This window comes from Corvus hawaiiensis, chromosome 2, assembly GCF_020740725.1.
Source record: "Corvus hawaiiensis isolate bCorHaw1 chromosome 2, bCorHaw1.pri.cur, whole genome shotgun sequence".
NCBI lineage: Eukaryota > Metazoa > Chordata > Aves > Passeriformes > Corvidae > Corvus > Corvus hawaiiensis.
The window spans coordinates 44,506,957-44,578,197 of NC_063214.1; the positions used below are offsets into that span (position 1 = coordinate 44,506,957).

A 71,241-nucleotide genomic window follows, 5' to 3' on the forward strand; every position below is an offset into this window, starting at 1 on the left:
AGTACCTCTAAACTCTGGTACGATGAAAAAACTCCAGGCGTCCTCAGCACTTGGCACACGGGTGATTAAATCCTTGCAGATAATGCTGTACTTTGTTCTCCCTCTTTATACGAATTTTTACCTCATCAACTTCCTGTGACAGGAAGCAGCCTTGGAGGTTCATTGCCTAAGTCACAGCCTGCTGATTTGCACAGGCCTTTTAATCAAATTCTGTGTGGAGAGCCCAAGAACCATCTTCTGCTCCAGGAATGTGGCCATATGGCAGGGACATGACCTGCCCAGGTTGTCCTTTGAACTGGATACCACACTGATGCATGTGGGTGACACCGAGTCAGGCAGTGCCTGTGCTCTGCCCAGGTTGGATCTCTTCCAGTTCACAGGCTGCCCAGGAAACACAGATTTACCTAAATCCTGGCTTCTCCTGTGCTGCAAGTCAATAAGGTCCTGTAAATTCTCTTTCAGGGACAGAGACTGTTTGCAGCTCCCTTTTGGGGTGCAGATGGGGGAGGCATGGCCTTGTGGGTTCCCCTGTGGCTGGGTGCAGGAGGTGATGGGGAATGCCAAGGGGGAGGCAAATCTGGCTGTGTTGCTTCCCTCTCTTCACAACAGCCTTCCATTGAGGTGTGTGGCCTGTAGCACTTAGGATGACTGTAGCTACCCCAAGGAACCTCAGGGATGGCCTTTGTCTGCTGAATATCCTTCTGTTGCAATAGCAGATATTCACCATAGAAACACTCCAGCTATGCAGCAGTGGTGTGCATTGCTCCCCTGAGTCCTTGGCTCCATGGGCTGGAGAGATCCACATTCAGTCCATGAATTCTCACATCCCTTCAGACTCAAAGATGATTCCCACAAACTTTGAGGGTAATGCTGTCAAATATCCTGCCCTCTGGAAAATTTGTTTACCAGAAATTGATCTGAAACCTCACTGAGGATTCCACTGAAGCCTCTTTGGCAATAAAATGCCACCATCACACTGTATGATAGATCATACTCTGGAAAACACAGCCCTTGGTGGAAGCAGCCAGATAATTTTGATTATCTTCACTATTTGTTTGTGAAATCTGGCCCCATGCCATACTTCGTAAGTATGTCAAAACTTTCTGTGTGCTTGAACTTGCCTGTGGACTGCTCAGCTTTCCAAAATCCTGATGTGTGAAATGCACTGCTGTGCTCTTCTGCAGGACCACCCTCCTGATGAGCTGTTCATCCCTACGCCCTCTCTTCCCTCTGGTTGCCCCAACAGCAGTCACCTCCTGCATTTTGTTTTACCTACAGAATGAGGATGAGATGGCCAAACTACTGCTAATGTGAAATGCAGCTGCCGTGACTGGTGAGTACCTGGATTTTCAAGTTCAGATGTAGCAGTGGGGACAGTGCCCTTAGCTGCAGGGAGGATTAGCCCAACTCAAGAGAAGGTGCTCACTGCTCAGAAAAGGCTATTTGGAACCAGTGCATGTGGCTACCCAAACTAGGCCTCCTGGGCTGATGTTTCCTGAGCTGAGGCCTGCCAAATGGACACCTACAGATAGTGTCTGCCTAGGAATGTGTTATTGCCATAGCTCATTATGTGTAATTGCACCAGTAAAACAATGACCCTTTCCTGATTAGTTTCTAAAAACACCCCACCCCAAAACACTGCTTTAAAAAAGAAACAAAAACCCCCTAACTTGTGTTCTGTTCTCTTGCCCTAAAAGGAAGAATTTTAGTTTTGTTTCTCTGCAGTTTTTAATCAAATCCTGTCCTTGATGAAACAAAAGTGAAAAATGGACAGAAACAATAAGAAAAAAGTATTTGAAGAGCTGCTGTGGTTACTCATAATTTCCTGCTATAGAATTTCTTGTATTTTCTGTGGTTCCTAGAAATGGCAGAAGAGCACAGGTCTGGTTTGTGAGATCAGCTGTTGCATTCCTACCTTTGCTACATAAATCATGCACTAAAAAACATGTATATCTGGAACAATCATTGACTCATTTATCCTTTTCCCTTGTCTTCTGATTTTATTTATGTTTTCCTCCTAATGATGTTACAAAAATGTGAGACTTTGGAACAGTCTCCCTAGTTCCTTAACACTCTCACCTCCTCAATACTCAACAGACAGAAAAAGGCACTTTGGGGTGGTGCATGTAATCCATTTAAAATGTCTATTTTAGGATTTAATACAAAAACACATCCTAAAGGCATGTTTTTCTTTTCATTTGACTAGAAAGATTGACCAGCTCAGATATAAATATCTATTCTATAGCCCTTATATATTTTACTAGATGATCCTCTCTTGCCAACTGCATCATTGTAACCTTTGTCCCTCTCTTGCCTCACATTCAGATTCCGCACCCTTTTTTGGTGTTTCCCGAGAGTTTTGTTGGTCAGCAGCTCTTTTGTTTTCAGAGTTGCTACAGCATGCCTGCCTTCTATAGCTCACTGCAGTGCCTGCCATAGTGTTATGTTACAGAAGACAAACATGCATTGCTTTGCAGAGACTTGGGTTTTGTTCAGCTATTTATTGAACAGAAGAAATTGGTTTACAATGAATTTTTTTCCTTATCTTTGTCTATGAAAAAGCCATAGTCTTTCTCTCTGAGGCTGGGCAAGTACACTGTAATGTGGGAGGCCTGACAACCTGCGAACAATGCAGCTGACAACTTGTCAGCTGAAGAGTAGTTGTGTGTAATAACTAAAGGGACAAAACAACGTTTGACAAACAGGATATTGTATAAATGTGCTCATTTTCTGTGTGCAGGAGATTAACATTGGGTAGAGAGGAGCTGACTGGAGGGGGAAAGAGATGTGAAAGGACAGAAACAAAAGAACAGTGCTCACAATCACTAAGTATATGTATTTCAGTCTACAAAGTCTTGGCCCACGGGACTACATATCTGGATGCAGGATTGAGCAGCTTCATATGTACATGCAAAGTTCCACTTTAAAAGAAATAAATTTTTTAATTACTCCATAGGAGCCAGCAGAAGGGAAATCACTGTGGTAACACGGAAGTATGCTGCATCTTTTATAGCAATTGCTGCATTTTGAGAAACGCAGCCTCAGAAGCTGTAACCTCATGAACTGCTTAGGCATGAATACCACTATTGTTTCCAAGTAAGAAAAACAAAACCACAAAAAACAGAAACTCCTACAGTCCTGGGCCAATGCCAAACTCTTGTATATACTTTCAGTGGAAGATAACCTGCTTAATTTTGGAAATGTTCCCACAGTAGCTTATTTTGCACTTGTAACTGTGTGGCCAAGTGAAGGAGACAGTGTTCTGGAGACCTACAGTATGTGTTTGACAAAGTTCAGACACAAGCCATGTTCCTAGTTAGAAATACATTCAAAACTGTATTAGGAAGAGCTTTGAGATAGGATAAAAGTTACTTTTCTTTAAAATCAAACTAAGGAAGTCATAAGGAAGTGGCAAGAGGCCAGTATCAAGCCTCAAGACACTGGTACTTTATTCAGACCCTTGCATTTGTACTTCTCAATGTGCAGGTGGTGCTAGAAATCACGCTGTGTGTTTAAGGCTTCAACACATTTGATATTGAGACTTCTTCTGTGCCAGTGCTTAGATGGTAATTTAATCTCCACTATTGCAGAGCCTGAAGGGAGCACAGCACCTTGTGTCTCAAAACTGGTGGTCTAGTCTGTTTTAAATATGTGCTTTGTCCTCAGAGCAGGGTAAAATCCATCTCATGTCAACTTATGACATTAATGTTTTTTAAAGTAGTGACTTAAAGCCTCATAGGCTGGGGCTTAATTTTCCATATGCTGTACAAGCACATTTTATCAGGTTTTTCTTTTTGTTCAAAACACGTTCATATTGTCTTGTGTGTCAGGAATGGGGTGCTTTGTTTCTTGACTCTTGCACAGTGGAAGGATGGGACAATCTTACTTGGGCCCTTCTCTTCACATTCTTTGATCTTTGTGATCTTCAGGACAGTGCTTTTTCAGCTGGAAAAGGTCTTTCTCTGCTGAAATAACTCAACAGAGAACAAAGGACCCTTTGCTTCCCCAAGGCTACTGTACCCTCTGTCTCAGCAGCACTGTGGAGTAATGAACACAGCATTTAACTCCTGCTTCCCAAGGCAGCTGTGCTCGAGGCCACTCTGAATTCCTGACTCAAGAATGTAGAATGTTTCAATTTGCACGCAAACTTCTTTTTCCCCAGAAATCTGTGTTCATAAGGACTGGAGTGACTTTTTGGATTATCACAATTAGTAACACTGAACTTCAGATAATAGGCCCAGATTATTGTAATAGAGGTTGAGATGGCTTTCATTACATAAAGAGATTATCTGATACCAGGAATGTCTGGTACTGGCTGGTACTGGGAGAGATGGATTTTAGGTCAGTGCAGCCACTGGTGGATGCTAAATTAAGCCCTGTCAGTATATTCTTTGTTTTCTGAATCTGAGGTGGTCCTTCTGAATAAGTATACCAGGAAGAGAACAATTTTTCTTGCTAGTCCACTAAAAAAAACCAAGTGAGTATTCAGCATGACATCTAGTGTCATTTTAGCCTGATTTTGGCATCTCATTCATGCAATCATTTTTTTGTATAAGAATGTAACTGTCTGTCCACTCCATCCCAATAGCTTTTCAATTCTCTGAATAATTTAACAGCAAATCTGTCAAAATTTGACAGCAAATTCCAGCTTCTAGAAACCCAGTGTTCTAACTTCGCCATAAATAGACATTTATATTCACTCAATTGGCACTTGTTGTTCCTCACACGAATGCCCTTCCTGTTCATGTATCCAGTGGATACTGGTATGTAGGTTAATAATCAATTTGTAGCTACTAGCCAAAAAACACTAGCTTAACCCCTTATCAAAGACTCATCACTCTTCTTCTGTTTCTACTATGTTTACCCTCTAATATATTCTCATGAAAATATTACAATTTAGAGTAAAGTCTAAAAGAAACTTTTTTCAGTAGTGCATGCTACATTACTTTTAATTTATTTATTCCTGTAAGAAGTAAGAAGTGAAAGTGAAAGCATTTTCAGTACAACTATGATTCCTCTTATTTCTCAAAATATTCTTAAGAAACATGGTACTGTGCAGTAGAATACAAAAATGGAAAGCTCAGCTTCTCTCAGGCTGCAGTTTTAGTACCATTTGGCACCAGGATTAACCTAAACAGCCCCCGCTCCTGTCATTTAACCCTGTGTCTGCTACAACTGCTTGTGCCATCGTTGTTCAAGCAGAGCTGATTTATGACTTGTTCAGTTTGCATGCAGGGGCTTGGGGTTTTTTGGTCTTGCTGTAAATCACAAATCGGTTCCCCACAAGCTGCATTGGGAACTCAGGCACAGAGATCAGATTTCTGGTTTTGCTTACAGAATTAGGGCCTTATTTTGCATGTTGCAACAGAAGGCTTAAGCTCCTCTTTGTATGTGGGTTTGCAGAAGTTAGTGTGTTCCCATGTGTTTATGTGCCATTTGAAGCTGTGATGTAGATACTTTGGGAAACTTCATCTTGTATCTGTAGCCTCTGAGTGGATGATTTAATTTCTGAGGCATTTGGCTTTTTAAAAAGAACTCTTTGTCAAGGCAATCACCCATTTTCTAGGTAAACTGTGATGGAATCACATTTAGCATGATTGACAAATTACTTGTATCTTCCTGAGCCTAGCAGCAGTCGTGGTAGAAAACCTCCAGTGTAATCCTCAGGAAATTAAACAGTGCCACACCTGATTCTCTTTCAATTGAAGGAGTACTGACATAAAAAAATTCTCCAAGAACATGAATAGCAACAGCTAGTTCAATTAAAGCAAATTAAACACCTTAGGAAGGTTTTAAAATCTGCTGAGAGATGATGAGGAATAAATGAGAGAAATCAGATCTAGAGAAATTACTCTGACAGCAGGAACTAACTTGGAGTCGAAGCAGACAACCTGCTGTTTAGAAAGACAACTCCTTTGGAAAAAAAACAGGAATGTGGAGCTTTGAATTGACAAAATTTGAAGCAGTTGAATAGAACCCTTTGATTTCCTTGATATATAGGTGGTCCTTTTTCCACCTGAATGCGGTTTATTTTAGTCCAGTCATCTCTGCTTTGGCATTCTTCATGCTCCTATCTCCTGCTGAATGTATGTTTGTTATACCACCAGGAGAACAAAATGGTATTCCTAGAAGCAGACAAAAACACTTAGAAAAGTGAGCAGATTCTCCAACCTAAACAGATAATTGAACTCAACATCTACCAAGATCTTCTTGCAGCTCATTCTGATTATTTTTTATCTTCCAAGTAAATATTAATGAGAGTTTCTGACTGATTTAAAAGCCTCAACTTGCGCAGTGTGGCTTTGATAAGTTCTTGAGACTATTCATGGCTAATGGGAGAATTTATCTGAGCACTAAATGTGAGAAAGCCCACAACTGATTTAGGTAAACCTAAACTTTTGTACTCGTGATCCTTTGTGTAGGAGGATGTGGAAAAGAAAACTCTTGTCTGTGTGCAAAGGGAATGGAAACTTTGCAGACTGTGAATGCACTGACCTTCAGAAAGGGAGCAGCAAGATTTTTTTTTTTCTTGAACATTTAGGGTTATCACAGTGAGTCATGGATGCCCTTAATATCTAAATATTGTATTTGTCCCTTGGGATTTTTTCTTTTTTTTTTTTTGGCCCTTAATATCTAAATATTGTATTTGTCCCTTGGGATTTTTTCTTTTTTTTTTTTTGCTACATGCCCAAATGCAATTTAAAAAGCTTCATTTAAAAAAAGAAATAAAGTAATCATTATTGCTGGTGTAGATGTAGGTGCCCTTGTCACTGAAACTATGGGAAAAACAGAAACTCTCCAACAACATTTTTTCAGTGTTAGAGAATCAAGGCATTACTTTATTCTGGCCAGCATGTGCAACAGAAATTATTTCATCCACATATGCCCAGGTTGTGCAGTGAAAATAATTCCTTCACACATGGTTCTTTACCAGACTTTTCCCATATTTATACATAAAAACTCCAAAGAAATTCACGTTCATTGGTCTTAAATTACACAACTCTTAGTATTCCATCTCCTATTGGTTATTGATCCATTTGATGCTAATCTGGTCCTCGATCTTTGATTCTCTTATCGATCTGTCCCTAGGTATCTCTGGCCGAACCAGCAGTTAGTATTCCTTAGTGTTCACTTATCTCCTGTGCATCTTCTGGCTAATCCCAATCTGTGGATGCTAAACTCACCAGGCCTCTCCCAGTGAAGACAGTTTTTGAAAAGAAAAACTTCAATTCCCCTCCCCCTGGGCAAAAGCGAACAAACCTGTGACTAAATTTACAAATAAAAAAATAAATTAAAAGTTTCTGTGTTTAGTCAAAACGAAGTGGGCAGTTTGCACCCACACAGATTATCAAAACATAGCTTGTCTGATCTCATGTTTACAGGATGTCAGAACTACTCTGCTCTTGGGACTTGGCTTCATTTGTAAATTGAATAGATAATGCAACTTTTATCTACAGGTGGTATTTTTTGCCTCAAGTTGGCTTTTCCCAAGTTTTCCTTAATATTCTTTTTTTTCATATTTCTCTCATCATTATCTTCCCCTTATGTCCTGAAGGAGTTGAGGAATTCCTTCCAAAGCTTTTGTGGAACCCTATCACCATCTTAGGTCAGTTTATAAGACGAAACCTCTTCACTGCTCGAATGGGGGTTGATGCTTACAGTGAAGCCAACACTATGGAGTTCAGAATAAGCAGGTCATGTTCCATGGAGCCATTTGATACCTTTGGAAAGCTGAAAAATACCAGTGATAAAATCAGTAATAACTGGTTTTATTTTTCATACAGGTTTTACAGCGGGGTTTAGATTTGTGGGAGAGTGGGTACAGGAGTCAGTAGCAACAGAAAGGCAAATAACAATGTGTGTTTCCTCCATCTCTCCTCTTCATAGATGTTTAGAGGTGTGTTACAGAGGCACCACTAAAGCCAAATGTTTTAACGTTGTGGAAGGTGGTAAACTGCAGAATGCATCAGAGAAGGATGGCAGCGTGAGGAGACTGACATTCAGCAGGCCTTTCAGAGAAGACTTCTGGACTTGCAGTTACATCAGGTACTTCAAGGGCTGGCTGTGTTACTTGGTGTGATAAAACACTCATGCTGCAGGGTCACTGCTTTCCATCTCCAGAAATTTGGCCTCTAACCTTTGCTATTTCAGTCAACAATACCATGAGGTATTTTCATAAACACTGGTAATGTGGCAGTGGCACTTTTATTAGCACTTTGGCCTCTGCGGTTTCCTTTGGTTGAGGACAGCTTTATCTGAATGCTGCCTTCTCCCCCTCTATCCAGAGCTAAGAGTTGGCAAAGCAGAGTGCCTTGTTTGCCCCTCACTGGTTTTTAGGTCAGGACTGTGACCTTAGAAGGTTGCTGCAATTGGTGAAAGGGCTGGAATAAGAAACAGTCCTAGTTCTCAGTCTCATGGCCTGAGAACCAAAGCCAAAGCATTTAGCTTGGGTAGGGCTTAAGCACCACTACTGTCCTCTTACTCTGCCTCTGGAGAGTTACCCTGGCCCCAGGCTGAAGCCACACACAGAACGCTAATGATAATACACTGTTCCTCAGGAATTTCAGTTCTAAGAAGAACTCTTAAGTTGCATTCTTACTTCATGTCCTTTGCGTAAAGGACTATCCATCATTGCAGCTAAGTGGGGAAAGTTCCCTCTTACCTCTTTCTCTGAAAAGTGAAGAAATTACTGGGAATGAGGGGCTGCTGCTACACTGAATGAGGCAAAGCAAGCAGCAAAAGCCTGACAGCTCAGGGCAGCTACACCTCTTTTTCTGCTATCACAAGCATTTTAGCCTGCTTTTTATTTTCTCCCCCTCCCTTCCTCCATTGCGACATGAGGCTGTCAAGCACAAAGGGTGAACGTGAAACTGGCTGCCTTGAGGCCTGGGAGGGGAGGAAATAGTTTATATTGCCAGATTAGCAGGAGGCCAAGGGTACAGAGGGGCAAGGGCAGATAGTGGCTGGGGGTGGAGAGGCATAAGGGAGGGAGGGAGGGATGCAGGAGAGTTAAGGAGGAACACTGGGTTAACTAGTCTTGGGAGAATGTGCGGTAAGAAGTCAAGAATCTGTTACAATAGATCAATACAACTTCATCTGGGGAGTCCTGTTTGAAGTTCTGAAACTGGGGATAACCAGTCAAAGTAAATCTTTAAGCACTTGCAATTAAAGCCTCACACAAATAGAGAGCTCAGTTCCTTGTGTGTCATTGAACAGTTCCCTATGTCAAACAAAACTCTAAATACCACACCTCCTCACTCTTCACATAAGGTATTTGAAGGGCTGGCTCCATTTTTGAACCTTCTCTTCCCCGTGTCAGTAAGCTTCCTTAAAACAATGTCAGAGATCTGACAACCATTTTAAAATTTAAAAGGAAGTTTTTAACTTTCTTTTTTTCTGCAACTGCTGCAAAGCCAATGTTTCTCTATCATTATATGATGTTAAATAGTGTTACAGTAGAAGCTCTACCGTACTAGATGTCGCTGCCGCAGTTCAAATTTGACAGATAGTATTGTTACATATGATAAATGTCATCACATATGGCAGGAAATTTGAAAGAGTTTTAGAAAATATATGAATGAGTCTCTTGCAAACTCATCTTACTGGAACTCTGATAGAGAAAATTACCCACTAGTGTCATAATGCTGTTACACTTCCTTTATTTTTACTCTTCAGTTCTCAGTTGTGTAAACACCCTACTACCCATCTGTCATCACAAAACGGGGGCTTTTTAAAATCTCTTGTCTGGTGTTTGTTCATAGGAAATGCCAGACCATGACTGTGCTGGGACATTTTGAGCTTTTGGTCAGCGTTCTGGTAGGTGCTGTGGAACTTTTTCAGATTTCGATATGCAGAGATACTGTCTTAAACCCCTCCGTGGAAATTTATGGTCTTATTTTGTCTTCCTCTTGTTCTTTCCCCGTGACTTTCAGTGACCAAAGTCTTTCGTCGGTCATGTTGTTTCCTCTCTGGCAGACTGCAGCTGCCTATATTAGGAAGTGCGGTCGAGCAACTGTGTTGTACGCTGGTGTCAAGGGTGAAACCGCGGGGTTTGCGGAGAGCTCGGCCCTCGCCGCCCGTCCAGGGGAGCGGAGCTGCGTGTGCGGCCCGTGCCGTGGGAGCGCGGTGCCGGCACCCCCGGGCCTCGCCTGCCCCAGAACGGGCCAGGACGGGGTCGGGGGCCCAGGCCGCCTGCAGCGGCACCGCCCCTCTGGCCGCCCCCCTTCCCGGCTGCCCGCGGGCTGGAAATTCCCGCCCGGGAAGCACACTCGGGTTTCCCCCGCTGGCAGAGGAAAGTACCCAAGGTCCCCGCTGACGGGCCATCCGCCCCCGCAGCACAGCGCCTCGAAGGGGCGGAGCCCCGGCGCCGAGGGCCCGCACAGCCCCGCAGCGCCGCTCCCGCTGCCGGCTGCCGCACGACGGCGCTGCTGGCCCGCGAAGGGCGGGGCTGTGCCCGCCCCGTCAGGCGGTGCCTGCGCCCGCCGGGAGCTCCCGGGGAGAGCCGAGCCGGAGTTTCCCGGGCGGGGCGCTGCCGGCGGGGGCTCCTCTCCCCCCGCGGCCTGCCAGGCGCCGCATATAGGCTGGGCCTTGCTGGGGGCCGCTGCGGGGCCCCGCTCGGAGGCCGTGAGTATGGGGTGTGGGGGGGTGGCTGCGGGTGGGAGCGGGCCGGGGCCCTGTCGGGAGGGCGCCGCCTTCAGGGGGCGGGGGGTGCCCGTGCTCTGTGCCCGTGCCCGGTGCCTGTGCTCTCTGCCCGTGCCCGGTGTGGCGGCGCCGGCGGGGGCTGGAGGGGCTGTGCGGCCCCAGGCCGTGGCCGCCGGCACTGGAGGGGAGCGCGGCTGCCCCGCTGGAACCCGCTTGGGGAGCGGCGCTCGGGCCCCCGGGAGCAGAGGGAGCAGAGAGCGAGGCCCGGGGTGACCGCGGGGGTACGTGGATCGTGGGGTTGTCGCTGCCGGGGTTGGGAGCGCGCTTAGGCCCGGCCAGGCGGGGTCTGGTGCTCAAGATCTGGTGCCTTAGCGCAGGGGGTTGTTTCTGCAGTGCTGTGTCATCGTGACTGAGTCTTCCCTGGAAAAACCTTTAAAAAACCGATCCTCCAGACCAGACTAATAAATATGTAATTTTATATTTATTCATAGCTACATATATAAAAACCCTTTGAACTTTGTGTTTGCCCTTACCTGAATTGTTGGGGAAGGTCAGTTTTGCTAATGTCCTATGCTTCAAGTATAGTTGGATTTACCTAAATAAGACAATCCAGTACTCTTTAAGTCAGTGTTATAAAACTGGGTCTTCATTGTTTGAGAATCTGCAAGCTTAAACCAATTTAAATGGATGCAACTTTTTCAGTACAGGATCTCACCTTTAGTTACACAGCTTGTGATCAAGTATCCTGATTAATCCGTCTGCCAAAAAATTCTGCTTGTGGGTTAAACAGTTTTGCATATGCGTCAATAACAGGGAAATGAAGTGTGTAAAATCCACTCCATATCACAGTGTGTAGAGTTGACTCCCTGAAACTTTCTACGTGACATTAGACAGGCAGAGAAACTTGGGACTGTTCAGCCTGTAGAAGAGAAGGTTGCACGGAGACCTCATAGCAACCTGCCAGGATCTGAAGGGGATCTGCTGGGAAGCCAGAGAAGGACTCTGACAAGAACTGTAGTGATAGGACAAGGAGTAATGGGTACAAACTGAAAGAGGAAATTTATGTTAGATATTAGGAAGGAATTCTTTACTGTGAGAGTGGTGAGACACTGGAACAGTTTGCTGAGGGAGGTTGTGGACACCCCCGTCATGGCAGTGTTCAAGGCCAGGTTGGACGTGGCTCTGAGCAGCCTGGTCTGCGGGAAGGTGTCCATGCCCATGGCAGTGGGGATTAGGACTAGATTATCTTTAAGGTCCCTTCCAACCCTTAACATTCTATAATTTCGAAAAAGCTTATGGTGTTTCAGTTTGTGTAATTGCTGTTTGCAGAGACATTGCATGTACCTCATCTTGTGTATTTTCAAACACTCCTCTTTTTCTTCCTTACAGGTTTTGTTCTGCCCCAAAAAATTGAATGATTGAAACTACAGATACTTACAATTTCTTCTTGAGAACAGTCAGTGTCAATATGGAGACGTAGGCACCTTAGAAGGGACTTCAGTCTTAACTCTGGGAGGTAGTTCTGTGCAGAAATAAAGAAACTAAGGCAGAAATAAAGAAACTAACCTGAGAGTTCTGTTTGCTTCTGTATGCCAGAAACATGGCATACAGAAAAAACTTAATTCAACAGTATAAAGCATCAGAATGTCTCAACACAAGGCAATTAATTTATGTTAAATTCGATAACTCTGTACTTGTAACTAAGGCACCAGGCTAAAACTGAAATGCTCTGTTAATTCAGTGCTGACTTGTAGACAAGCCTGGGGCTATCCTGGTTTGTTAATAGAGTTCATCCTTGTCTGAGACAGTGTATAGGATTTGTTTCTCTAATAGCTGAATATTCTATACATGTGAAGTTGAGCATAAACTAACTTCTTTAGTCTAACAACTTGTTACAACAATATGCAGAAATTGAGAGGGGTTTTTTTTGGAGTCCAGTAGTAGCAAATATACGAGATCAGTTTAGTAATGTCAGTTCAGGGTCTCTATTTTTTGTGTGCCCTTTGAACTTGATAAACCCTTCTTTTCAGCCTCCTATTGAGGTTTTACAAACTGAAATCTTTCTGTGTGTATAAGCTACATATTTATCAGATGTCTAGGGTGAAATCTTGTCCTTAAATCACTTAACATATGTTCTGGATAAGAACAGTGTTGTTTTAGTTGCCCCCCAATTTAGTTTCTCTACTGACAAAGGATTTTGATAAACCCATTTGAGATTTTTCCTCTTTTGATCCCACCTCCATGAGCCTGACAAATTGGTACTGCTCTCCCAGATATACAGAACAAATGAAGCATGTGATTCTTATATGATTCAAGGGAAATTCCTTTTCAACATACTTTCTTCAGTTGTTGAAATGGGATTGGGCAGCTTTTGCACTGAAAGCAGTTGCTAAACTAAGATACAAGAACTTCTCAAATGTTTAAAGGCTGTTAAATCATGAGGTCAGTTCTATTCATTGCACATTTGAAGTTACACTTTAAAGTATTTATTGCTTTTGTACAGACAGGGGTTATTCCAAATTGCCTTTAATGCACACAACTACCTCCCAGAGGAAGACTTGTCCCATTTTTCCCAAAACAGTCCATTATGAACATAGTGGAAGATAGCCCTTTCTTGGCTAGCATCATGAGGCAGAGTGCTCTGTGTGGTGAGCTGAAGTATGACCTGTCCTGTGAACTCTACAGAATGTCAACGTTCTCTACTTTCCCCATGAACACACCGGTATCAGAGCGGAGCCTTGCCCGGGCTGGGTTTTATTACACGGGTGTGCAAGATAAAGTTAAGTGCTTCAGTTGTGGTTTAACATTGGAGAACTGGCAACCAGGAGATAATGCTATGGAAAAACATAAGCAGCTGTATCCTAGCTGCAGTTTTGTTCAAAGTGTGCTTTCAGTTAACAACCTTGGACTGTCATCTCGTTCAGCCTTTTCACCTTCAGTTGCAAGCAGTCTCTCACCATCTCTACATTCCATAACACTTTCTCCAAGTTTAGAACAGGTTGGATATTTCAGTGGCTCTTTTTCCAGTTTTCCTCAAGACCCAGTAACTACTAGGGCAGTTGAAGACCTTTCATTCTTGAGCCCTAAGCTTCACAATCCTTCTATGAGGACAGAAGATGCTAGGCTACGCACCTTTCACTCATGGCCACTGACATTTCTCTCACCCACTGATCTGGCAAAGGCTGGACTTTATTATTTGGGGACAGCAGACAAAGTTGCTTGTTTTACCTGTGGTGGTCAGCTGTGTAATTGGGAACCAAAAGACAATGCTGTGTCAGAGCATCGGAGACATTATCCCAACTGCCCTTTTGTGGAAAACCTTATGCGGGACCAGCAGAGTTTCAATGTTTCAAATGTGAGCATGCAAACCCATGAAGCACGTGTTAAAACATTCATAAATTGGCCAACCAGAATTCCAGTTCAGCCTGAACAGCTTGCAGATGCTGGCTTTTACTATGTAGGTAAGAAACCCAGACTTCTCCGGTTTTATTCATACTGCTATGTCCAACATTTACTTTCAAGTAAGTTGTCTCAGTATTTGCTAGATATTTTACCTTGGTTTTCTTTTTTAAGGTCGCAATGATGACGTGAAGTGTTTTTGCTGTGATGGTGGGTTAAGGTGCTGGGAATCTGGAGATGATCCATGGATTGAGCATGCAAAGTGGTTTCCAAGGTAACTTGCAAAAAATCTTTATCATAATTTGTTCATATTCCTAAATGTTCTAATTTTGGCAGATATGTACTGCACTTAATAGTTTTGTTGAACTTTATTGATGTACAGGTTCACTCTTTCATTTGGGTGTATTGCATGTGTGTCTGAAAGCTCTGAAGTGCGTAGGTGGGCATAATTAAAACATTTCTTCATTAACCATGGCACATAATGCTTTCCCATTCATTACTAAAAGCTGTGTGCATCCCCAGATCACTAACAGCAAGTGAAACTGCATTGTTAATGAGCATACCCTTCTCTCTAGGAGACGCAGTCAGGAAGCTGACTGAGGAGAGCAAGGGCTGCTGAGAAATGAAGTAGAAGGAATGTTTAACTCACTGGTTCTAGTTTTGTGCCCATGCTGAATGCTCTTGAACCTGATGTTCTGCTTGTGTGGTTTAGTTTCCTACATGTGGAAAGGCTTGTGAAGAGGGTTTCAGTGGTTCTTTAGTGTGTCTCTACTGGAGGAATGACAGAAATGACATTTTAATGTCACCTATAATTAAATGGCAATTTCATACCTAATTGCTATCTATGCCTGTGGAAATCACCACCTCCATTACAGAAATAGCTGCACTTAATTTCAGGAAAGCTAATTATAGTTCTTCTCATTGTAGATCTCCAACTAAGGTTTCATGGGCAATTTATCAGCTACTGCTGGACTATATGATGTATGTAGGGTTAAATGTCACTGTTGTTCCTTACTGTGTTAAGCCTGTTGGCAAATGTACATAAGAGATAAACCTATGTTAGTGAAGCAGATCTGGCTTTGATAGTGGTGTTAAATTTTGTTAGATTCTTTCTTTTGAATGATTTGAGTGGAAGATAAAAATGGTGAGATGCAAGATAGAAACAGTTTATCACTGCACTTTGTAGTGATTCTGACACAGTATCATTTCTCATGACATGCCATTTTGATTACAAGTGGTAGCAGAATGTAAAGCTGCTGCATTTATATACATAAGCCAACTGATGGCTGGGTGTCATGGGAGAACTTTATCTAAGTGTCACCGGACACTAGGCTGCACCAAGCTTCCAATTAGGAGTATTCTTTCTCTTCTGAAGGAAGAGAAATGTATTTAAGTTACACTAGGTTTAAACTTGTTCGTTCTTCTTTGTTTTTTTTTTTTTTCCTTTGGCAAGTAGAAAGTATGATTTGATACACTTTTGTCAATGTTTCAGATGTGAGTATCTGCTTCGTGTAAAAGGAAGAGAGTTTGTAAGTCAAATTCAGGCCAGATTCCCCCATCTCCTTGAACAGGTAAACTTTTACTGTCCTGTAACTTTGGTTTTCCCTTGTTTAACAGTGCTATGTTCTTTCTTTGAGTTCAGTCCATTCTTCTGCCTCATTTCTGTGTATGTTTCTCCTGGGTTTCTGACATCATAAATGCTCTTCATGAACATGTAAAAGAAACTAGTGCTGAACCATGGCTAGTCTTGGACTAGTAGAGTTTAACCTCCACAGATTACTTATGGAAAGTCCTAGTGAGGACAGTGAGCTCCTTTATGTTAGCAGAGGGAAGTTCTGATTATACACTGAATATTGCAGATCAGTAATTATTATTTCAGAAATCAGTCATGGACAATGTGAATTATTTCTATTTGTAATTCTTATGGCAAGAGTAGCCAAACTCCTCTTCCTGGAAGTGGTCAGCACCAGCTTTATGTTGATATATAGTTGCACAAATTTGCAGACTTGTGTAACTGCAGGTGAAATATTTAGTGGGTAGAAAGCTTAGCAGGATTGGCGATGAACAATGTGTTAGAAAGGTACATAGAGGGAAGAGCAATACTTTGATACTAACGTAGTTCTCTTGTGTTCCACAGCTCTTGTCAACCTCTGATCCGCCTGTAGATGAAAACCTTGATCCTCCAAGTATGTATATTAAAGCATGTTTTTAAACTTCCTCAGCATTTTGCACACTTAATGATTGCTAAGCAAGTTAGCTTTGGATAGTGAATTCTTAGATTTGTTTCCTAAAAGTTAAATAATTTTGATGTTGTGTAGACAAACTCCAAGGAAACACCTCTAAGAGATCTTGTTTTTCATTTTCCTTATTTTCATGCTAGCAGCTCATATTGACATTTTTGGGTTTGAGTGCTTGGTTGCTGTTTTTGTAGTTTTTCATTTCAGGGTTGGGTTCAGCAAAGCAAGTGTTGAGCTTGGTGGAACAGTTGCTAGAGGGTGTCATGACTCTGCAGTTACGCAATTCCGTCTCTAGGCATGTAGCTAGGTAAATGCTCTGAGTTGAGCAGCAGCAGTTAAGGAAGAAGGTAGGACAAGCTGATCCAATGAATTCTTTCTAGGCTGGACTCTGGTTACAGTGGAAAAACCCCTTCACCCTCTGGGAGGAGTTTATGCTGTCCTAGTCCCTGCTGACTGAGGACAATGAGTCAGACTACCACGTGTCCGGTGTTTACTAAATTAAATGCAAAATACTGATCAAGAGCTGGAATAGAGGAATTGTTTGTACTATAAACTCTGACTTCCCTCCCCCACCCCTGGCACACCCCCAGGACATGTTTCAAGGCTGAAGTTAGAAATAACTAAGTATAAAAAAAAGCTGCTAAAACACAATGGAATTCTCAGAGGTTTCTCTGGATTAAGCTAGGTTTTAACAAAGGTCTGACATGGATTGACGTTTATTTTGGCTTCAATCCATGACTGACTGGCTTCCATTTTTAAAATGACTTTTAAAAAATTCTCTTTAAACAGTTGAAACTTTTTACTGCTTAGTATTCATGTGTGTAGGTAATGTTGATGTGTCTGACTTCTGGGGTTGTATGGGTATTTTATTCTTCCTGTTATACATGAGGATTTCCCTTTCTGATTAGTTATTCGTTTTGAACCTGGAGAGAGCCATTCAGAAGATGCAATCATGATGAACACACCTGTGGTTAAAGCTGCCTTGGAGATGGGATTCAGTAGAAGGCTAATAAAGCAAACAGTGCAAAGTAAAATCTTGGCCACTGGAGAAAACTACAAGACTGTTAATGATCTTGTGTCTGATCTGCTCACTGCTGAAGATGAGAAGATTGAAGAAGAGAAAGAAAAACAGTTGGAGGAAGTGGCATCAGGTAGGCATCAGGCATAAGTAAAAGTGAAATCTGCAGTGGTTAGTAATATGTATACTTTTAATGTTTGTTTTTATGCACTAAGTGATTTTGTTTCATTGCTGTTAGGAGCAGCTTCTCTAAAAGCATTGTTAGGATATCTGTATGGAACTAGAAGTCTGAGAATTGATTCATTCCCTTTTAGGAGAAATGTTTCATAGCAGAGGCCAAGGGTTCAGAATGACCTTTTCTTTCCAAAGCGCTTTGTTTTTTTCATTTGTGTGCCTTTATATTGCTGTTAATAAAACGCTTGGTACACTCTACTAATTTTTATCCAGATTTGCCTGCTCTTTGAGCTGCTTGAATCAGTAAGCCACCATATCCACCTCCTAGAGGGGGCCATAAACTTCTACAGATTCAGATTCTGTAAGATGGCCAAAGATCTGCTTTTCTGTCTGACTCAGCCCATGTATGTCATCAATTTAAGTGTTTATTTGATGTGTCTTTAACATTTCTTGTTGCTTCAATGCCATCCAGGTTTTGAAGCCTAAAGATCCTTCTGATTTTGAGTCTGTGAAGCATAATGAATTATTTCTATTATAAATTGAATTAAGGCTGCTTCTTTCCTAGTTGCATTTCTATCAAGAAACCATAAATGGATTCAGCATTAAATCCTACTGGAAATTTTTTTGTTCTTATGTGTGGTAGAGTATTAAAAAAGTCTCCAGAGTCTGGTTGTGCTGTACTTCTGATTTTCTTGTACGTAATTGTGTTGGACACTTCTTAGAAGAGCTTTCTTTTATCTACAGCCTAGCACTGACAAAAGTTAACCTCTTGAGATGAGTTAGTGTTGGTGTTACACTCTCTGGACAGCTGCAAAGATTGCACCTCTATGTAAGTCTTGCTAGTGTGGAGCTAGACAAGGTCCCCTCTGATCATTTAACCTAGAGATGAGAGCAGGAAGTTTCCTTGGTGAACAGGCTTTGGCTCAGAAGCTGCTTGTATGTGGTTTCCTTAAGTCTGTTTGTTATGTGAATACCACTAAAACTTGCTGAGGGTTTTATTAATGATGTGTGATAAGCAAACATTTAAATAGAGTTTAAAGAATGTATCAATTGCTGTTAAACAGAAGTGCAACTTGGAGTAGTGTATTCCTAATTATTTTATCTAATTCCCCCTTACATTCCAGATGATTTGTCCTTAATCCGGAAGAATCGAATGGCTTTATTCCAACGTTTAACGTGTGTACTCCCAATCCTCGGGAGTTTACTATCAGCTAAAGTGATAACAGAACTTGAGCATGATGTTATTAAGCAGAAGACTCAGACAGCATTGCAGGCAAGGGAACTGATAGATACAATTTTAGTGAAAGGAAATGATGCAGCCAGCATCTTCAGGAACTGTCTACGAGATTGTGACCCTGTGCTCTACAGAGATTTATTTGGTATGTCTGTCTGGTTTCCTTTTGCTTTTAAAGAATATCCTTTTATAGAAGTTTAACCAGTGCTCTCACAGCAATCTAAAGAAAAAGAAACAAACTGATGCTGTTTGAACATAGATTAGTCAAATGATAAGGGTTTTTTTTTCTTTTATTCTAGTGGAGAAGACCATCAAGTATGTTCCCACAGAAGATGTTTCAGGTACCTTAAATTCTCCCTTATCTTAAAGACTATTGTAAAACAAACAGCTAGCATATAAAAGAAAATTACTTTGGTTAAGAAATAGGTTTGGTGCTTTACCCTCTCTCTAATTCTGCTTTAGTAAGATGAACTGAAAAAGTTAACCAAAAGTAAAGTGCATGTGCATACTTGCAGGCAAGTCTAGCAGGTGTAAGCTGCATCCTGTGCCTTACTCATGCTTTTGCACATCATAGGATGTAGAGCTTTCTGGAGCTCAACAATTCGAGCAGCACATACTGGACTTGATCCTGATACAAGCTCTCATTCAGGCATTTGGTAAAGACTGGAGAATGAATAGTTGGTTAGCATTTCAGAACAGGTATCATCTCTGCTTTTCCAGAGTGGGCTATAGGTGTTCTGAGATCTACCTTGACCAACAGCTGTGTAGATAAAAACTTGTCAGACATGAGCTTGAATTTGTTCTGGTCCTGTGGTTTAATCTGTTAATAGACTGTAGAAAGGTGTACAAGCCTGGATATAGCTCACTTCCACCCATCAGGCTGTGGTCTGTGTTTCTGATACCCAACCAAGAGAAGTACAGCATTTGCTAAAATGTGAACACTGGTTGGCCTCCAGCCCCTGGGCTGTCCAACATCTCACAGAACTGGAAAGTACAGACTAGTTCCTTGCATGCCACTTTCTGAGCTCTGAAAATGTTCTGCCATCTATATTTTGTCAATACAGGTAGGGAAATAGAACGGAGAAAGGACATGGCTACACTCTAAATATATTTTGATATATTCACCTATATTCAGGCTGACAAAAAGTGAACTATTTTTTCCAGGTTTACCTATGGAAGAACAGTTAAGAAGACTGCAAGAGGAAAGAACATGTAAAGTTTGCATGGACAGAGAAGTTTCTATTGTTTTTATTCCATGTGGTCACTTAGTGGTGTGCAAAGAATGTGCACCATCCCTGAGGAAATGCCCTATTTGCAGGGGGACAATAAAGGGTACAGTCCGGACATTTCTTTCGTGAAGAGGGAAATTTGCAAAATGTCTTTTTTCCTGCCGTCCTCCAACTGCTGAAGCTTAAGCCAGCAGTATCTTAACAATGGAAGATTGTGGTACAGAAGAGGATTAATCAACTACCTACAAAGTTTTGTGATAGTAAATTGTATCATCATTCTGATGTGGGTATGATTATGTATAGAAGGCCTTTGGTGCCAAAGACTCTCTCTGTTCATAAAACTAACTCAATATTAGGGTGAGGTTTTTGTGGCGTTCCTTTTGGAGTAGGGAAAGTAGTTTCACTAGTGTCACTTTGATTCAAAGAAGTTTTTGTTTAAGTTCCTAAAATGGAGCTTGGCATAACTCTTCTCATGAGTTTCCTCCACATGGATGTGAGGAAATATACTAAAATTGCTGTTATTAATAGTTAATGTTAATTAACTTCAGCTACTTCTGGTTTGGCTTTCTTCTTGACTTAAGGAGAAAAGAGGCTACTGTTGCAGGAACAGCAGGACTTTAAAGTTTTTTTCATGTCTTGATAACTTGTGTAATGTATATTACTAATGGTTTTTATGAAGACTGAATTAAAGTATTTCTACTTCTCAAATTTGGGCTTGTTTACTCTGTTGCCATTGTTGACTTTTCTCTGTAGATGGCAGTGACTAGAATGCTGTCTTTTCCTGATAAAAGTTTGGGGTTGTTTGCCTGCAAAAGTGCAATAAAACTTAATTCCATTTGTCTTTCTTTCATTTTTGAACAGGGACGTGAACTTCTGTACTGTTTGGTGATTTCCTCTTTATTTAAAAACAAACAGTAGCCCCCCAAAACCCCAACAGCATCTGATACTTCCTTCTGAATTGATTTTCAAATGACAGAAATCCTGGTCCTCATGACCTTAAAGATGAGACAGAGGGTAGCTATACAGTCTTTGTGCTGGGGATTGAATGTAAAAGCTACTTGTCTGTGTTTGGAATGTCACAGGGATTGTGCAGTTCAATAGCAGGACCTCCCAGGCGCCTCTGAAGTCTTGGGTCTTGTTTTGTAAGCTGGTAGTTTGGGAGCTCCTATTCCCTTACTGGTTGATTCTTTACCCTTTACAGCTTTTTTATCCCTAGACTTGCATGGTGAATACCTACAAGGAGAGGTGTTCATAGGTAGTTTGCAAGGATTTCATGTCAGACAGTGGAGGAATAGTGCCAGGTATGGCATCAGGTACTGCAGTGGTGGAGTCAGTTTGTTTCACTAATTTAAAGTCATCTTCAGTCCACAGTTGCCCCACTTATCGCCTGAGTGTGGATATCCCAGTCTTCAGTCCAGAGCTGGATTCTTTACCTGTAGATTGGGCTTGCTGTAATTCTTTTAAATGCAGACTTTTGTCGAACTTCATTACATGTACATATCTTCCCTTTATTTTTGTTACTAAGAATGTAAACATTTCAAACCTAGCATGTAGTTTTAAACAGCTTTGATTAATGTGCTTTTGCTTTTCTGGTTTTGAAATGTCTCTAAAAACTTTTTTCTCTTGTGTAACAACTTAAAAAGTTGTCAAAGGTTGTGAAAGTTTCTTAAGTAAGAAAGCTCAGGACTTGAAATTTGATTAATTTGTTCCAGGCCAGAAATCAGTAGTATTAGAACAAAGTGTACTTTCTACAGATTGAGATGAGCCTGCAGGGGGAGCTGGCGAGGTCAGGCTCAGCTGAAGAATGAGGACTTGCTAGCAGGTACACGTTGTTTCTGAACAGGGAAGAGGATAGGAAAATACATAGTAGCAAGCAGACTTTCTAAGCAATGCATTTTTCTTTAGATCTGTATGGGGTGAGAGTTTTTCAGGCACTGCAGTTAACTACATATAGATCAGATGAGATGCTATACAGGGCTTTAAAAAGTGTTCAGTGTCATTTGTGATGCCTGTGTGTATCTCTCTCAGGACCTGCAGAATACCAGTCAGCCTGTCACTGAGTGTTTTGAATATCCCTTCAGATCGCAGCTTCAAACAGCACTGGCTCTCTGCACTAGGCACCTGAATTGCTTTGAGAAGTGGAAGAACTTGATATAGAAACTAGTGGGTTAAACTCTGTGACCTAGTTTTGGCAGGAAGGCTGATGTAGGTTATGACTTCCTGCTATGCCCCAATATAATGACTGGGTGCCCTGAGGACAATGCTGTGCATGTGAGCACTTATGCTCTCCTCAGTACTATTCCAAGAAAGCTCTAGTCAAGCTTGTATCTAGCACATTGCAAACAGCCCTGGTGAAAGGTTAAACCATGGAGAACAGTCTGTTTAGTGTTTCACTGGGAGAGGATCAAGTGACTTCTGTCACTTGGGAACCAGCTGACCGTGCCCACACTTCATTTTGCTTCCACTTCCTTCTTTGAAAGCGTTTTCCAAAGCTTTGACTGGATTAAACAACAATAAACAGCCCCCCTACCCCCAGCATCCTGTGCAGCTCTGCTGACTGAGCAGCTCGAGTTCTTGCACATGAGTGTTTCAGGCCCAGGGCTTGTCATGAGCTGACAGCATGCGTTTGCAAGGCTTTGAGGGTGTGGAGGATGCGAACTTGGCTATCATTGGAGTTCAGTGGTCAGACTTGCTGTGGGATGAAGACAGAAAGCAGTATTCCCAGCTGCTGTAAATGAGCAATTTCTTTGCTGGAGTGAAATGTATCACATCTGCAATGGATCTAGCCTGCAGCAGTTGTGGTTTCTGATACTAGTTTGAGATACTGCAAGATACAGAGGATTCCCAAGTAGCAGCTGTATATTTTGTGAAGCCACTGCCATGCAACTTTATTCGGATTAACAATGATTTTTTTTTCTGAGTACTTTTTTTTAACTGAATGCACATCTCTCTTCTGTTTGCTTTTAAGCATTGACCAGGAAGCCCAGTGTTCTTCAAATTGAAGACAGCATGTAGTTCTAGTGCCCACAAGTGATCAGACTGCCACCACTCAGAGCACTGCTTTTACATGCCAAAATGAATTGCCATGTAGGAAATACCTAGGAACCCCATGAGCCTGATACAGAAGAAAAATCTTTATATTGCTGCTTTTTGTGCCTGAAAGAGTTAGTGGTTGTGTAGTATCTCCATAGTACTCTGCTTTCAGAACTTGATTCTTTGGTATATGCCTCACAGGACACCAGAAGAGAGGCACATGAAAATTGTAAATAGCGTGTTCATCAGCCTTGAATTCTGCGTTGTGACAGTTGTAGTCTAGTGAGCCTGGGCTGTGCAGTGTCATGTTTAATGTTGCAGATGCTCTGAACTTGCAAATTCAGTTTTCTGAATATCCTACCTCAGGTATGTGAATTCAGGCAGCCGATGTATTCTGGACATGGAAGGTGCTCTCTATTTTGTTGAACTACTTCAAGTGTAACTGTTGTCACTTGCTCCAGAGGTTACTGCTGCACAATCAACTTCCTGAGACATTACTAGAGACATTTCTGTCTCTAATGGAACATGTGATCACCGTGTTTACTGATGCTCCAGCCCAGCTTCCTCACTGCTGCCATGGGACCCTTCAAGCATAAGAGTCTCTGGGGTATTGCATACATCCTGCATTTGGAGCACAGCAGTATTCCCAGCTGGAGCACAAACATTTTTTGAAAATACCACTGCAGCTGTGAGGACCACCACTTGGCACTCCTTCAGTGTTGTCCAGAAAATGTGTTTACTTTCTCCACAGGTCCATTCTCGTTCCCTCTGGTTCCATATCACACCTAAATTCTTAACCTCTTATCTACGCACCTTCCAGTCTCTGACACCCTTCCACTTTGCTTTTGGCAATACTGTCATGTTGTTCCTTACATATTGTTCAATGAAGCATGTTAAGAATGCTATGTAACTTTTCAGGGCAAAAATAGAGTGGCACGAGTATGTAAGAGCTCTGAACAAAGGTATGAAATATTTACAAAAGGATAATATTCAAGTTACTGAATATTATTCACAGCAACATGATTTTGCTTTAACAGTTTGAGGCTTTTTAAAAATAAAAACACAAATACAGCACTGCAGCATTTCCAGACTGCTGTGAAGCCTTTGGTGCCCAGCCCCATCAAACCAATTAAGCTGGAAGTGCTATGATTTGGTACTGAATACAGGCTAAAGGAGAGTTGCATAAAAAGGAAAGGCCTATGGGATGAAGGCAGAATACTGCAGCCCTGAGATGACTGTGAGGTTGATCTTGATGTGTTTGAAGGACAAAAGTAACATTTATGATAGCTGACCTAAGGTGGCCATGTTCTGTAGTCAGTGACTGACTCCCCCAGCCTGTAGTATTAAATGAAAAACACTTCTAACATGAAGCACAAACCCATGAATATGAAGGATAAAAGGTTTGCATAGGGGTTGTGTGAATGAGCTGTAATAAATGAATCGAATGCTGGTGATGGGCTTAAAACACGACCCTGCAAATGCAGTTCCCTGATGTGTCACCAGAGGGGCTCCTAAGGCAGACAGAACTAGGAACTGCAGTGCTCAGCCATCAGCACTGAAAAGAGAACCGACACACAGTCCTGAGCGGATAGACTAGAAACAACTGAATCATCTTTACAGTATTAGTAAACTCAGGTAAGGAAGGGCTAAATGACCATAGCACCAGCTCCCTTTATACATGAGTAACAGAGCTGGGGTTTCACTTACTGCTGGAAAGATAAAAATAAAATTTATCAACTGCACTGCCCTTTCCTTTATCTGGATTCCAAACACCTGAAAGGAGGTCAGGTTTTATGTTTGCACTGACATGTCTGAAGTCTTCAACACATACTTTCGCTTTACTGTAGTAATGAGATTACAGAATAAATTAGAAATTATTAAACTGGGCAAAAATGACCTAGGTCTGGTATTCTAGCATTTGAAAGTATACATAGTGAACACTTCTTATCCAATGCTTATGACTGTAGGAATTACAGACCCAGCTAATAAATTAAAAATTCAACTGAAATTGATGTAGTAACTCCAAAGATTTATTTGTCTGTACAGTAGAGGTAAGGCAATCCCAGTAACTGAGTTGCACTTATCTTAATTTCTACAAAGTAAGGAATTACAGTTCTATGAAAGAATTGTCTCCATAACTCTTCAAGGCAAATCCAGTAATATTCCACCAAACAATACAATTAAAAAAAAAAAAAAAAAAGTTACTTCAAATCACTCTCTCCCCCCCGACCCTCAAATGCACTAAAAAAATGAAACAGCCCCGTTACCCCCTTCTCAGGTGAGCAGCTGGTCCTAGCAAGATGACTCATGAGCTATGGTTTGCTCAAGTTGGCTGTGCCTTGCAAACAACGGGTTTACTACTCCATGTGAAAAAGGAAAAAACCCCATATGGCAACTTCTAACACTGCATGTCAGAATAAACTATTGCTTAACAAAATAGTCTGTTCCAGAGTAGTTACATTTTCCCTGATGAGTTGTTCCCCAGCCCCCAACAGACCTATGTGCAGTTCCCACTGTGACCTTCCTCACCGGTCACCATTTCCTCTGTGCCCACCATGAGGGCCTGGTGCCAGCAGTAACCAGGACAGTCAAACCCCACCACACCAACCCTCTTGGGGCATGGGTCTACAGGTGAAGCCTGAGCAAGACTGAACAATCATTCAGTGACTTACAGAGATGCAGGCCTGTGTTTCCTGATCCTTGTTCTAGTTTTCCTTACAGCCGTGTAAGTCAGGAGCCCATCTACTGGAGTCAGCAGATTTACCTGAGTGTGCCTGCAGCAGTGACATGGGAGCAGCACCAGCCATCCTGCACAGGACCCCCAGGGCATTTGGGCCTTCAGCTGAAGGTCTGCTCAGAGTGCCTTCAGCTGGGTTTTTGACCAGACCTCTGTACATCTGTGCAGCAGGACCAAGTTCTGAAAACAGCTGTAAAAATGCAGTTTATAGTCTTCTAAAATGCTGTCTTATATGTTTTCCCTTCTCTATATAGCTTTGAATGATTATCAAATGCTGCTAAAACACTGCAGACAGCTTTGTAATAATAAAAACCAAGAGCCAAGTGATTGCTACCTTCAACTTAAAAGCCAATTGTAGAATCTTCTTGTATTTATGATGGCAAAATTCCTTTTTTCCATTTTTATTAAAGCTTGAATTGCACAAGCTTCATTAGGACATGCTAGAAAAAAAGAAGCTTTTAGAGAAAAGGGATAGATATTTCCATTCTGTCCATGTTTCCTGCAGCTGCCCTCCTTATATAGCCTATTAAGGAAAGTATCTGCAGGTCACTGGTGAGCTAATGGCTGACATTTAAAGTACTCATTATCACCTTCTATACAGTTATCTAACCACACCTCCTTCATAGCCTATCAAAAATTAACTGAGTTGTTCAAAATCCAAAATTTCTAAACTAAAGTTCACATCAAACTTCAAAATAAATACAATTTAATACAAAACTTTAGAAAAAAACCGCCCAAACTTACTTAGAATTGCACTGCTGCAATTGTCTGTGCTAGTAATTAGCTATTTCAGAGAGCTTTGTGCTTGTGTGCACCTTAAAATGACTCAATATGTGATTTTCTTTAAATCTGGTTACTAGTACTGGAAAAAGAAAATACTGTCTCTACAAAGTGCTGAGCTCCTCTTATGAAAGCAAATATAAAAAATTAGGATGTTTAAAAAGCTTCTCAACATTTTGCAGGATAACACTCAAGACAGGTTCAGAGACTGTGATCATCTTTATGAAAGAAACTCTCTCAGAAGTTACAACAGCTGTGACAGGGTGGGTCTCCAACACTGTCTTCACTGAAGTCTCTTTAAATGATGGCATCGTGTTCATCACTGTAAAAGAAACACAGTAATTAATGTTCTGCACTACAAGCATCAGTCAACGTGAGAAAGAGCCACCCAACTGCTGCTGAGAAGGTTATTTTGTAAGCAGAGGCCACCTTGCTAGGAAGGGGTAAGGGCATATAGATCTGGGAGTTACACTCCTCTCTGACCAAGCCTGAAGCTAGCTCAACAGCTCCGTTTTGTCAACTCCTCCAGCTTTTCACTGGCCTCATTCACATCTTGTCTTTCACACTCCATTCATGTGTTCTTACATCAGCTGTTGCTCAGGCCTGTTCATCCTACCTGTCTTACCTATAACCAGCAGTAACAGTTCATCAAAGCCACTGCACAAGCTCAGCAGCAGGTTCCCTTTTTTGAAGCTACTGTTGATGTGAATTTTACAATACCCATTTACAGATGCCACTGTGGGTAAATGTGCAGTAGGGACTGGTTTAATTCCATGACCAGTAAGCAGGAATCAAGATGGAGAGAAAACAAGGCCTGAACACCAGTATCCCAAGAGGTCTCATGATATCACCTCACTTAAAACAAGCTTCTTGACTGAGATGGATGATACTGAAGAGGAAAAGAAAAGCAACCCGGTTCCTAAACTAAATGTGGGTGAGTTCTGAAGCCTGGTAGAAAACTGAGTAGAGCTGAGTATGAACAGCAAGTGAGATGGTACAATTTTGATTAGAATTCACTATAAATTAATGGCAAGGGGGAAGAAAACACCAAAGAATGAACAAACAGAGTCTAGGAGAAAGGAGAAATCTTGCAAAAAAAAGGAGAAATCGGCAGAAAAAGTTTCACTGTAATGTTAACTATTCATGGACTAGCTAAAAGATAAGGATCCTTTTAAAAAAACCAGAGTTATTTTATATAATAGATCAGAGAAAAAAAACACACAGAAGAAAGGCACAGTACTAATGAGGAATGGCAGAAGTGGTGAAAGACAAAACATCAAGATTAAATCTCTTAATGATATTAATATAACATACATTAAACAAATGTATCAGAGGTCATTCTGACCATTTGTTTCTCCTTGTTCCCCTCAAGAAAGTAATAAATGGATAAGGGACAATCCCTTGGGAACTTACATGGTTCTGTACTGAATGCCTCTTCTAGAGTGGTAAGTTTTGCATCCAATGTAGAGAATTACTAGGACTCCAAGAGTCAGCACAATGCCACCTACAAAACTGCCCACATCAAATCTGGAGGTATTGGCTACGACAGCGTCCGATTTTGATGTAGCTGAAAAGAAGAAAACAAAAGGCACATTTTACAGAACCTGCAAAATTGTGTTTTGAGGGACTACTCTACATCCTGCCCCCTCCCCCCCCACTGATGTATCACCTAAAGACCCAATCAGACAAATTTAACACAGATCAACTGACAAGATACAAGTCAAGCACGCTGAAACCCAGGGCTCTAAGTGCCATATTCTGGTGACATGGGCACAGCTGATCCAACTGCTTGCTGTCTCTGAAAGACTGCTCCTTCTCCTCTCCACCTCCCTTTTTCCCCTGCCTTTTCTCTCCCCTGCTCTCCCCTCCTTCTACACAGGGAGTTCCTGCCCTTCATAGGCCAGTTCTAGTGTTTTTCATACCCTCCATGAGCCAATTTAACCCACTACAGTGGCCTGAAATTAACCCAAGCATAAAAGGAAGTTGCTTTTAGTCAGATGAGCCTACTGAGTCACCCTGCAAAAGGGGTCCAACAGCCACCAAGTCAGTCAGTGTAGTTACATGGTGGGAGCAGAACACTTGGTGGCAATGAGCTGTTGGGATTGCTTTACCTTGTCTCATGCAATTGTACCCTCACTGTCCCAAGTGAGATCAGCTCCACAGCCCAACAAAAACACTGACACAGACAACATGACCTCAGATAAGCCAAAGCTGTTCTGCTGCTAGAACTGGTAACATCTGCTACAAACTCCCACCTAAAGACCCAGTCTGTGCCCAGTTCTATTTGTACTTGCTACATACAGAGTGTTACATGGTCAACAACAAGTTCTGCTGGTGACAGCTTCACCTACCCACCTACCTTCCTTACTTAAGTAAGCAGAGTGCTCAGAGCAACATTCTTGTAGCCAGCTTAGTAATGACACCCCACTTTAGTCTGGTTTTTCAGCATGCAAATACCTTCTTTCTTCTTTTTGTTACACTGCTGCAAAATTCACTGTTCTACAATCCATGTGAATGTGCATCCAAGCCTTTATGAGCCTCCTGAACTGTGAACTCACCTGTTACAGAAGTGGAAGAAGTCTTAGAAGTGGTCACCACTGTAATATTGCCTTGTGGCGATGTGACTGGTGAAGCTGTGGTGGCTGTTACTGTCTGGTTGCTTTTGGTGGGCTGAGTTGTCCAGATCACAGACATGGTGGTGGTGTTGGGCTGACTGGTACTGGTCAGATGAGTAGTGGTGGCGGACGTACCTGGGAAATTTTTATTGGTGATACCACACAGAAAAATACAAAATCAACTGCACACTCATTGAGTAAGACAGCATTTATCATGCCCAAATAGAACAAGAGAGTGACACTGAAAATGCCACTGCATGGTATCCAGGCTTGCATACAGACTTTCCTTTGGGAAGACCTAACTTCTGATTTCTGGGCCTCAAGGTCAAGAATTTTTTAAAGGAAAGACTGTAAAGAAAACCTGGATAATATATCATAACTTTTAGAAGAGTCAGCTTTTTCTTTTTTGGCTAACACTACCCAATTCCACAGAATCATCCCTAACTTACAGTATGTTAAAATGCAATAAAGTTCTGGATCAAGAGTTACTTTCTATGTGAAGCACCTGCTTTTTCCAACAACAAAGCTCTTCTGATAAGAACAGATTTTGCATGAAAATGCCCCCGCCTGCCCCCCTGCCAATTTTAGTAATGATTTAATCTTTCATTTGCTTTTGAATGAAACACTAGCATTACTAGGGTTCCATATACATTAAAACTTGCCACAGAGAATTCTGTATTTATATGAAGCTTAAGGATAGAACATGATAGAAGTTCGACTGAAGTAAATGTACTGGCTTAAGTAATTTATTTAGCAGTGAGCCATCTTGCCAAGATTGAAACAAATACTGGAACGCTGTTTCACAAGTTTCATTGACATGCAGTGTCTTTTACTTTACACTTTTACCTAACACTTCCCCTTCCCTCCTCAGAAAACACTAATGAACTGTTCAGAACAAAAATACCACAATACAAAACTCAAGAATAATAGAGATTGATATTTACAGCAAAATCCTTAGAACCTTCAGGGAAGGCAGCCAGATAGAAAAATAAGTAATTGTTTTAAAATTGTTCTAAGAAGGAACTAACAAGAAACATGAGTCTGTTATGCAACTAACATTTCTCTAAGCAGACAGTAGGATGCAAATAGCTTTTATGTATGAAAGAATTCTGGAAATAAACAGCTCCTTTGCAGCAGTCTACTTCTGTATTATTTCTATAGTCTCATACAAGCTGGGCTCATTTTAAATACCTCAAAAGCTTTTCAATATGGAAATTAAAATATCTAATTATATCCATGTTTACTTGAAACTGTCTAAAATTAGAATATTTGAAGAACAGATAGTTTCATCTCAGTTACAGAGTAACCTTGATATTCAATCTCTGCCTTTTATACAGCATCCAAAATACTTCTGTAGATAAATGTTTTTCTGTTGTGTAAAACATGAGAAACTACATACAAAACTGTGTCTATGATTTATCATAGCTGCCAGTACTGATATAAGCATCAACAACTTCAAGAAATGCAACAATATAACAATGTAAACATGCAGAAAGGAACTAGCCTACACAACACTTCTGAGACATGCAGTATTAAAACTACTGAAACAGCAAAATACAGTCTCCTTTGAAAATGCTATTTGTTTTCCTGTTCTTTAATGTTATAATTGTACTGTGTCATAAACCCAGGAAACCCTTTGAAATGAGCATTCATTGAGGTGGAACAATTGGAACACTACATTCGTTTGCTTACCTTGTTACAATTACGAAAATTCAGTTCCTCTATGAAGCATGCGTAAAACACATCAGATAAAATTCAGGGCACATTTTAACAGTGACAGGTAAAACTCCCCAAAGGCACAATGATCCATAAATATCAAATGGTTCCTCACTGTAGGAAGTAAGCAAGGAAATGTCTACATGGAAACCACCTACAGTTACATGATGTGAAACCACACCTCACAGCCACATTCCTAATGTAAGTGATACCAAAGAAAGACAAATCTGGATGCAAGTGTCAAGCAGTTTTCTGTGGGCTGTTTTTGAGCCGGGATTTCTGAGTGTCAAAGAGCCTTCTGTTTCTGAGCAATACAATGGCTAATTGTTAGATGTGTAACATTATAAAATGATGTCACACAAAGTTGGTACTTACTTCATGGGTATTAAAATTGCCCTACAGAAAACCTGAGTCATGATGGAAAAAAACCCAAACATCTATGAGGAATTTCAGCACATTTGCGCATTACTTTTCTCCCATCTCTTTTCCAATAGCAATCCTTCTTTTTTTACTTAATCAAGATTACAGCCCTTGGTGATGTAACTCTAACAGTAAAATCTGCCTAATCTCTAGACCTATCTCTCATGATGTATTTAGCATCAGTCATTTCAAAGCATCAGCAGGAGGCTATCTGAAGCAGCTGGACATTTTGGGAAGCTGACGTGAAAAAGGCACAAATCTGTTCTTCTCCATCTTTGAAAAATCTGACCCATACTATTTTACAAACAGAGTGAAGATGAAAGAATATTTGCTAGCAACATCTGTCCTTTTATCTTTTATTTCCCTAATTACTTTGCCGCCTGAAGACCAGCTGGGCTTCATCGAACACACTTAACAAACCCTGACTGCCTGAGTTAATTTTTATTACTTAAAAAGGATGCATGCCAGTAATAGAGTTCAGGTTTATGATGCTTTGTTTTTAAAAGACACAAGTATTTTACATGGTTTGCTACCTGTGTTTGAGCACTAAATAGCTATGCTGTATCCATCAATTAAAAAAAAATATATATATATAGAGCATACAGATAAGAATTCTTAGCAGCATGTGCTACTACTCCCTTCATGTTCTAACTCAACAAGAATGAGCACAAAACTCAAATTGCATAAGCACTGTGCTAACATGCAAAATTATTATGGAATGCTTTTCCTAAAATAAATACTTTCCTCTGCATGGAAAATGATTGAATGAAACAGACTTTTGCTTTCTTCACCAAGAGCTTCCTTCCTCTCCCCTCAAAAAATAATGGCAGAGACTTTAGGCACAATTAAGTACATGTACCCAATAGTCTTTATTCTGAAGAAGTTGAGACAGATAATCAAAATCCATGAACACTGTATTAAAATCTCTGTTTCTAAGGGGAACAGAAAAGACAGAAGGATGGGAATCACCAAACCTTATGAAGCAAGGCACAGCTATCTGTTAGGTTTATACTGTGCCTAACAGTAAAGGGCTCAGGCTTCTTTTTACTGTTAATATCCAAAACTAGTAAAACTCAGACCTTTCCAAGAAACCTGCAAGGGCTGGAGCAGAAGACAGAAGGAGCACAGGGTGGGTGAAACACTGTGGTTAACAATGGCTTTACAGGCTTCGGGGAACAAGGCAACAAGGAGATTACAGAAATCTCTGGACTCTCCAAGTCAGACATGCTTGAACTGCTACACTGTAGGCAATAGAATGAGACACTGCATCACTTGCTTGCTATCAAAAGGAAGGTTTTTGCAAAGGTGAGGGTTTTTTTTCCTCCTAGTGAGCATTTTACACTTAAATGAAAATAACAAGCAACTTCTGAATGTGGTAGCTCAGAGCTTATCTGGAAATTAGAGAGACAGAATATAGGAGTTGTACTGGAAATGAAATGACGTAGCTGGAACTTTATGATCAGCAAAAAACTCCACAAATACACAAGGCATCTTAAGTAGACACAACATTCCTGCCCTGCTTTCCCATGGCTCTTAGCACAAAGGCATCCCAGTTTCTAGAACTAGCTTCTCTCTCAGATGCAATACTCTATCTGTGCATCACAGCCTGAACAACTGCATGACATTAGCTCTTATCCAGTCCCTACTAATGCAGTGAAATCTGCCTGTACAAGTTCTTCTAGAAGATGAAATTTTTAACTCCCTCATTTAATAATCTCATATTGACATAGCCAACAGCTGGAACACTGCAAGTGTAAGTGGATGAACTGTTTGTGTCCCAGGTTAAATAACTGTTTTCAAACTCTAGTAGTTGATCCAATACAGCTATTTATTCTTTCTACAAAGATGTGTTTTATTAACATGCTACTTATGATGGAGCATCATGAATGCAACACTGCTGCCTTGGGAAATAATTCTCACTTACAGTTCTTCTGCCAGGTTGTGAAGGAAATATGGTAGTGCTAGAACAATGCAAATGTACCCGTGACAAACTGTTCCACTTGATTGACACTGGCTTAAATGCCACTATTTTGTGCTATGAGCTCTCAAAGGATTATTTTCTATGGTATTAAGTGCCATGAGGTTCATGTGAAGTGGGGGCCAGTCTCTTCTGCCATGGGTCAAATGAAAGGACAATAGGAAATGGCCTCAAGTTGTGCCAGGGGATATTAGAAAAAAAAAGTTCACTGAAAGAGTGGCCAGGCATTGGAATAAGTTGCCCAGGGAGGTGGTGGGAGTCACCATCTCTGGCAGTGTCCAAGAGAAGCCTGGATGTGGCACATGGGGATATGGTTTAGGGGTGATTATGGTAGTTGACAATTGGAGAGATAATCTTGAAGGTCTCTTCCAACCTTCAGGATCCTGTGATTCTATGAGTCTTATGTAAAAGGAAATGGAGTCCTATTCTTGAAACTCAAGCTCCCAGGATTTTGTTGTACCCTAAATCTGTTTTTTGTGAAGTAACATTAAACAGATACACACTGTTTGCACAACAACCTATTCATCTTTACTTCATGAAAATGGAAGAAGTTTGCTTAAAGACAAAGAGTGAACATTAAAAAAACCCAACTTCTTGCAATTTTTCCTTGAAGTTTTATTTTGATTCCTGTGTTTAAATGGCATCACAAATGTAATTACTGATGAAATATGGTACCTAAATTTGAAAAACAATATAGCTTCTTTACAGAGTTGTTTTACATGTTGCTTCCCAGCCCTACAATGATAACACCTGTCTCAAATACCCACTTTTGATGGCCTGTTCTTTAAAATTTGGTATTATCAGGGTTAGGTTTGGAGCTAACTTCTAGGTTCATAGTAATGAACAGACACATATCTCCTGTAGATGTTGCTGTAGACTGTGTGGATGATGCAGTGACAATGGATGAACTGCTATTGTCTTCAAGGAAAAAAAAAACAAAACAAGAAAATCAATATTATTCATTTTAACTTTATCATACTATAATGAAAGTACACCCACGACACAATACTTTCCTCAGGGTATCTGTGTCTGGAGAATACAGTTGGGAATACAGCAGAGAGTAGCCCACACCAAGGCAGATGGTTTTTATCCCTCTGCAAAATGTTTCCAGATCTCAGTGCAGCAAGAACATGGTTAACACTGTATGCACAGCAGTGCCCAAGTGGTCTGCATGTGATTCCTTCAATGTCCTCTGTTTGTTCTCTTCCCCGTCTATGTCATGTTTTATTCCATTTGCCGTAAATAGCCATACCGTCACTAACTTTCTTAACCTACTTGTGCACTATGGGGGAGTGGTTTTGTAGTATTTATTCTTCTACTTCAGTTACATTTTCTGTCCCTCGATCTCTTCTTTCATTTTGTTGCCTCTCTGTTGCAAACTGGGATGATGCTAGAAATATACTGTAGTCAAGTAGGGGCAGACAGATACTCTGTGAAACATTTTACTCCATACTGTTCTCTACACAAAAAGGGTCCTAAGAATGTACCTGTTTCCAGACATAAAATGTAAACCAGTCTTAGTGGTTTTGTCTTTCTCTCCTTTGTTTCACTTCTACTTTTCCAGATCTCTTTTTCTTGGCCCTCCTTCCTCCTCATGTTACTCCTAGGTTTCTCAGGTACTCTCCCACTCTCACTTCTGTCCTCATTGCTGCATCCCTCCTCTATATTTCTCCATATAGATTAAGTGTCTCTTGCTCCTGGCAAAGATCTACTGGGCTGTTCCTGGGAGTGTCACTGCCCATGTTTTTCTCCCTTCATTCTGCACTGTTGCGAATGCCCATTCTATGATCATTCTTTTCTCTAAGTAAGTGATCTTTTACAGCACACTCCCACACTGGCAGGGTTATGTGCCTTGCAGCAGCTCTGCTGCTTTTCAGCATGTCTGAAAAACAAAGCACATAACCTCAGAGATTTAAGAGGAGAGCAACACAGCTACTGCAGTCAAGAAACAGACCTACACCTACTTCCTTTGAATGGATCTGCTGTTCTTACCACTGGAAGAGTTTAGTCTGTAACTCTTTGCAATTGCATACATGTTATGAGCAAGCTCAGGTTAAGAACAAATGCACCAAATTTACATCTTCATACCACCTACCAAAAAATGGGAGGGTGGGGGGGAAATCAGAGAGGGAATTACTTTGCTCTTTCTTTGGTATAATCGCAGCCAAGCAGCCCCCCACACTGTGTACTGCACACTCAGCCCTTATACTGACATAACTGGGACATTAAGTCGCAGATTTAAGTGCCTTTGAGAAAGGGTCTCTGATTGTACAATTACAAACACATTCCTTCTTGGATATGCTGACTATTATCCCAGCATAAGCCATGGATATGCCTGGGGTTAAATCTTTTCCACAGAGGCCCAATACTGTAACCAGAACGTATCTTTGTGCTTTCCCCAGGTTCTAAGTGCTTACTTCTACAACCCTGGGACAGCTCTGGATGTGGACTACATGTTCATACAGGTAAAAAGAAGCCATATCTACTGCCTGGAATTTCGGTGAGTCAGTACTGCAATTAACACAAGACAGAGTGAGTCAACGAGCAGAGTATTGTCAGCCAACAGCAAATGAGATGACTGAAGTAGTACAGGGCAAAAATGACTCAAACGAAAAAATGCCTTGCCTTTACCTGAAGATCACTGAATTCTAATCCAGCAGACTTCTTGGTTCTCCTTTTAACTGTTAATTGATTTTGCTAGGTGTTTCTATTTCTATACACAATATTTTCCCATTTTATTTCTCCTCTCAATGTTGCTCTGGGGTACCCAAGGACATGAGAATTGATTTGTGTTCTACTGTTCCCCTTAAAAATCTTTAGTTGTCCCAGAATAGATGGGACAATCAGAGTACCTCCCTCCTGCCCTACAGCTGCTCACAATTCAATAAAATAAAATAGAGGGCAAATTATTACAGGATGGTTTAAGACATACAATAATATGTGCTTTTCTCAATGCTATTGAGGAACAGCAACAGAAATGCCAAAAGTATTACCTGGCAACCCACTGCCTGGAATCGTAGTAAAGGGCGCAGTGCTGTTTGTGCCTTCATTTCCTAAATTAAAAGAAAAAAAACAGGAATAATAAGATAGTTTTAGGTGGAAGAAGAAAAAAAGAAAGTACAGCATCTGCCACTTGCTTTGGGCATATGACAGGGGATAGTTATGATGATGATATAAAAGCATGTTAGCACAACAGCCTGCTCTGAGTGCATTAAAACTGACACCATTTATACTACCCAACCACCAAATGAACCAAAACTCCTCCCATCCTCTGTTTTATCTTCCCTATCATCCCCATCCCAAGATTTCACCTTCCCTGAGATGAAAACTAAGAGGCAAATGAGATGAGAAAAAAAAAAGATGAGACTTAAAGAGGCAAAAAATCAGGCACTTTCCTTCAGTAGAAACACCTGATCTATGTCACCTGCAACAGAAGAGTAAGAATTTCTCACTTAAGTCTTTAGCTTTGTTTGCCAAGCCTTTGCAGGCAGATAGGTGCTTGCTCTGGCACTACATGGACAACATAAAAACACAATTAGCTCCACTAAGAAGTTGCATTATTCAGTTTGTGACTACGGGCATGTTAATGCATCCACATTGGCGTTGGGGATTTTGGCATTTGGCAGATGGGGAATAGGACCGAAAAGCATCACACCTTGAACAAAGTGGTAAAATTTAAAGGAAAACCACAGAGAATCAACAGCCTGGCATTCACATGAATAGAAGAGGATCAGTTGTGGATTCTGCCTTTGCCAAGCACAATTTAGTTTTGATCACCTAATATCGTGCAAAAGACAAGCAAATAACTGGAACTGAGTATCACAGAAATAGGGCATTTTCTTAGTGGTTACAAAACCTTAGCCAAGGTCTCAAAATGATAAAGTTTGCAAATACGAATGGCAAAATAACTCACTGTACCTCACCCCTGCAATATCAAGACTGAGGGCAGCACTGCAAGGTATATTATGCTGTTTAATTAGGAAACTTAGGGAAAACAAACAAACAAAGGATGTGACACTGCTAAACTAAGCTTCCCCAGAGAGGACCCAATCCTGCAAAAACTGTTCTACATCACAGCAAGTTCCCCCACATTATATAATGATCTGATTGGAAAAGCTAGGCCAACACAAAACTGACATTACCTACCTCTTCAACAACACACAATGTTTTTTTCTGCACAGAAATCTTTTAACTAGCAGAAAGGGCTCCCTATATAACTAGATGAAAGAGAGGGGCAGGAAACAGAGGTGGAAGTGAAAGCAGGACTGTATTAGTTTAGTTCAGATCAGCTTGGACTGCACACCTTGAAACATGCTGAGGACCTTATCCAGCTTAAAAGATACAACTTTTAATTCTTCCTTCTTAAAAATGCCCAAACGTTGGTAAGTTTCTTAATCTGAATAACACACATTGGCTTCAGAATACAAATACTCCTTAAGTGGGGTTTTGCAGAAGCATATGCCACATGGGAACATGCGGCAGTGAATGGGACAGGGAGATAGATACAAGGAAATCTTAAAATATTCCCAGTGTTCTCTATCCTGAGACTGTTCCTTTAAATTTGAAGCTGCATGTACCACTGCAGAGACAAGCAGGAGACTTCAAACAGAGAGGCAGAAAGGACTCCTGGGTTAAGCAAAGGGAAAAGCACCACAGGTTTTATGCAGTGATGGCTCTGACAAGTAGAAGAACCTCTTATTCCAGACCACAGGCTTCACAGTTCAATTGTCCCAAAGCAAAATAGGGAGGGGTCCTGGCCTTCTCCAGGAAGCAGAAGTGTAAAGGTTAGAAATTGGCACTGAGCCAGGTGTAGACACGCATGTGTTGGTACAGGAAGGAAGGGGGGAGAAAGGTGGCAGCCAGCTGCAGCATCCTGTGCACGAGCAGAAGCACAGCTCTTGGAGCCACAGCATCAGCTGCAACACTGGGCCTATGAATCTTGAGCAGAGAAACTGTGCTGAGGCTTACTCTCCCTGTGACCCAGAAGAGAGGGGAAGGAAAGAAAGGATCCCTTGTTTTCATTTTTCACGATGAAACGGAACCAGCACAACGATATACCCAACTTAAAACTGGATCAGAGCACCACACACTGGAAAAGGACAGGGAAGGGGGATCAACATGGTTTTTGTCTGACAGCCCTGTTTTGCTCTGTTTAAGGTCAGGCATAGATGCAGCTAAAAAACCACAGAACTGTGGCTGGCTGGATGTATCTGAAGGCAAGCATGCTTCCTGTGAAAGCCCCGTCAGAGTCTGGCATGTCAAGTGCTTTCAGGGCCTCTTGTGTTTTTGTTGCTCTAGTGATCAAACTTCATGAGTTGGAGACAATTTGAATAAGCAAACTTTCGAAAGGGCAGTATCAGTCCAGTTCTTCCAGCTTTATAGCTGGAATTGGGCTTTCCCAAGTGGCAGAGACTGAAGATTTGTGCTTGTGTTATATACAAATACATCCAGGGTGAGTGATAGGGATAGCTCTGATACTTTCTAAAAATCAACAGGACAGGACGTTAACTGGACTTGATTTTGCCAAATCCTGCAAAAATCAACACAGTAGATAACATTCATGTTTGGAATCTGTAGTCTCCGCTCAGACACATACCTAATTACTAGTCTCCACAGCTGAACCCTGGTAGAAGAACCCTACACAAACGAATGGCAATACTCATTCAACTACCTGCATGCAACAAAGGTCAATTTGCTCACTCCAACCTTCACATAAAAGATAAACACATTTCGAAGGACTCACATGCTTTATGTCTAGTGTAGCTAAACCTTACACTGCAGGAAGATGTTGGTATATAAACCTTCATTTTTACTAAGCACAGCTTTACACATTCATTTTGGGGACAGGTCAAAAGTCATATATAAAATTTTCTCAGGGCATTTTCTCTTTTCAAGCTTGATGCATAGCAGGCACAGAGGGGAATTTTATGCCCAAATCATTCTGCTTTTGTTGGTTTAAAAGCACTAAAGTACAGAAGCACTGACAATGTGCAGTCCATCAGAAAGATCACCCACTTGCTCAGTAATCTCTAAGCAATCCAGATGAGTTGCTGGAGGTGCATGGTTAAAGCAGAGATGTTAGAGCAGCAACATGAATATAACCATCCCCTAGGTAGTCTCCACCATCAGCATACTCACTCCTTTCAGTTGAAATGGATAAAATTAGAATTCTAGAGATTGAAATAAAAGCAAGCCCCTGACCTCAAATCTATTGTAACACCTGCCAGGCAATTTTGACAAACTATAATTTCAAGTCCTTGCTTTCTGGAAACTTTATTTTTCTTTTGATTCAACAAGGTCTTTAGGTGCCTGTTTTTGAACTGATGTTCTTGACCCACCAAGAAGTTAGGTCATCCTGAGAGAGAGGTCAGGCAGGATTATTTCAACAACATTTCAGAGGAGTCCTCATGCCTTAACACTGTGAAACTACTCCACAGTCTTGCAAAGGAAAGCATAAGCACCACTGCATGGATGGAAACAACACAGACCATGTAACCAATTCTCAATCCCCATCAATTTAAGACTGAAAAACTACACCACCTTTTGCTGCCACCCAGGAATCTAAGAGAAGATGATACACAAATCAAAATATTATGCCTGTTTTCAGGCCTGGAGGCTGCTGCTGCTCCTGATTTTTTTAGTGTAAGTTTTGTATACAAGTAAGCTCTTGAAGATGTTGCTAGCTATCTTTTCTCAACACAGCAGGAAGGGGGTGGAAGCCACTTCCTGACAGGGAGAGGGATTCCTATTACTCAGGTACAAGGAAGCCAGATGGATTTTACATAATAGTGAGAAGGATTTTTTTCTAAACCATATTCTTTTGGTGATGTTTCTTCCACTGAGTTGACTGACACATAGAAATAAACTGACCAGCAGAGTAAAAGAGCAGCATTATAATGAAATAACCAGTCTGCACAAAAATCTTAACCAGACTGAGGACACATGTACTGCCACTTTCACTTTCTGCATATCAGAGATGGGCTTCACACTTCCTCCTGTAGTGTTGATTAGACAATGACAAACTTCTGCTGAAATCAACACAAATCCCAGCAGTACTTTCTGGAAGTTTCTAAGTGGACAGAGGGGGAAAAAAAAAAGCTATTTCAACAGATACATTAAAGTGAGCCTTAAAAGGGCACAACTTCTTTCAACATATCATAACTGAGCTCTAGACAATCAATTCACATACAGAGGAACGACTACATTTGTGTGTCAGGAGCTACACGAAATCACCCCTGCCCCAGGAAACAGCACTGACTGTACTCTGAGTTAAATCTGCACATGCACTCAGGAAGCAGCATGACAGAAGACAGATCAGTGCAATCTTTTATCACATTAAATGACAGGCTATTGTTGCTAAACAGAGGCCATAAAATCTTAGCAAAGCAAGATTTGGTTACCTGTTAACTCCTTTTAAAAAAAACCTTGCCCTTCTTTTTGGAAGGGCAATTACAAAGCTGTTTGCATTCCTCATTCTATTTTTTTTGGTATGAATTTATATTACAACTTCACCAGATTAAACAACCGCATATAAACACTGCTGGACTGACTGAGATTCCTCAACAGTATTTACAGCAGGTTAGTTCTGGTACCCGTGATCTTTTGGCTTCTTTACTTTGGAAAATTGTGTGGCACTGTATAGGGCACTTCAGTCTTTTGAAAATGCAACTCCCGCAGCTCAGACCTGTATGCTTCTCGCTTTATTTCAGTGCCTGTCAACGCTGATCCCCTGACTGTGGTGTTCTGAGCCCGGGCACGAGGCTGTGCATTTGCTAGAACCGGCAGCTACAAAGGGGCACCGCTGCGAGGGCCTGACAGAAACGCGACAAAGCACAGCGTGTCCCATCCGCACCGCCACCACGAGCCCGAAGCCCCCACTGGAAGCCCCTCAGCCCACGGACAGCCCCAGAGAGCAGCACCCAGCAGGGGCAGCGAGCGGCCCTTCCCAGCCCGGCCCTGCCGGGGGCAGCGGGAGCCCCGGGCTCCCCCGCGCCGCTCGGGCCGGGCGCCTGCCGGGGGCGGGGCCGCGCATCCCTCCGGGCGTGCGCACCCCCAACCCAAACGCTCCTCGGGGGTCCTTCTGTAATTGTTGTTTCTACTTAAAAAACATCCCGAATATTAACCCCTCCTCCCCGTTTCTGTCACAGCACTCCAGACACGCCGGTCGTGCGACCGCGGCTCCCGCTCCGGAGCGGAGCGTCAGCGACCGCCGTCCCGTCCCGTCCCATCCCGGTGCCGCTTCCCGGGGCGCTCGGGGGCAGTCAGGGCGCAGCCCCGGCCCCGCTCCGGCCACCAGCGGCGGGACGAGGCCTGGCTCGGCCCGGCGGAGTTGTGGCGGCAGCCGCCAGGCAGGGCGGCTGCGAGGGGCGCAGGGCCAGCGCCTCCGCCCGGCCCGGCCCGTCCCCCGGCGGGCGCTACTCACGGGAGCCGCGGGCCAGCAGCAGCAGCAGCAGCAGCGCCCACGGAGCGCCGGACGCAGCGCCGAGGAACCGCATGGCCGCCGAGGGGCCGCCGGCGCTCGCCCGCGCGGTCTGCGCGCTGCCGAGCGAGGGGCGGGCCGGGGCGGGCCCGCGGGGCGGGGGCCGGGCCGGGGGAGGGCGCGGAGACGTGGGCTCCTCTTTCTCTCTCCCTTGTCTCGCCGTTTTTGGTCAGGCTGGGCCGCAAAGGGTTGCGGTACCCGTAAGGAGAGACTCGTAAACGGAGAGATGTCTGTGCTTCACCAGGTGCCACAGACGTGACACCCGAGTGGCGCTCCGTCCGTCTGTGAGCACCTGTGGAAACGGGGCCGAGCTCCAGGAGCGCCGCCTGCGAGCAGCGCTCATGGCTGGTGATGTCTGGCGATCTGTTTTCCAAATACCGTTCAACATCTGCCAGCAGAGCCTCAACTGCGTGGATTTATCCTCCTTGTTAATAACATCCACCTAACCAACACCTGGGTTCGCTGCGCACGCCTTCCCGAGGTGCCACTGCCCAGTCCGTGTGCGTGCTGCTGATTGTCACACAGCCTGTGGTTGTTGTAGGCTCTTAGGTCACCAGCGCTAATGCCGTGGAGGCATCCTGAAGTTTCCCGATGTACTTAGAAAATTGTGAAACTGACTACGAAGGTGATAGGGAAAAGTGAAAGGGAACAAACATACTCAGTTCTGTGAGATTTCCCATGGGTACTTCTAAGATTAAAGTGGTGTTGGTTATTTATTTTTCAAGTGAAAAATAAATGTTAATAACATAAGTGTTAATATGTTCTTAAGAGTGAAGACAACTTGATAAATATCTATCAAAGGAAAGAAAACTACACATTGATGCAAATTACTTTCCAATAAGTTAGAGAAAACTCTTTTAATGTGGATAATTAAGGATCAGCAGCAAAGTTGCAGTAGAATACTTCACATGTACTACTACGTTTATATTCACTGCAGCACAATGGTGTTCCCATGTTAAGCCACGTATCCGAGCCAGAGAGGATGAAGTGCCTCACCTGAGAGCTCACAGGCAGGTTGTGAAACTGTGCTCGGGTACTGTGTGAAACCTAGCTCACTTCCATACTGGCAGACTCACATTTATTCTGTAAGTCTCAGCAAGCGTGGTGAACTAAAATGGTGAATAAATATTTTATTCTTTTTTAATTCTAATTAGGTCCCACAGTCTGCAATCAGTGAAAATAGATGCATGCGTTATATTTCCAGCATTTTCTTATCCTTCGTTCTGCAGAGCTTCCTGTGTGGTTTCCACGACTAAGGCACCCAGGGATCAGTATGCACCTTTTTACTGTGAATTTTCTGAGATGATGCTCCAAAGCTTTTCTTTATGCTGTAGGAGTAATATCTTCAGCTAGCCTAATTCCAGAAAAGCTTAGAAATACTAGTAATCTGTATTTTACTGAGTATAAGGGCCTCTGTTTGATTACAGAGGGAAAGCTTATAGTGAGAAAAAAAGGTATTTTTAAAAATTTATATTTATTTAGAGGATGTCTCTCTATATATATCTGTATCTTTAACACATCTAAGTCGTTCAGCTCTTGCACAACTCCAGTGAACATCAGGCTTAACCAGGCGGGAAACAACTTATTTGGGAACATCCTAATTAACATTGCTCAACTTGCATATCTGCAGGAAAAGAGTAATTAAGATACATGGAACAGAGAGCACTCATGGGGCTGTGGGAGATAGGTGTGTAGCTAACCTAGAAGTGATGAGTTAGCAGGCACTGAGGCACGTTGCACAATTGCACAGGCTCTTTGCTGTGTAAAGGCAGAGGTGTTGGAAGTTCTTGTGTTGATTACTTTGGTGTGGTCTTGTTTCATTTGGTGTTTGTTATTCTCTGGGAGGCAAATTTCTGGCAAAATATTGGGGTGGCTGGAAGTTGTTCCTACACTGAGAAGGAAACATGCTGGGAAAATTTAGTAGGACTAATCATGCACTTTTGGTACATGGTGTAAATTATGATTTCCCGTATAGATTTCCACATAAAGATTGGTGAGAGGATTTTTCCTCCCCAATTTTGTATGACATCCAGTGTCAGGGAGCAGCAAGAATGGGTGCTGAGGGTAACCACAGGAGCTCACCTGGTGCAGTTCCACAGGACCTGAGCAGGGCAGGGTGGTGCTAGAGACTGGGTCCACCAGCAGCCTCGGATAAGGTGATGAGCCTGATCCAGGGAGTCCAGTTGGGAAAGAACAGCAGGAGAGAGCTTAGAAACAAGGCTGTTGTAAGTCTAATATCATTCCAGGGGACATGCTACCACCTTTGTCAGTCTGGAGTCCCTTTAGCAAAACCAGTCTCTAAATCAGGGCAGCTGGGGACAGGCACAGCTATGCTGCAGCTCAGGTGGGGACTGAAGGCTCAGGCAAGAGCTGAAATTGAGCTGCTGGATGAATGGGCATAGACATATGGATGGAGGTCACAGGTGAAGTTGGTCAGAGCTTGTTATTGCCAGTTAAGACTTGCCAGAGCACTCTGACAGGAATTGCCTGAAGGCAGTTCTTTCAAAGGTACAATCTGACCTCCTAGAGGAATGTCCTTGGGTGGTAAGAGTTGTTCTTATGTTGTTGAGGTAGATGTGTAACTGCTAGAACATTCACACAAGGACTACAAATTAAAGCCTCACAACAGAATTGTCAAAATTCATGGATCCTAAGCATAAACATTTCAGATCCTTTTTATCCATGAGAAGTTAAAATGGCTTTGGGGAGATGGTGAAGGTGAAACAAAACAGGTCCAGCATAGGGTTAACACACAAGAACGATCAATGAAAAACCAGAAACACTGAGTTGGAAGAAGGAAAGATGTTTTTATTCATGTGAAACCTGATCCTCAGGAAAGACCTGCAAAGGCAAACCTGGGAACCCGAAGTACCAATTCCAGTCAGTGTTCAAAACTGTGGACTCGGTATTTGCTCATTAAAAGTTTTATGAGCCCTGTCATTTTCTATACATCTTGTCAGTTAGTAACCCATTGTTGTGCCATGGAAATTCACTTCTGTAATCCATCATCTCTCCTAACTGACATATTTGATGAGCTGTCTTACTCTCTTAAGGAACATTAATTTAGGTTACAACCAGAGCAGTCGCTCCCAGCCTTACAGATCCCACTTTTAAATTAGTTTTTATTCTCCACCCCAAAATGCCTTATTCCAAACATAATAGATGACACCTTGCTTCACATCTCATGTAATTTTTATAATCTTACTCATCAGAGTTAGAGCAACAGTGCTATCTTACAGCAAAGTGTTTCAGTCAGGGAAAGACAGGAACATGCAACATGTTTTGCTGAAATACTAGCAAGGGCAGCTTTAATCCTTGCTTCTTAGCAATGCAAAGTTAACACTTGAGCTTTGTAAAAGGAGAGATAAGAACACAGGTTGACCAAAGTGTTAATCTCCTTAATCCAGGCCATTAGCAAACCTGGGTTTCTTCATGCAATTTGTTTTTTTTAAAGTAAGGAATTAAGTTCTCAATTATATTGGCACAACTGGGATGAGCCATATTTTGTTAAGAATCAGTGCCCACATGAAGCCTCAGCACCTTACGGTGTCCATTGCTACAACTATCCTGACTTTCTTATCAATCTGTTGGTTTGGCCTTGCATTATTTGAGTTTCATCAGTTCAAAAGAGCCTGAGCCCTAATTCTGGCCTTTGCAGGTCATGCATGACTGCTGCTGTTGCAAGGAGTATTTAGCTCTCTTGTATTGTACTGGGGCTGGGGCTGGCTTGTGCTCACTGACTTTTTAAAATTTTTTGGTTTCTTCTTCTCTTGTGTTTGGGAAGGAGGAGGATCCTAGTGCCCTCCTTGTTTTCATTACACATTCATCCGTGCCTGTTATGAAGATATTGCTATGTTAATTTTTGTGAAAAAAAAAGTTCTAGAGTTAAGTAAGATTCCAAATAAAACTTCCATTTGAAGAGATGCTGGTTCCAGAGAAACTAATCTGGCCTCATTGCAAACCTACCAGAAAATTAATGACATCAAGGCCATTTACTGAGTAAAAAAAAAAGAAAAAAAAGCTTTCAAATAGGGACTAGAAGAGTCTGCAGAAGACAATTCGACAATTCAATAAAAAATATGCTTTCTTTATATTTCTGTTTCTAGTATATTCTGGAAAACAATAATTGTCCTTTTTTCCCCAGCTGACTACCGTGTTGATATTGGGTTGGGGAGGATTTCTACTTTTCATTTTTTGAGCAAACACATAGGTTGAGGAAACAGTAGATATAATAAGAATACTTATTACTATAATAACTACTAACAAAGTAATATTAAGTGATGATGTTATTTAAAAAGAAGTGGGGCAAGCAGCTTTGGCTGATGTTGTCAGAGTCCAGAGGAGCTGGATAATGCAAATGGGTGCACTGCACTGACAGAGTGGCCAGATAAACTCTTTGCTTTGGGATGGATGCTCTTAGTTGAATATGACAAAGTCTCCCTGCTACTGCTTCTGGCCTCTATTTGCACTGATCCTAATAACAAAAATCCCGAAGCCAGTCTGATTAGGTGTGGTGCATTTGTTAGCTTAAGCTTACTAGGAGCTGTAGTATGTGTCATCTCACAAGTTGGCATGGCCTTGCAACTAAACAAGTAAAAAACTATTTCAGAGTGTGGTTTGGAAACATGACTAATATTTATCTGACAGATCTTTTTACAACAGTCCGTGTTTCATCTCTTTTCTCAACACTTTGAGTAACATGAAGATGTCACACTAGGCTTTGAGAAACATGACTTTTATGCACTTCTTTTCTATGCGTTGACGTTTCTGGGAGAAGTGTGCCTTCAAAAATCATAGCAGAGGGCAAGGAAAGAATACCACAGATGTTTAAATTCCCAATGTAAGTCTATGAGTCTCCTCTAGACAGTATTCTCTTCCTGTGCATTAGTTGCATTGTATTATCTGATTAGCAGCCTCTCTTATTCAAATATTGATGTTATTCTTTTTATTCAAATAAAAATAAAAATAATCAAAGAAAGATGGCAAATAAGATTCAACTAAGAAGGAATTAAAAGAGTGCTTTGCCAGCTCTCAGGACATAATCTACTGCAGAGACACCTGAATCATAAAAAATTATCTTACATGCTTTGTCAAAATTTAGGTTGTACGATGACTTTGGGAAGTTACCAAGATATTTTTACAAGGCACCAGTATTGTCTTGTTGTCATTGACTTAGATTTATGAGTTTCTGAGAATTGGAGGAGGATTAAAATCTATATAATGAAATATTGGAGGAAAGCTATTTAACTATTTAATAAAGTCTGCCCTGGATTTCATGCACTATGTGGTAATACTGCTATTAATAAATCCAGAATAGCAGCCATATTCATCTTCAGATGAATCTATAGGGAATTCCATGCCCAGTGAGTGTTTTCTAGGAGAAAAAATGTAAGATGGTGAAATGTTTTCCTTTAACAGCCTTCGGTGAAAATTTACAGAGACAGAGAAGAGAGCATCCCAGCTGTGGACTTGAAATGAAATGACCCCATCCTGAGGTCTGCATGGAGTCCATGTGCCACAGGCTGAACTCAGCCTCCTGCCTCATCCCACTGACTCAAGGATGTTGGCCCGTGTCACAGCCACTACCAGCATTCTGCCCTCTGTGACATGGCCACCTCAGCACTGGGGGAGCCAGGGCTGATGGAAGGCCTAGAAACATACAAAATTTCTTTTAAAAAACAGCTACATTAAAACTCCACAGTTAAAGCACTCAAAAATTTCCAAGATGAGGTGTTGTATGCCAAGCCTGGCTTTATCTGATCTTCATTACCATCCCTGTCTCTACTGTTCAAACTTCTCTTTTTCTATTTGAAAATAATCCTTATATAATTTTTTTGTACGACCAATACATTGTTCACAGTCCTATCTAATAAGCTTGCTTTGCAATCTTTTTGCTTCTTTTAAAAGTGTTTGTTGATTAGTATAAGATGTAATTGTTTTTATTTTTAAATAGCCAAGCTTTCTAGATCAGCTGCAAAGAATTCTTAACGTTAGACTGTGTTCATTCAGAACCTAGTACTCTGTGACAGTGCATTGCAAGGAAGGCAGCATTGAGCAGTCTACTTCAGTGACAGGGCTGCCAAGTTTTATTCCTTTTTTTCCTAATTTTTAAAATTTTAATGTTATCGAGTATCCTGAAATAAGATGGATTTTCTAGTAGGTTGCATATATGTTGGTTTTTGTTCTTATTTCTGTTGAGGAAAAACAGTTGAGACAGGTGAGTCAGTCCTGATGTATAAAACACAAACCAAACTCTTTCTGAAGGCCAGAAATACTGTTTGCGGCTTAGCAGCTGAAAAATCGGTAAATTATGTCTGTCATAGAGTTCCATGCTCTCACTATTGATGGTCTTAAAACGCTTTCATCCACTTTAACTGATCCTGTTTCCAGATAGTAATTATGACTGATGACTTTTAAGCAAAGACTGCAGATATGTCTGTTGCTGCTATGAAAAGGCAGGCAAACTAGGTCGCTGCTGCAATATGCTGGAATGTGAGTCTTCGTTTTGTGAATGTTTTAGATTCCAGAGGATTCTGCTTCTGTTTCTGCTCAAATCTTCCCTAATAGTAAGATGAAATATTTATACTGGAATTAGTTTGGCCATGCCATCTTTTTGTTTGGTGGACTGGGTCACCTTTAGGGGAATTAACAGTTTGTGAGCTGCAAACTCATTTTGGGTTTTGATGCACTGCTTGTTGTGAGCACAACAATGTTGGCACATATGGACCAATACTGGAACAATGACACAAAGTAGCTGGAAAACACATTCTCCTGAACCAACGAGGGTGAAATATCAGACTTTGGTTCTGAACTGAAAAAATGTGCTGCAGAACTCAAGAAGGCAAAAACCAGTATCACAAGAGACTGTTTTCCATCAGTAATTCTTGGTACTTTGAGACAGCTTTTCCCAATATCTGAACTTCTCACTGTGATTGCCTGTACATCCATCTTCTCTTAATCTCATTTTTTAATTTAAGTCATTTGCTGACACAAATTCCTGGGAATCCTGAGGTTAAATGACAACAGTCCTTTTTGGCACCTATTGGGGAGTTTGAAGGGTTTGAGATAACGACAGATTTCATTGGAAATGAAATGAAATTCAGTGGATTGAATTCATAGCTCTTCTTGCTATTTAGCTGTTGATTGACAGGCCCCTGTGCTTGCTTGCCTGACTGTATATTGGAGCCCAGTGCTCATTAATGGCTACTTTTTACTTTTGCTGCTTGCTGTAATATTGTGCTGCTTATCATCTGACTCTGCTGAGCCTGGGAACAGTTTGATAACAGCAAGGGAAATGCGTCTGGGCTGGCAGATGGCTGGGGCATCGCTGCTGTCTGTATTGCTGTGCTGGACAGGCTGGAACTCTGGTGGGAACTCGAATTGAAGGGGCTGTGACCTGTGGATGAATTCATTCAAGAGCAGGACACCCTGAAGCACCTATGGCCATGGCCAAGTCCCCACCAGAGCATATCTCAAAGCGTCTATGGCTGTGATTATGGAAGAGATTGTGGCCCATGCTGAAGAAGGTACACTTTGAAGCATCTGTGACTGTGAATGATGCACATCAGCTTTTGAATGCACAATTTACATCATCTGATACCTGAAATTAAATTTGAAGTAATTACAAAAGTGGTACTTTTTTCTGTGCTTTATAGACATAGCCTAGAAATAAAGTGCCAACAGGGAACAAGGTAACTTTTCACTGTTCATACCTCTCTCTTAGCACAAATTACCAGATGATGTGTCTGCTTCAACTCTTTAAATTACTGCTTGAAATAAAAAATGCATTGAGGCTTTTAAGCCTTGATTTATAGAATTTCTGTTTACTTTTATGCAGGTTCTTTGCATCGTTTGCTGGGTAAAAGAAAACTTTGATCTCATGAGTGACAAATGGGATTGAAGATGTGAAAAAACTGGTATTCTCAGAATGGATAAGTAGATTGCACTGTAATATATTTTATTCAAATAGAAATAGTGGCAACATTTTACATGTGAAGTTCAGAAGCTACAGGTGTCTGGAGGAATGTCAGTCAGGTTGACAAAAATACTCTAGACACAGGATCCTTTTAAAAACAGTGGGTTTGGTCTGATCAAGTTCTTCCAGGGTATTCACAGTAAAGTTCTTGCTAGGTGATTTTTTAGGTTGCTAAATAAACTAGTGCCAAGATACTACTTCTAGCGTGTAATTAATTTGTGGGAGATGGGTGAATATTATTTTTTACTGCTTCCTCTTCCATAATAACAAGGAGGCCAAACAAACAGAACTGAGGGCCAATAATTTTAGATAGCATGTAAACATAATGAAAACACAGCTAACAACTGAAAGGTTTACAACAGAAATTAGAGCTAAGAGATAACAGGGCAATAAAAATTTCAGGATGACAGCGTGCAAAGGTTAGGGTTAGTGCTTTAAGTGATAGATATGCTGGATTCCTAAGCACATTTTTGTTGAAACCCAGTGTTAAACCAGAATATAAAGACGGGCAATATAATGGGGGGTGGAATTTGCATGGGCTTTTCTAAAGGTTGTATGAGAGAACATGGAAAAATGATTGAACTGACCTGGCAAGCAGCTTAGATCTGCATAGTTGGCAGACACTTCCAAACAGGTGGTCCCATTCCTCACTTTACATATATGGAGTGTGTACAAAGAGTCCCATACCCACATTTATGTGCTGTACACATCATATAGTGGGAGCAAATAGCTCATTGGAAAGCACTGACTGTTATTTGTCCATCATCTTGATGGTGATTTGCAATGTGTATGAACCCTGAGATGTTGGAACTATGGAAGTAGCCTGATAAAGATATGATACAAACATTCTGCTTCATAGCCACAGCGAATGTGAGCAAGAGAAGTGATTTCTTCTTTGATCATATTTCTCATTATCATAAAGTATTCTACTCACTGCTAAATTAAAATCGGGTCTTTTTGCATCAGGACTGGATAATCACCTAATGGTTTGGAAAATTATCTCAAGGAGAACTCTAAGTGGTTGAGTTTTATTTGCAAAGCTAAGGCACACTTAAAAGAATAATGTGCCAATATTAGAGTAGTGCCAGCATTTTGACATCTGTTCAAGTTATTACCTGACTTTTCATTCCCAGGAGGTAAAAGCTTAAATCTTTTTATGCAAAGAATCAATCCTCATTCCTATTTCTTGCACTGGAGGTAGGAATGAAGAAAATAATATAAGCAGAGAGAAAAAGTTAAAACAATTCTTCAGCACATTATTATTCTTTCCTGTAGGTTAAGGGGGTTCTGGGGTCCTGTCGGGACGGCCGGACGTAGACGGTGACGGATGGAGACGAGAGATCTCTATAGGCAGGTCTTGGGACACAGCCGGTTTATTGTAAAAGGCGTGGGTATTGGGGCACTGCTCAGAGCTGGTAGACTCAGCTCTGAGCAGGCCCAAGAGAGCAAGAGAGTAAACAGGTGAGAGAGAGAGTGTAAGAGCAAGAGTAAGAGCAAGAGTAGAAGTGGAAGAGAGAGAATGAATAGAAGAGAGAGAATGTCTGAAGTCCTGGTTACAATACAATAAATCATCTTCTGTACTGAATATTCTAATTGTCACTAACCAATCTAATACAAGATACAAATCCTATAGCATTTACATACAGCCTATAAGAGTTCTTATATTACCATAGAGTGTTACATCTTAACTTCTAAAAACTACTCTTTGGACCCCTTCTGCTGAGCTAGTAGGGTCTGCTCTGACCCTTGGACCTGTTTGCAAGCAGAGGGTATTGTTCCATCAAGAGGGGATTACTTCAGTGGCCATACCATTGTTTTCTAGTTGTTCAGTAACTAAGACCTGGTATTTCAAAAGTGGCTTTCATTTCGATGTTGCCTGTAGTTTTCATATTCCCAAAATCTTTTGTCAGGCAATCATATTTCCAAGGCTTTCCTGTTTCATCTTCCCCAACACTTTCCCACATCTTTTACTGCTCCTTCCATCCATATTTGGAACCCCTAGAAAATATTAAAAGAATTTTGAGGCAAAAATGTTTCTGATAAGCCCAATCAGCAACAAAAGCACCATTACTATATATTTCTCTACTTTGAAGCAATGTCAGTTCTTACTGCATATTCCCCCAAATATTTAAAAATAGAGCATCATTGGGAGCATTAAAGAAACACTAGGCAGTCTCTTAATGTATTTTGCAATATTTTTCAATTTCATCCTTAACTGCTAGGAGTTGTTGTTGTTGTTGTAATCATCACGAGAAAGAAAGGCTTTGCTAGTCATAAATACTATGATTATAATGAGAATGACTGTCTTCAAGTAAAGATGAGACAGTACAGGTTCAGGCTGTTCCTGATCCTATGTCCAATCACAAATGACAAAAACATTGGTTTTCATCTTTTCCAAATCTCATTTTTGTAATGAGCAAATTGCTTTTATGTTGGGGGACCATTGATCTCAGAGTACTGGTTGAACTCAGAGTGAATTACTTGTCAAAAGTTGTCTGCAGTCAGGAACACTACCATGGCACTCTCCTGTAATTGAAAATAGAAGATATTTAACATTAGAGATTTAATTTTATCTTCCGAATTTTTGCACAAACAGCAGTTAAGGGAATGGACAAATGCTTTTGGCATTCCCATGCTTTTGGCGTTCCTGTGGGTATTCCTACTCACACTGTATTCTGTAACTCATGCCTGAACTTTGTAGATTGGTGTTGAATGCAAACTGGTTTTCTGGCACCACCTTACATTGCTCCTAGATATCTCTGCTTTGAGGCAAGACTTCATCTAGAGAAAGCCTGCAGTAGTACCACAGATCCCTTTCAGCCTCATTATGGCCTTTAGAATAGGGCGGTGTGCCTTGGTGGTGGGACAGTGATTCTGACAAGACCTTAAATTCTTGGTAGATAAGTAGATCCACGTGATCTTCTAGTTGAGGCAGTCACTAAAATGTTAGATGCAATCCTTATCCTGACTTTGTAGACAATGTGCTTCCTTTTCCCTACAGCAAGTCCTGCAATGTTAGCACAACTGGATAAATTTAGGTGGTTTCTTCCTTTGGTGTTCAGCATTTGCCACCATGCCCTCATGTTTAGTAGCTGTTAGGCTACATAAATGTATCTAAACTCCAAACTCCATTTATGAATTTAGGTCACCACTGTCATTGAATACCCTGTGTTAATGAATTCCACAACTGAATTGTTTGCTATGTAAAAATGTACATCCTTCTTCATTTAAAACCTTCCCCAACATTTAATTGGGAGCGTGTTGCTTTTTGTGATGCAAGAAATATTGACTCTCTCACTACACTCAGTATAGCAGCTCTGTCAGGTCACTTCACGTGGCCAAGTAGAAGACCACTAATGTTTTCTGTTTTCCTGATGTGGATAGACTTCCATACTTTTCTATATACCTGAGCAGCCTGCTGCTTTTCTCTATGATTCTTGTTTTATTGTCTGTAAACTTTATTTTTAGGGCTGACAGAAAATGAACAATTTTCACCCCCTAATACTTCTCCTCAACAAACAGTGATTATCTGTAGTTCTCTGTCTTGTGGTGATTCCTGCTGTAAAAATAGTTAAAACAGAGAATTTTCTCTAGCCCTTTGCTAACATTTTTACTCTAATAGATAAACCCAAAATAATTCCATTGACGTCAATGGAGCTACTTCATATTGGCGTTGCTGAAACTGAAAACACCGTACTCATGCCATTAAGAGCATCCTGTTTGAGGCAGGTTTTGTTGAAGATATAATTTTATAAAAACAAAAAAGAAAAAGGCATCTTTAAATGCTTTAAATTTGAAGATTAAAGATTTGGAACTAAATTTGCAGTTAACACTGTGAAGAAAAAGTCAAGAGGACATTACTGGGACAGGGCATACTTACACTTTTGCAGCTCATCAGGTCTTTCCCATATCTGTGAACTTTTTATGTGTGACAGCTTTAATATGCATTGCTAAGGCTGCTGATATAATTAATTTTATTCTTCTGGAATCTTATTCCCCTGTTAATACCAGATATTGCAGTTATTGACTTTGCCCTCTCAGAATATCACTCTGTGTTGATGCAGTGGGCTCAGGGTACCTAAATGACTGGGTAAGTCCCCGTAATAGCTTTTCTAGATAGTAACTCTGACTTTCTTAAAACAGGAGTAGAGCTTATCCTTTATATGTGCATGGTCAAAAGAAATGTTAACACATTAGAGAATTCATTTTCTGCTCGTTGTACTATCTGGGACAGCAAAGATGCATTTAAGTATACCTTTATTTAAAAAAACAGTAGTAAAAGCAAATAAAATTTCAAATCCCCAACAAAACAATGTTGTTATTACCCATTTCTTCTTGTGTATGGAAAAGGAGGGACAAGATGCTATGTGAGTAACGTAAGGTGCTTAGAGGGACCATGTAAAAACTGACACAGGATGCAGTGAGATAAAGTGGAGAAGGAAGAGGTAGCAGCACCCTTGCTAAATCTTGTCCCTAATTTCCCCTAACGATGGCGTGCGTGCAGTACCTCCTCAGCTGCGTGCTTGCCGACGAGGAAGACGCGCTTTACAACAAGGGGCGGCTTGCCGAGCTGTGCCACTAGATGGAGACAGATACTGCACAGCTCACGCCTCTAAGAGGGGTTAGGTGTGCCAGCGGCTACAGTTTTTCCCAAAGGGGAGATCCTGTATAGGAATGGAAATGCAGTAGAAGCTCAACAAGAAGTAAAATGCTGCTGGCAGCCTCATCAGTGGTACCTTTGCTGTCTCTGAGGACAAAATTCCTGGCTTTTATTTTATTTCACTTGCTATGGAGATGCTAACTTGGCACTCCTGCCTCTCTTGAGAGGTACCCTTCGAGACACAAGGGCCTCACTGACACCTGTGCTGGCCCTACTGCAGGCCAGTCACCTCATGTGGTCACAGGAAGCTGCCTCCCAGATGTGTCCCATTTTCAGGACAGTATTCCTAGGAATACACATCTGGGTTTTATCCCATTCATCTCCCTTCATATGGATATTAATTGTACACTAGAAAACAAATCTGCTACTTTCAGTCAAGCATTTGTTCTCCTGGCTTCATTTGTCACCTCCTTCATTTGTGCCTCCTCCAGCATTGTGCATGGATTGTTCCACGTGTCCTTAGGAGTGGCTCTTTCTGCACAGCCTTTCCTCTCATGAAGCCTGTCTTCTATGTCTGTTTTCTCTTTATGCAGCATTAGCAAGTGACTTGAGCTTGATAAAGAGCATGGCATGTCTCTGTTTTGTGCTTTGTTCCCTGTGAGGACTTTGGCCAAGGGAACAGGGTACTTTCTGTCAACATTGCATCTTTCCAGGACCCCTCAGGTCAACCCAGGTTGATCGAGTATCCTCACATCATCCATAGACCCCTTCTTCATATTCTTCATAGCCTTTAATACAGATTGGATCTGACCCTCCATTCTGGGGCTTCAAGTTTTTCTCATACCTCAAGAATGTGCCCTCAGAATAATATCCACTTAGCACCAGCTACTTCATCTTTGAGCTTTGTGTGGAGGAAATGGCTGGTAACAGATGGGAGTGTTTTCAAAATAACGTTGATATCACACTGATGCTTTAGTTGTTGCTCAGCAGCCTTTACATTAAGTAGACTTTTCAGCTTCTCACCCCACCCCACCAGTGAGAAGGCTGAGGGGCATAAGAAGCTGGAAAAAGACCCAGCTGGGACCCAAACTAGCCAGAGGGATATTCCATACCACAGGATGTCATGCTCAATATATAAACTAAGGGGAAAGCTGTCCAGGGGCTTCTACTTGGGCACTGTCTGAGCATTGGTCAGCGGGTTGTGAGCAATTGCATTGTGCATCATTTGTTTTGTATATTCTAACTATTATTATTGTTGTTGTTTGTTATTTCCCCTTCCTTTTCTGTCTTATTAAACTATCTTTGTCTCCACCCACGAATTTTACTTTTTTACCCCCATTTCTCTCCCCCATCCCACTGAGGAGGGCAGAGGGAATGAGCAGCAGTGTGGTGTTTAGTTACCTTCCGGATTAAACAGTGTCAGTCCTTTTTGGCACCCAACACGATCTTACCAGAGCGTGTTAAACCAAATTTGTTAGAAGTATTCATTGTATCAGTTTAATAGTCACTGGTCACCATGTTGATTTATTTGCTCTCCGAGTTGTTGTGCTTGTTCTCCGAGTTGCGCTGTGTGAGCACCACATTCCCTGCTGTGCTGTCTCTCCTCTGGGGGCTGAGTTAAGGTCGTTCCTTGTACTGGGTAACACTGGTTTAGGAGACGATAAAGATGCTGGCCGTGACACTGAGCTGGTGTTGGTGCTCCGCATCTCTGTGTGCAGGGAGCCATCTGTTGGAAACTATTAATAAATACACCTTCTACCTTGTTAATTTTGACGATTTTGAATATCCTTGGGAGAATCCAGGGGGGGAGGGCAGTTTGGTTTTTACTGGCTTTTTGGTTGGTTGGTTTTTGTTTTTGTTTTTGTTTTTGTTTTTGTTTTTACGTTTTTTAAAAATATTTTAAAATACCCAAGAGTGTTTGAGTATCACAGAGGACAATGGGAATCCCAGTCCACTACTTCTCCAACTTGCTTCTGTGGGAAGCCAGGGAGGACGTGATGATGAAAAGCTTTTGCGTTTGGGAAAACATCCCAGCTCATACTGATGGAAGCACTATGGAGACCTCCTCTATGTGTGAGCCGTACGGGAATCACACTGATTCTGAGGAGTCAGTACTGCAAAGTGCCAGGACATGCATAGGAACTGGAAGCAAGCCAGGAGCAGGGTTTATTCTTACACCAGTAAATGCACACAGGCTTTTTAGGTGCCTATAAATCTATTCACAAAGATACTTGTCTGACTGTTTATCATGCATGCAGGAGTAATTTAATCCCCCAGTGAAATGCCAGAAGAAAAAAAGAAAACATTAGAAAACAGAGTATACTTTTTTTTTATTATTGTTTGGTGAAACTTTGTAAAGTGCAAATAAATCAATATAAAAATTCAGGGAGAGAAGGTGCAGCCCAGGAGTTTATCATCTTATTTAGCGAGAGGATTAAAATTGTTTTGGAACAACAAAACAATGAGATGTGAATTCTTTGGTCTTCATTACTTCCTTCAAAAGTTCGATGTTTTTTTCCCTGTGGAAAAGAAGCAAAAAGAGAGACTCTACTGAAAATTGACAATGCAGACAACTATGTTTTATTCCTAGTGTTCCTCTAGCATGCCCTGAGGAAGGCAGTGCCTAAAGAAAAGCAACCTGACAAATTTTGTTCTGTGGGGTCAATTTTAGTTATGCTCCCCTGCTTCTCAGGAGTTTCTGCCTTTACTGAACTTGGTGAGTGGCACAGTACCTCTCCTTTCCTGCCAGTAGCCCCACTCACTGAAACAGCTCATTTACAGAGCAAGGGCCACAGGATTTGCTTGGCAGCATGCAGATGTATGTAAGGACAGTGCACTGCTGCTTTGTCACCTCTTTGTTGCAGTGGGTACAGGCTGCAGGAAACATAGTGAGGGGACAGAGTATGCAGGAGTGTACTTTTCCCAAGTTTCTTCCCTCTCTTTCTCGTAATACGATGAGGCCCTTGCAATCTGGGAGAGTGAAACCTGTATCCCAGTAGGTTTTGTCTTGAAAAATCAAATTTCCTCGAGAGTTTACCATATAACTTCTGAATTCCTCGCCTGTCGTCTGCCGGAAGTCTGAAGGTTTGTGGGTTCTGATATGAATAGAGAGGATACATCAGAGCTCCAGGGACATTTGAATGAGCAAGTCCCAAAGAATGGCCAAATTCATGAGCAGCAACAAGGAACAAATTGACATCTGCAACACAGAAGCACAGAAATGTATGTTAAAGGTATGGCATTTATTTTAAAAATACAATGAATTGAAACAGCAGGAAAATTTGTATATTTCAATTCATCTTGGAATGAAACCCTAGGCTTTTGATCCATTATTGTAGAACTTTCTTCTATAACTATAATATTTTATTAAAAACCTGCTGATTCCTTGCATATGCATCTAGAGACCCAGAGTCTCTTCCTGTCTCTGCTTTTAGTCAACCTTATACCTGGAAGCAAGACAATTTACCTTTTCAAAATTTATATAGAAAACAGGGGCTCATAGTCCTTGTTTAGCCTGCAAAATGTGCTTTAAATATGGACAGAACAGGCATTATGTAGCTGTTCATGGCAATGAAGGACAAATACTTAAAAAGGTAGTTGAAAAGAACAGAAATATTAATACTGAAATGGTACTGCAGCATGAAGAGTTATTGAAAGCACTTCCGTAGATGTGTTCTTCCAGCATGTACAGTACTGGCCTTTCTCTTTCATATACACGTGAGCTTTACCTTGATTGAAATCTGACCATTTTTCATCATCATCAAAATGAGCATCTCCACCAATCCCTTCTCCGGGTGCAAACGCATGGGCCAGTGTGTTACCTCTTCCGTCAAAAGGATATCCATCACCATGCTCTGCATTTGAAATAAATCAATGTCATCAGATGATATTAGTTGTCATATTTAAATTCAGCAAATTGAAGCATGTTGCTGGTTTGTGCTAGTTTTGCTGGTTGCCAATCCTTAAAAAAAATCTTACAATGGCAGCAAGGTTGTGAAAATGAGAAGTGAGGCTTAGGGAACACTCTCCAAATTCATGTCTTAAGTTCAAATCTTGTATTTGATAGTTCGTGCTGCTGCATGTTTCGGAAAGAGCTGAATACTTTTTTCCTGAGTTTTTGTCAGAAGCGTGGTTCTGAGGCAGTAATCAGGGATTATTTCAGAATAAATACTTAATGCTTGGCAACATTGTTGTTAACATCTGAATGCTTTCCATTTTGAAAAGTGCTGGGCAATATTACTTGTCAACATTCTCACATTGATTTTAGTGTGAGACAGTGATTTGAAATAGATAACCATGTTTCTGAAGAGGTAAGTTCATTTATCCCCAGCCTTGAGGTATGGTCTATTACCTACTTCCATCACAGTGCAGGTGAAATATTGCTGTTTCCTACCTCGAGTGCAAGAGCTGGATCAGAGTTGTACCAACTTTGAAAATTTCCCCCTCCCTCATAGTGAGTCTCTGACTTGATTGACAAGTAGTTGGGAACCCAGATGCCGTCCTGTGTCCTTTCCCCCAGACCATGTGGATGGTCCTTAGGGCACGACTAACACAGGCGGAAGAGACCTAATTCTAGTGTGTGACATGGGATTAAAACCCATTCCAGCTTTCAGGATCATTTCTCACTTTGACTGGGACATGAAATCACCTCTTTATGGCAACATAATGTTCTTCCTATCAGTGACACATAGGCTTTGGATATTTTGGTGTTCACTTTTAGTCATCTGCTTGCAAGCCAAGTGTCTGATCTTCACCTACAGTCAATGGAGCTCTAGCTGATGCCATGATGATTTTTTGCCTTTTCTTTTATACCCCTGTTATACCTGTTTACAGCTTCTGTATTCTTAGTGCTTTTTGCCTACATTCTTGGACTTGTTTGTTCAGCTAGAAAACTAAACATTTTAGAAGCTTTGTAGGTAGAGAGTAATGTGCCCCAGACCCCAAGGTCCTCTCCAGAACACATTCTGTAAACTAAGATAGAACCATCCAGTAGAAGGTTCCTTGGGGAAGGAGACTCATTCAGGCCTCTCATTGGGGAATCTTTGATAGATATGCTAATTAGTAAGACCTGTAATGTTATACGAGATCTTTTGTGGGTGTGCATTGCAGTGTGCATTTCAGTGCATGCGACCTGGACGTGTGCACCTAAGAATCCTTAAAAGAAATACCATTATTTTCTCATGTAAAATCCCTCTTTTTCCCTTCTAACTGTGTTTGACTCTTAATTTTAAGAACAGGAAAAGGCATCATGGTAAACATGGCCAATGGATCTAGAGAACAAGTCAGATAACCTTAAAGGCATTTAGTTTGTCTAAGCTGAGTCAGTGTAGATGCCAGGCACAAGTTGAAGGTAGGACTACGTCCATAGACTACTCCTGATCGCAGACAGACTTCTGAAGTGACTCTTCTGGTCATGCCCACTTACCACGCTTTGGCCTGCACCTTGGTGCAATCTTGGGTGGAAGCATGCAATTCCTTCTAGAAGCAAATCAACCAAAAGACACTCTCTGTGGCCAAACATAATGCAACCCAGCTGCCAAAGGCTGTTTAGTGTGGGAACCAGACTAGATCTAGGCCTAAGTAAACCTGCCTTAACCTGCCTGAATCCAGCCTGTGGAGGCTGGATCTTCAGAACCTGCTGATTTGCTCTACAGAGTTCTTACCAGTAGTTAGCACTATTTATCAAGGCAAAAAGAGCCTTGAACATCTAAATTTAAGTGTCTTGTTCTGGAGCTGAGTTCTCCCTTCATTTCATAGCTGTGACTCTGAAAGGATTTTTCTAATGGTTTTATACAAGTAAAACTGAATCATAACGTACAAATTTGGTGACATGATATAAAGAAGATAAAATATATGTAGACTTTGATTTAATTCAAAACTTTTTTCTTTCTTAAAGCTATGGCTATAAAAATACATGCTTTGAGTAAAATATGGACCATTGTATTCTAAAAATGACAAGTATTCTCACCACGACGTGCAAATCCAATCACAATGTCTGCCTGCCCTGTGTAGACTCTTTGGAAGCGCAGTGGAGTCACATCACTCCATACCATCAAGGCCCTTTTAATTGCATCATCCACTTTCTTTCTGGGTAGATCAGATGTATATCTGACAATGCTGTCAGCAAAGAAAAACACGTTAATATCATTTAGGGCGTGAAGGAAACCCACCTAGTTAAATACAAAGCAATTCCCTTCTCCATAAAACCTGAAACATCACTTACTTGTAAGTTAAATGTGTCTTTTTCCATCTTGGAGTTCCAGGAAATGTTTGGTATTCTGCTACATCGGGCAAACCACATCTGGGAAGTGTCATTATTTTTTCTGTTTCTGTGTCTAATTTTCCAGTTATGGTCAGGTGGAAAAACCTCTGCATTTCTTTGATCCTTTCTTCTATGCTTAGGTTTTGTGTTTTTGTAAAAATCGGAAAGAATTTATCAAGATATGCCTAGAAGGAGAGAGGAAAAATAAAAATTAATACATGTATCTGTGATGTTTTGGCAATTGTATTTTACGCTTAGTTGAATTGTTTCAACACCCTGCAGTCCTGTCTAGTTTTAGTTGTATCTTTCCATTTCAATTTACCAAATTCTGCTCTCTCAGTAGTATAGACCAGCATATATAAAAAGAATTGTGATGGCAATGAAACATTGGAAGTAAGAAATCCTTTAAAGATACCACAATTTATTGAGCATTCAAATCTACAGCCGTCAAACACAGTACACGTAAAATTTTTGAGATATTTTAAAAATTACATGTTCCCCTTTATTTACCAGTTGGAACGTGGTCTCTTTTTAAAGTTAGTCTTTGGATGTCTAAGCTACTTAGCAAGTTTAAACTGTTTTATATCACCTCCACCAAAACTGTTGTGGTAATGTAAGACAAGGATAATATACACAGATAGGAAAGGAATGTAGAAACTGAATCAAAAATCAGATTATTCATAATGTAGTTGTGTTTCCTCCATGTAACATACCTTTATTTTCTGAAGGTCTCTGCTGGTCCCTGGTTCTGGTCTCAGTTGTACTGGAAAAGCAGAAGCCTCAGGTAGGAAGATGGCAGCACAAAGCAGGAGGTAGTACATGGTGCCCATCTTGCTGAGGAGCCTTGCTGCAGCAGAAAGGGTTTGAGCTTCTGTCTCACAAGACCAGAGCTAAAAACCCTTATATAGATCCTGATAGCTCCTAGCAGCAATTACATGTGTGACTCACTTTTTGGTGTTAGTGTAATGTCATCACTGCTCTAAGAAGTAAATAAAAGCATGTTAAACAAATCTTTCCTGTAACTTCCCTGTTGATGTCACATCACAGCTAGCAGCCAGCTTTTCTGGCTCTTTTCATATTATTCCAGTAGTGAAACCACAGGGTCATAGGGAAGTTCACTTTCTGTAACTTTATCGGTACAGTTACTGTGTAATCACTTCACACTGCACTTTTCCCATGTTCCTTATACACAAAAGCATTTTGCAACAGCCCTTTGGCTGCCTGCCTGTACCAGTCGATGTAGAGGCAGGGAGGAGATGGATGCGAGCACTGTCTCACTGAAACCACTGCCATTACCTAGGGAGCGCAAGCAGCACTGCCCAGTTCAGTAAACTTTAAGAGGCTTCTGCAGTTTTTACAGAGATCAGCAAACAGCTCTTTAAAAGTGCCCTCTAGAACTAGGCATTGCTTACAAGAACAGGTGAAAGCTCTCAGGGAAAAGAGAGGAGCGTTCCCTATCGAGTATGGATCTATCTTAGACCTCCGGCTGTACCAGTGCAATGTGATAGAGGTGCATTGAAGCACTGACAGAGCAGGGCAGCCATAACCTCCCTGGCTCCCTGATACCAACACTGGTCTCAGCTTCACCCCACTAAGTTTCACTGGATAGTTTTTGAGGCCTGGAAACACCAGTCCACAGGCTGGTTTATGATTTTTACTTCAGGGTGCACAGTTTTGTGACCATATTACCTCTAATCTGAAAGGAAAGGTGCATAACTAAGGAAAGAACATAGATATTTCTCACTAGGACAGATTTTATGGGTATAGCTGAACATGTATTGAAGCATTTGTGGGTAATTAGCTTATTTCTGATGCACTTCTGACTGATGTGATGAGAATTGAATTTCAGAGAGATGATCTCTACCTGACATTGCTGAATTATGCAGGAGAGTACTACGCAGCAATGTCTGGAACAGTTTCTAAAGGAATGATGCTGTCACCTAGTATTGAAAACAGCCCAGTTACCAACTTGTGATCATTTCTGTATGTTTTTGTACTTTACAGAAAATCTATCCATGCCCAAATGTTAAGATTTGATGAAAAAAATCCAAATATTTTATTGCTAGGAGCAGGTTCATCTTTTTCTTCCTCAACAGCTGCCTTTATGTCTGACTGTGGTAGTAGAGTTGGATCTGGACCAGGTTGCAGGAGATGGGGATGTGTTTCACTTTGAACTCCATGACTCCAGTGTGTGGGACTGGTTATTTCCTCACAGACACAAAAGGAATCTGAAGGGCTTCAGAACTGATGAACTCTTGAGCAACTCGCGTATATCTTTTACTGTGCCATGAGCAAAACTAAAAAATGAGACTTTAAACATAAGAGCGTGATGAAAAAGGACAAGCTCTATGTTGTATTTAATTTTCTGCTGGAAGTTTGCCAACTCTGGTCTCTTTTTTTTTTTTCTTTTTTCTTCTCAAAAAAGAGAGAAGATTTTGAAGAACATTAGGCTTGAATTGAAATAAAAAAAAAATCAGTGAAAAGCATTTTAATTTATTTGGGCTCAAAATCAACATGAATCAATCTAATTCTAATAAGATCAATATCAAAAAGGAACAGATTGTGTTTCTTTAGATTTAGCTGTGTGAATTTTGCAGACTTTATTGTTTTTTCTTGATCTTGAATGGTAAAAAATATTACGGGTTAGGAAAAAAAATTTCCTGCACAAAAATCATAGTCATATATCTCATATTCAGCAGAGAACCTGTGCCTGTGTTGGAGAATATGGCCTGTGTAGACAAAGATGGCCTGTGTAGACAAAGATCAAGGAGATCAGAAGTAACACTGTAGAGACATTTAACAATAAAAGTTGCTGTAGCCACATGGTGAAGATAAAAGTATTCCATGATGTAAATTCTGTTAAGAAAACTCACAACATTGCCATGAAAAAGTTTACACTGTGACATTTTTGAGGATAGTAACCCTGCTGTGATCAAGGATGCTTCATGAAACTGTCTTATGTGGAACTCATTAACAGAAACCAGACCTTTTGAGTTCTAGAGAAAAATACTTCTGTAAGAAGTAATACCAGAGCTTCCTTTGGGCAAGATGAGGATGAAAAAGTGAAGTAGAACTGAATGATTCAGTAGTGAATGATCATTCTGTCTTGGTCATTTGACTTGGGCAGAAGGCTCAGCTGAATTCTGTCCAATCTGAATGCAGACAACAGAGTTCATACAAGTCGAGAGCTGATCAAATATCTTTGTGAGTGTTATAGATCTATCTGGGATGGACTAGATTTATTCATAGCAGTCTGTATGGTGCTGCATTTGGATTTGTGGCTTAACCAGTTGTTGATAACACCTCCATGCTTTGGATATTGGTGAACAGTGTTCCCACAGTGTGAAGACTTTCTCTGCTCACACTTTGCTCTCATAGTATATGGAAGAGGCTGGGTGGGAAAGCAGCTGGGAAGGGACACATCCAGCACAATTCACCTGAATTCTCCAAAGGAATATTCCATATGATATAATGTCATGCTCAGCAATAAAACTGGGCTAGCAGAAGAAGAAGGAGGTGGGGTGAGGGTTGTCTTCCAAGGCAGTTATTGCCTAGAATTTGGTTGGACATCAATCTGTTTGCAGCAGGTGGTGAGCCTGTGCAACACTTCCCTCCACCTCCACCCAGTCCTTTCATTTATTAAACTGCCTGCTCATCCTAATCTCTCCCACTGTGCATGGGGACTGAGTAAGTGGCTGTATGGGTGATTAGCTGTTGGCTGTTGTTTACCCACCACAGTGAATATCAAGCAAAAAAGAATTGCCAAAAATTTCTGAGGAATGTCTTGTTTGGGTCACTTGTGAATTATGCAATATTGTATTTAAAGTCCTACCAAACAGGATAAACCTGTTTTCTTAGGATCAGCAGAACACATGATTGGTTTTGTTCTGTTATCTGGGTATTCAATTTGACTAACTAAAAATAAAATTCAAACACGGCAAATAGTTTTGCAGAGTAAAATGGTGGTTTTTGCATTGCAATTTCCGAGGCTAAGTCCCATGAGGAGCAGTCTGATTCAGAACCTTCCTGGCTTCTGTGGTCCATTTCCACAGATTTTACCCCTGAGGGGGCTCTCTTCAAAGAAGTACCTTGGCACCTGTGATACAGGGCTACGTATCGTTTTTGCAGGCTGTGTGACGGTAAAACCCTCCAGTCATTCCTGCCTGGGCACCGGGGTCGTGCCAGGGCCCCTCGGCAGTGCGTCAGCTTGTCTCGGGAGAAAGACAAGCCAGTTCTTCTCTCCTGTTTGGCTGGATCAAGCTGCATTGAGCTATTTCTCAGCAAGATCCCACTGCTTTAGGGAAGGAAAGGCCCGAGGAAGGGATTAGATGTTCAGATTCAGCACAAACAATGTGATGACAACTAGCACATCTATGTCACTAATAATTAAGCAATCAAACTTAACACATCTCAGCTTGTGGATTTATCATCTTCTCACAGTGTCTAGAATTGCTTTGCTTTGTTTCTCTAATTTGTATTTACAACAGGTTAATTGGGACATCGGGTGGGAAAAAGATGCAAATATAGATATAATACAGAGATTATTTTACAATAATGATCTTGAGCAACAAACCACAAGGGAAATGGCTTTCCTGTAAATGTTATCTACCTGCGTGACCTTCAGACACCCTCATTTCTTTAATTTTTCTGGTCCTTTGGTCAGTGATAAAGTCTGTTTCCTCTAGCTAACAGATGTGGATCTCTTAGAAATGGCAACATAATAATTGAATTTATTCAATTTAAATAGAAGCAATAACGTTTAGTTGTATGCAGTCTTTCTGTCTTCCATAAGCAATGCACGGGACATGGGGAAGGGAAGAGGGCCAGAGGTCAGTCAGCTGCATTTCACTGCAGCGTCATTCAAAACCCTACTGGGTAGGAAAACTTTCATAACCTCCCACAGTCAGCTTTCATTTGCGAACTCACTTTTTGTAGCTGGCTGTCCACATCCATTTGTACGTCTGTCTCAACACTGTCTTTAAATGACTGAAACAAAATGTAAACTAGAACACTGCATACATCTTGTCTTGGCAAAACCACATTATTTCTTGTAGGAAACCCCTAACTTAGCATTTGGACTAAGACAAACTCAGACTGCCTGTAATCCTGCAGCAAAACCCTGTGAATGAGCAGCAGAGTCCCACGTAAAACAGACTGACCATGTAGTGGTGCTGCAAGGACAGGCAGAGAAGCTGTGACAGCATGGGAGGCATGCTGGACTCGGTCTGTCTGCACTGACTGTAACCCAAACTGAGAAGTCAAAGTCTGAAGCTCTTCCTGACTCATCCTGATGATCTGCAAGGGTCTGTACATGCTGGGTCAGCATGGTAAGTTTGAGCTTTGGTGATTATGGAGACCAGGGTTTGAAAGACAGGATAGACACAGCCGGACTTGACCTGCACTGAGCCTCATGGGCTTGTACAGGTCTTTGGTTGATGTAATTTATACTCCCAGCACTTTTTCCAAAGTTTGCATTTAGGCTGATTTGCAAAATCCTACATTTATACAAAAATTCAATGGCACCGAAATACCAAAAGTTGATAGAAGATTTCGTTGTAAATTGACATGCAGTAAAGCAATTCCAGAGGAATTACAGGCTTACCTCCATGGTGTTCTGCTCTAGTACAGAAGGTGTGAGACTGAATTTGGATGTAGTCAATATAAGACCAGTGCAGAAGCTTGATTTATCTCATGTGTATTAGAGCTGAGATTCAGCCATGAGGATTGCAAACGACTGAAACCAGATGTATGCGAACAGAGGTAAGAAAATTTGTACACCATTTCCCTGGAAGTTGTCAGGTGTGATTATGTTATTGTGTCTATTCAAATGATTCCTGATCCCAGCACTGATTCATGTCTGGAAGCTGTTTGCTGCTCAGGCAGGTGCTCCAGGTGTGGGATGGGTCCTTTTCTATTACCCTGTCTGGTTTCCAGTAACTGAGTGAAAAGCCAATACCATCACTTTGTTGGTAAACCTGTTTATACCACTGAGGTTTTCTTTCACCAAAATTTCCTTCCTTGAGCAGAGTTGCAGTCCCACAAACAAGTTACAATGAGTTTTCCAACATGGTGGGTTTTGACTTTGGCACCACTGAAAAGCAACCCAACCATTAAAAAGTGCACAACCAAATAAGGACTGTTAGCACTGGGATGGTGAGGAGTGAGTCACAAAGGAGCCTTGCTGACTTTAGAAAAGTTTTTCATGCAGCTGCTCACAAGCCTGAGTGGTTGCTTAACCAAACTCTATTTGAGTAAACCAAAGTCTATCTCTGTACTAAGGAGTTAAGTGGCTGTAGAGGGTGAAACAGCGAGTGCTGAGGCCTTGGTGCCCATGTGGGAGGGGGATGTCCCAGGCCAGTTCAGGTCTGGTCCAGCAGGCTGAGCATCCACTGTGGAATGCTCAGCACCATCTGAAAGGGACACAGTTGGCTCACGCCCAGCTAATCCTGGTGTGGACTCAAGTGCAACAAGTGCAGATGGTTACGAGGCTGGAAACACGCACCTGGTCTGGAGTGGAACACTCCTGGAGGCACACCCAACACCCTGGCCCTTTAAAATCTAATTGACATCATTACATTTTCTCCAGAGGCGATTTTCACTGCCAGGTGACTATGGCTGATCACAGGTCAGGAACAATAGGCTTTTGTATATATTAATCTTTCATTATCCATTCTATTAATGTGTGCCAACAGGAGATCGCGCGTTGAAGGAAGAATCACTCCAGTCCTCATCCTGTGTCCCAGAAGTTCACTGTAAATCAAGTTTGCATTTTTACATAATGCAAGTTTAAACTTTTATGGAAGGAGGAAACTACCCTACTTGCCTATGTTTTTGGAAGATGTGTGTGTTTGTTTATTTTTGTTTTATCTTCTTTTCTTCTTTCTTACAAATGAGCAGCACCTTTGAAGGCAGAATTAATTTGCCCCAGACTGCTGTTACTCTGCCTTTCTCTGGAGGTAGTTGTCAGTTATTGTTCTGCAGAGGATGAAGGAGTTTGACTCCATCACACTAAAAACAGATCCATGGCTGTACCATGACAAGGAGGAAAAGAAAAGCAAACCCAGTATGTTTTACACAGTTGAAATACAGGTGTTTTTCTGTAGTTTACAGTTAGTTGAAGTTCATCTCTTGTGTACAGGGAAAGCAGCAGTGTTTCCCTCGGGATGTGCTCTCTGTCCAGGTCAGAGCAGGACATTAGCCTGTACTGGCTTTTGTGCCTGTTGCACTGTGGATTATGACAGCTTCCCAAATCCTGGGGAAAAAATGTAATAACTTCAATAATGTGAATGTTTTTAGCAAGCAAGGGTGGCTTTTTCTCCACTTAATATAGGCAACAGTGCCAGATCTTTAAAGAGCAATTACATCATGCCCTTGGTGACACCAGTATTTGTAGAATTAATACAATTAATTCCTTGCCTTATTATCATAGTTCCTCAGAAGAAATAAACATTTCTTACTATTCTAGTTTCACTTAGGACATCTGACCTAAAACTCTGAGGGCATGTACATTAATTGCAAGATCAGGATTGAGCTTTTGGAAAGTTCTGCCACGGTTTGCCATACCTGCCCCCAGGCTTCAAAAAGCCCCTGAACCATGCGTGCACAATCAAAAACTGCAGCTGATCATAAAACAATTCTGTAGATGCCCACCAAGCCAAATCTTTGGGCATTGTTACATGAAAGCAAAGTTCACATGTTTGTACTAGAGGTCTTAAGGATGCAAATTTGGTTTAATGTTTGATCAACTGTTTTTATGGTGATTGATGGTTTTTTCTGTTGGACCTGTGTATAGCTGGCCTGTTCTATGGCTTATAATGTCTTTTTTACCCCTACAGAATTTGACTCTATTGCAGTAAGACATTTCCCGTGATTCTTTTGTTTCTACATAATATTTTTATGAATTTATATGTGCCTTGTTTCTTTTCAACTTTGTCTTGTAATATGAGATTAAACTGAGGAGAAACATATGAAATTAGAAGATATGATTATTTACTTATTTTTTATAGAGTACATGCATTTACTTATTTTTTATAGAGTACAGCAGGCTGTTCACACCATGTAATTTTATAGTGGCACAACCCTAACTTGCAAGCCAAGTGTAATGGCAGACTGTAGAAAGATGTTCTATCATTAAGGGCTCTGTACATAAGGGTCAGTGAAATGGGTAGATTTTAATGCTGTGAGTGAAAGAAAGTGTGACAGGAGCATACCTCAGGATGGCAGTACACTTTTCATATGGTGAACAAGCAGCAAATGAATACACTAAGCAGCTAAGGGTATATTATGCTGCTTGAACAGTGAGATTTTATGGTTGGAGATACACAGGAGGAGAAATTGTTGAGAGAAAAGAGCAGAATGTGCCTACACCTAATGAGAAAAATTTCATTGTTAATTGTGAAAATGAAAATTTCTGTAACGGTGCTTGAAACCAGTTTCTGCCAGCTTCCACTTTAGGGATGCAACCTCATGCAGCTTTACTGACTTCCTAATTGACCTGTGTGAAGGCTTTGCTTGGCTGAGCTATCATGGGATGTAAAGCATCCTTACAGAGACTAGGAAGTTATCCCCACTTCCTCAGTGAACTGGGCAGGCAAACCACTTGAACATGAGTGTGTATCTTTTTCAGCAGTTTTCCAGCCACCATCAGACAATGACACTACAGTGTAATTTCCTGGTGGGAGGAGGAGTGGATTGCTTACTTCATCTGCACTAGGCAAGTGTACACTGCTGCCACTTTTGAACATTACCAAAGAAAATAAAATACAGCTTTCATTTCACTGTCATGGATGGGAGAACTTTCAGACTAAGGTCAGTGACTACCTATCAGATGCACGTTTCAGACAGCTGAAGGGGCTCTCAAATTTATGAATGAGATGACTTAGTAATTAGAAAAAGTCTGTGGATTTGTAGAAGCAGAATCCGAGAGACCTCAAAACCACGTATCTGACAGGGAGCATAGCTATGGCCTGGTGGTAAAGCAGGAGTAAAACTGGTGCATTTTTCTAGCATTCTTAGTTGTTTGGTTGGTTTGTTTTTTTTTTTTTTTTACAACAGTCTGAATATTTATAACTATTTATTCTCAATTTATGTTTACCTTACAAACAGAGCATGGTTACAGCACAATTACTGTGCTGCAGAGTAGGTGAGGATGGACAAGCAATTCACACAGCTCAGCTGGGCTAGGTCAGAGGGCTGCAGTGATGTACTTAGAGGTGGCCTGGTGTGAACTAGCACTTTAATCAGCTGCTTCACAGCTTCCAGTATCTTCCCAACAGCTGGATTTCTTTCCTATAGCATGGAAAACCCAACAGAAGTTACATTATCTTTTAATGATTATAGAATATATATATATCTGTGGAACTGAAAGAAGAGAATCCCACAATAGTGGACAGCTGTTATGAAATCAGTGTAACAGAAAATAAGACAATAATAAATTGTCAAGTTCTGAATCAAAATCAAGAAGAGAATTTTTTATTGAATAATTAATTTTTTAATGAATAATTTTGCATGAAGTACAAGTATTGCAGATAGAAACAGTGAAGCCTTGAAGAATCTGCTGTTGCACTTTAAATCAGAAAGTGATACACATTTTGGTTGGAAACCTATTGTTTGACCTCCAAGATCCAGCCAAACAGTGCAGTTTAAAAAGGAATTAAAATCATGTGCTGTGATTGTGGTTAAACATTGCACATCATCAGGCATAATGAGTAACTGGTTAATAGTTGATCACAAGTTGAATGGGAGTAAAAACAGTGTTTTTCTCTTTTGAAAAAGGCAAACATTATCCCGGAAGTGAAACAAATGAAGTCGTTGTTCTGCCCCAAGAGGTCCTGGTGCATCTCTGAGGAGAGTTTCACACACAGTTTTGTACAGTATACATCTAGAAAGGTGGGAACCAACAGAAAGGGGCAGAGACCTGAGCCACAGGAATGTTATATTAAACATTACTTCTGTGGAAATGATCAAGACAATGGGCTTGCTAGATCTAGAGCAGAAAGGGTTGAGCAAAGATGCGATATCACCCCACAGCTATATGGGTCATACTGACAAAGGGGAAGGAAGTGTCTGCTGGGAATAGGTTCAGCTTAGCAGGTAGGGCAAATGCTCTAACACCAAGATAGTTGAGTTTGCAGCAGATTCCTTGATGATGCTTCAGAATCTCCGCAGTACTTTTAAGAAAAGCAGGTTAAAAGACACCACTCATTTGTCTGCCACTCTCTCTGGAGAACTGAAGCTTCATTCCTAAGGGCCAGTTGGATTTAAGGCCAACAGAAGCAAGATAACCAGAATTACAGTGTCTGAACTTTAGACCTGTGGTGCAAAAGAAAATGAGTGATTTTTCAGGTACTACCTTGCGTGACCAAATGTACTTTGCATGCCTCATTTTCTTGCAGTACGACAGGTGATAGTATCCTGAAAGAGCCTGTGCAAAGCACACAGGTGCTCCAAGTCGTGTGCGTGCACGTAAAGGAATTCTCTGTGTTCAGATCCACAGCTGCAGGCTGACAGCATCCTTGTGGTGCCTCTGGACACTAACATCCAGGCAGGACTTCTTCCTATTTGTAATTGTAGATATGTTCCTAAGAGTCAGGAAAACAGGTAAATGAAATCTAGAAAAAACCCAACCAAACCTTAATTGGTTTTTACTTGCTCATAGTTCCTATGAATTATGTAAGACTATGAATATTGATAAGGTTAAGAAAATAACGTGTGC

General features: G+C 41.3%; 3 protein-coding genes and 1 long non-coding RNA gene across 5 annotated transcripts; 2 read left to right on the plus strand and 2 right to left on the minus strand.

Annotated features, from left to right (window-relative positions):
- The first annotated feature begins 1,167 nt into the window (after positions 1–1,167).
- On the plus strand, positions 1,168–9,959 carry LOC125321577. Its single transcript, XR_007201596.1, has 3 exons — positions 1,168–1,333; positions 7,888–8,046; positions 9,762–9,959. It is a non-coding gene; the product is annotated as an uncharacterized LOC125321577 (long non-coding RNA).
- A 509-nt stretch (positions 9,960–10,468) lies between these two features.
- On the plus strand, positions 10,469–20,767 carry LOC125321574 (inhibitor of apoptosis protein). Of its 2 annotated transcripts, XM_048294639.1 has the most exons (10): positions 10,469–10,623; positions 11,133–11,191; positions 12,031–14,102; positions 14,215–14,314; positions 15,533–15,611; positions 16,178–16,226; positions 17,186–17,428; positions 18,594–18,848; positions 19,003–19,044; positions 19,868–20,767. In XM_048294639.1, the coding sequence occupies exons 3-10, from the start codon at positions 13,229–13,231 to the stop codon at positions 20,059–20,061; spliced, it is 1,836 nt and encodes a 611-aa protein (XP_048150596.1). In that variant the 5' UTR covers positions 10,469–10,623; positions 11,133–11,191; positions 12,031–13,228; the 3' UTR covers positions 20,062–20,767. The 2 variants fall into 2 exon arrangements, with proteins under 2 accessions (XP_048150596.1, XP_048150595.1); XM_048294638.1 differs by lacking the exon at positions 11,133–11,191.
- A 4,206-nt stretch (positions 20,768–24,973) lies between these two features.
- Positions 24,974–41,749, minus strand: TMEM123 (transmembrane protein 123). Its single transcript, XM_048294640.1, has 6 exons — positions 41,634–41,749; positions 36,205–36,264; positions 34,067–34,129; positions 29,041–29,232; positions 27,896–28,049; positions 24,974–26,804 (listed from the first exon to the last, which is right to left on the minus strand). The coding sequence occupies exons 1-6, from the start codon at positions 41,704–41,706 to the stop codon at positions 26,780–26,782; spliced, it is 567 nt and encodes a 188-aa protein (XP_048150597.1). The 5' UTR covers positions 41,707–41,749; the 3' UTR covers positions 24,974–26,779.
- A 14,829-nt stretch (positions 41,750–56,578) lies between these two features.
- Positions 56,579–61,450, minus strand: MMP7 (matrix metallopeptidase 7). Its single transcript, XM_048325119.1, has 6 exons — positions 61,241–61,450; positions 60,489–60,712; positions 60,234–60,382; positions 57,994–58,119; positions 57,303–57,464; positions 56,579–56,784 (listed from the first exon to the last, which is right to left on the minus strand). The coding sequence occupies exons 1-6, from the start codon at positions 61,355–61,357 to the stop codon at positions 56,762–56,764; spliced, it is 801 nt and encodes a 266-aa protein (XP_048181076.1). The 5' UTR covers positions 61,358–61,450; the 3' UTR covers positions 56,579–56,761.
- Positions 61,451–71,241: the final 9,791 nt, after the last annotated feature.

Coding starts and splice junctions, on each gene's coding strand:
- LOC125321574 (XM_048294639.1), top strand. CDS start 13,229: ATGAACATAGTGGAAGATAGCCCTTTCTTGGCTAGCATCATGAGGCAG. Junction 15,612..16,177: donor TCCCCCATCTCCTTGAACAG/GTAAACTTTTAC, acceptor TGTGTTCCACAG/CTCTTGTCAACCTCTGATCC. Junction 16,227..17,185: donor TGAAAACCTTGATCCTCCAA/GTATGTATATTA, acceptor CTTTCTGATTAG/TTATTCGTTTTGAACCTGGA.
- TMEM123 (XM_048294640.1), bottom strand. CDS start 41,706: ATGCGGTTCCTCGGCGCTGCGTCCGGCGCTCCGTGGGCGCTGCTGCTG. Junction 29,233..34,066: donor TACAGCAACATCTACAGGAG/ATATGTGTCTGT, acceptor AAAATTTCCCAG/GTACGTCCGCCACCACTACT. Junction 28,050..29,040: donor TTCTTCCACTTCTGTAACAG/GTGAGTTCACAG, acceptor TCTTCTTTTCAG/CTACATCAAAATCGGACGCT.
- MMP7 (XM_048325119.1), bottom strand. CDS start 61,357: ATGGGCACCATGTACTACCTCCTGCTTTGTGCTGCCATCTTCCTACCT. Junction 60,713..61,240: donor GAGACCTTCAGAAAATAAAG/GTATGTTACATG, acceptor CTCTCCTTCTAG/GCATATCTTGATAAATTCTT. Junction 56,785..57,302: donor AGGAATTCAGAAGTTATATG/GTAAACTCTCGA, acceptor TCTTTTCCACAG/GGAAAAAAACATCGAACTTT.